This window comes from Sapajus apella, unplaced genomic scaffold, assembly GCF_009761245.1.
Source record: "Sapajus apella isolate SASKATOON/1434 unplaced genomic scaffold, GSC_monkey_1.0 scaffold6, whole genome shotgun sequence".
In the NCBI taxonomy this organism is placed as follows: domain Eukaryota; kingdom Metazoa; phylum Chordata; class Mammalia; order Primates; family Cebidae; genus Sapajus; species Sapajus apella.
This window is the reverse complement of record NW_022436946.1, coordinates 14313053-14385141: the sequence shown is the minus strand read 5'-3', so window position 1 is coordinate 14385141 and position 72089 is coordinate 14313053. Positions and strand designations below refer to the sequence as shown.

Sequence of the window (72089 nt, the reverse complement as noted above, 5' to 3'; positions counted from 1 at the left end):
ATGGTAAAGATATAAAACAATAATTTGGGTAAAAATTCTTTCTTAAATAGAAAACACCACTGCAGTCTTCCTGTTTCAAATGTCCTAAAACATTACATTTTGTTTGCAGCAACTCCACACACATTTGTCCTTGGTGTTTGCTTCCTACAAGATACAGTCAAAATTCCTTAGCCTGGTTTCCAGAGCCTCTGTAATCTGACCTTAAATGACTTTCTCAACTACATTACACACAAATGTTTAACACATTTTTTTTTCTTTATTTAAACCTTTTCCCCTCATATTTCTATTTATCTTTCTTGGCCTTTTGTGAATGTTTTCAATCGGAGGATTTGTACCTTCTGATTTCTGGAAATGTCTCTACCATTATATATTAGCATATTGTTCATTTGCTCTTTGTTTGCTTATGTCTTTGGACTTCCTCTGAGGCAGATACTAGAGCATTTATGATTCCTAATTCTGTTTTAGATCCTCCACTACTTTATTTTTATCCTCCATGTCACAGAGATGTTCTGTTTCATTTTCTAACTCATCTTCAAGCATGCTTTGTTTTCTTTAATCCATTTGCTAAACTTTCTAAGAAGATTTAATGACTGTACTTGTACTTGACTTTTAAGAGCTTGTTTCGTAACTTGCTGTTTTCATTTTACAGATGCCATTTCTCCCTTTATATTTTAAACACTGTAAACATACTTATTGTCAGCTCTATTTCATGTTGTTCTATTCTTGTTAGTTCCTCATGTCCTGTAAGCTGTCTTTCATGATGCTGAGTGTCCTATTTTTTGTAATTCTGTTTTATTTTGCTTATGAGTTTACTTCAGAAGGAAGTATCTTTTCTGAAGATCCAGACAACCACCTGGGGTGGTTTCCACCGGTCTGCCTGTCAGCACCTTCAAGACGCACTGATTCTGAATTATTTTTTGTGTTAATTTTTCAGTCTGGAATTCTGAGTGCATTGGTCATGAGAAGTCTGTTCCTACTCCCACATGTAGTTCAGTCTTGGGGTTCTCATCTCTCTAGAAGACTCCTTTTTACCCACAGGGTGGGGCTATTGGCTCATTTCCAGCAGTTACCTTGGGTATGCAGGCAGAGATGATCTGGTTCCTTCAAGGTTAGTGCAGTGCTTTCTAGGGTTCTGATTTTGCACAGGAAGCCTAGTTCCTATTCCTGCTATGAACTTATTTTCCTGGCCAGCTTCTGGCCTTGAAAAGCCATGAAAATCCCAGGCTTTGAGACTTGTCATCTCCCATCTCCATTAGTTCCAGATGCATTGTCATGTTCCCTCTATGTTCTAGCGTTTGGAGATTTCCTTTCTTGCTTTTGTGTTCTGCTATATATTTAATATATAAAAAATGCTTTTAATCCCTATTTCTAAATGTCTGGAAACGTTGTGTTCAATTCAATCATATCCTGTTATTTCTTGACTGTCTAAATATATTTGTTTCTCTTGTTCTCTCCATTTTGAATAATCTGCCAAACACTCTATGCCTTTTGCAATTTCACTCATTCTTCCAGGACTTGAGGAGTTGCTGAAGGTAAGCTCTTCAATGCTTTTTTGCCTCCAGGGGCCAAATTAACCCTAGAAACGTTCTTTTATGAACTTCTTTGACATCCATTTGATACTTAATCATTTTCTGTTATAATTGCTTTATGGCTATTATTTGTTTTCTTGTGAAATTATAAAATCTTTGAAATTTGGGGCCATTCTTAAGCTTCTTGAGTTTCTCCACCCGTTCTCACAACAAATTCTTCCTAATGGAAGAAAAACAGAAATGAAAAACACACTAGAATAGAATAATTTTACTTGTTTTAGATTTTATTTAAGAGGATACAAGCATCTAGGAAAACAAAATTTAAACAGATTTTGTTTTCCTTTATATTTTGCTTACTCATTTTATTTAGGATTCATGAATTTATAAGGCCAGAGAGATTTCATATAAGATCTTAGGTTACTGAAGGAAAACTGAAAAATTTCATGTCAAACAGTATAAAATTAATATGACAGATGCAATCCTAGAAAATGTGTTTCCTAAGATTCCTAAATTAGTTACTTTATGGGTGTCTGCTTAGTATTTAGTCCTGAGTAAATGAATAAACAAACAGCTTCTTTTGAGAGCTACTTTCATGGGGAAATGTTTCTGATTTCCAGTTCATAGGAGCCTAGGAAGGTATGAGATGCAAATTGCATTTTAACGCCGAACCAGCCAATCAATCCTTGAACACTTTTGAAGTCTTTGGCTTTGCCTGTGAACATACAAACAACCAAGCGCACCTTCAAATTAAAAATAAACATACTCTTCTAAATAGTCGCAGATGTGTAATTTGGTAGAAATTTAAGGGATGTCTTTTTATAGCAACAAAGTCTATAGAGAAAATGAAATTCAGGTAAGATTATGTCTTTTCCAATCATAAAGGTGTATGCAAATGACATTTAACTCAAAATTCAAGTACTTTGGGCATATGATACCCGTTCCCTGCCCCAACCCCATAATTTCTTAGTAACAACACATAGTGCAATTTTTTTTCAGTTCTAGCCAGATTTTTATAATCTATTGGATGGATATTACATTGATAAAAATAATAGCTAACACTTATTGTACGATTGCCTTATGTCAAGCTGTGTTCTTATAATTTTCTAATATGTTGATATGATTTGGCTCTGTGTCCCCACTCAAATCTCATCTTTAATTGTAATCCCTGAGTGTTGTGGGAGGGACCTGATAGGAGGTGATTGGATTGGATCATGGTTGTAGTTTCTCCCCCATGTGGTTCTTGTGAAAGTCAGAGAGTTCTTACGAGATCTGATGGTTTTAAAAGTGGCATTTTCCCCTGTGTGCTTTCCCTCTCCTGCCACCATGTAAGACATGCCTTGCTTCCTTCTTTTTCTGCTATGATTGTAAGTTTCCTGAGGCCTCCCCAGCCATGTGTAACTGTGAGTCAATTAAACCTCTTTCCTTTATGAATTACCCAGTCTCAGGTATTCTTTATAACAGTGTAAAAATGAACTAATACGTAATCTAATACCCAGATAACCCTATGGTGTTGCTGCTATTCTCCCATTTGCAGATGGGGAAAACTGAGATAAAGGAGAGTTAATTTACCAAAGTCCAAAGAGTAGTCTTCAACTACTGTGAAATTTCTGTAGGTCTCCTTTCTATTCATGTTTCTACTTTAGAAGACATATAAATATATATATATACTTGTCTATAGCTGTATATACTTGTCTATGAATCTAGCTATATGTCCTCTAAAGTAGAAATATATACTTGTCTATATATCTATCTATATGTCTTCTAAATATATGTCTTCTAAAATAGAAACATGAATATATATATCTATATATATAGAAACATATGTCTTCTAAAGTGTGTGTATGTGTGTATGTATATACATGTATGTGTGTGTGTGTGTGTGTGTGTGTGTGTGTGTGTGTATGTATATATTTGTCCAGTGTTCTCTTGGGGAATTTATATTTTATTGAGATGAGAAGAAAACATAGCGGTGTTGGTTAACTTATTGCCACCTTGTTGCTGCCTAAACTCAACCGCTTCCTATTGTGTCATGGTTTGATTATAAATTTCCTCTAAGCCTCTTTTTCTGGACACTCATTTATCACCACTAATCCTACACACAAAAAGTTGGATACTGGCCACTCTGAAAGTTGACAATCTAATATGGATTAAATGTAAAAATAAAGCTAGTGACTCCAAAACCCACCACTAGCTGGTTCATCATGCCCGTATATTTTTATATAATCTCATACCCAGTCCACACACTTTAGTCCACACTCTACCCAACTCATCTTCTTGGAAGCCTGTCGTCTATTTATCTAGTTACACACTGCAAATTATCTTATGTGTCTGGAGTCCCTGTTTGCATTTTTTTTTTACTTAAACCTTGACAAGAAAAAGAAAAAGAATGAAGTTTGGAAACCATCACTTCTAAAAACCTTGTGTTTTATTAATTAAAACTGACTTATTTAAGGGAAAGATGTAATCAATATTTTTCCTCCTATTTTCAATAAGTGCCTAGATATTAGATTTTATATTTATTTAAAACAATGTTTTAAACTTGGAAGAATTTTGAATAAGAAAATAAATAAGGTGAACAGAAATAAACCTTTTGAAATTAATGCTCTTCACTACAGAATGTATTACTGGGAAAGGTTTTAAAAACTTCGCTAGAAGTCCTTCCAGTTTTTTTCACCTGTATTCCTCAAGATGGGGTAGTCAAGGACAAACTGATTACTTTTTTAAGCTTCCTTCCAAATTTCTATTGCTGTTATTTATGATTCTATTCCAAATGGAAACTGTTGGCCTTTCCAATATGTATTTTAAAAATGAAGAGACTTTCTGATTCCTATGAATAAAAATACTCCATGCTGATGAAAAAATCAAGAATGTTGGTGACAAACTGCTCCATTCAAACTCTTAGACAATAAAATAAGAAAGACAGTAAATTATAGCAAAGTTCCAACATTTCAATAAACTAGATTCACCTTGAGGAGTTTATAAAATTACCCAATCTACCCTTTCTTTCCATCCCAAGAATCTGAAATTAACTGGTTTGGGTGAGCTTGATCTAATACATTTTACTAAATATGTACGTTTATTATATATAGCCTATAGTATAATATAAATATAATGATAATGGAATAAAATATAAACATAGTATAAATAAAGTATATTCATTATATCATTATTTAAGGTTGAAGATCAGTATCCACAAAGGCATTTTATTTTATTAAAAATTTTTTTTTTATTGTACTTTAGGTTCTGGGGTACATGTGCAGATCATGCAGAATTGTTGCATAGGTACATACATGGCAATGTGGTTTGCTGCCTCCATCCACCTGTCACCTATATATGGCATTTCTCCCCATGTTATCCCTTCCCAACCTTCCCACCCTCTGCTGTCCCTCCCTTATCCCCCACCAACAGACTCCAGTGTGTGATGCTCCCTCCCTGTGTCCATGTGTTCTCATTGTTCAACACCCGCCTATGAGTGAGAACATGTGGTGTTTGATTTTCTGTTCTTGTGTCAGCTTGCTGAGAATGATGGTTTCTAGATTCATCCATGTCCCTACAAAGAACACGAACTCATCATTTTTTATGGCTGCATAGTATTCCATGGTGTATATGTGCCACATTTGCCTTGTCCAGTCTATCATCAATGGGCATTTGGGTTGGTTCCAAGTATTTGCTATTGTAAACAGTGCCACAATGAACATACGTGTGCATGTGTCTTTGTAATAGAATGATTTATGATCCCACAAAGGCATTTTATTTAGTTGCTCTTTGCTAATGCCAGGTAAATTAATGCAAAAGAAATGGTTGGATAAGAAGAAAGAAAATGAGGACTAATATTCCTCTTTATATTTTCTATCTATCTATTTTCACAAAAATTACAAATAGCTAAAGGTGGTCATTTTGCCTCAAATTCCCAATCAGGTTTAAGAAGTTTTTCGTCTAAATTTCCTGGTTCTAAGTGAGAGACTGAAAATGCAAATGAGCAATGACCAGACCGTCTATGGCAACAGAACCCTGACCCACAATCTCTGTGGCCACCAGCCCAGAAAGCAAAACCCCAACTTCTATAGCCTTCAGCCTAGAGTGGTCAGGAGGGCTTGGTCAATGACTGCCAGCTTTCCTATTTTTTTTCTTCTGCTTTCAACTCAGGACCAAGGAGAGAAAGCCAAATATATTCATTCCCCGTTTCTAAACAATCACTTAGGATGCCCCACTACCCACTTCTAGTTAGTGCACTTCCAGCTTCCCTGTGTCAACAAGCTCCAAACAGAGCACACCTGAAGCCTTTTTTTCCCTGTGGAACTTTTCCATTCCTATCTGTCTTTGAGTCTCTGTCAAACACAGGTGATGGTGGCTGACTCCCCTTGCTATATAGCAAGCTCTGAATCAATAGCTTCTCTTTGTTCTTAATTGGTGTTCATTCAGTTCCATATAAATAAAAATGGGAAAAAATAAATTATCCTTGTAAATGCAAAGTTGGTTATATATACATAACAAGGTTATTCATACCAATTTATACAACTTCAGAAAATGAGAGGAGAAAGCAGATATTGTCACTAAGCAAATGTTCAAAAGGGCAATAATCACAGTGACAAGAGGAATGACAAGAACTTTTATTTTCAGTAAATATGGTTAGACAGTCAAGAGTATTGAGGACCTGAGAATGGGAAGCCATTGCTTTGGCTCCTGTGATTCCACCAACACTTGCCTAAATTCTCTTGAATCAATGAATCAGGAGTGGAAAACCAGAAGCAGGAAAGGAAGGAGCAGGTAGTAAAGAGGGTAACTTTCAGAAGGCTGTACAGTGGTCCCTTGATATCCACAGGGGATTGGTTCCAGGACCAACCCATATACCCAAATCCATGCATACTTAAGTCTTGCTATTGGGACTATATAATCCAGGTATATGAAAAGTGAAATGTGTATGTGTGTGTATATATATGTCCACAGACTTTTTCAAACAAAAGCAGATCAAAAATACAGTATACTGCATTTTATATATACTATATATAGATATTTTATTCTGTGTATATTCTATATAGTATATAATAACTCTTGAACTGGGTAAAACATTAAATTACAAAGTAATTTTAATAGTTTGTAACTGTTTAGTTACCAATATTGAAGTTGAGAGAAGGAAGTTCTCTTTTGTGGACAATATGGAATGCTCTAAAACTTGAATCCAAATGTACATTCTTGGCATCACTCAAATAATGTGAGTGTATAACATTTACGATATATTCAAGAGGCAAAACCCTAGTTTTTTATACTGTAGACCCGTTTTGTTGATGTTGTTTTAGTTTTGAGAAGGCAAGTTTTAAGAAAATTTAATTCTGAAAGCATTATTGAGTATTTACTATTATCGTTCACTGCACTTGCTAATGAACTGGAGAGAGATGCAGAAAATCTTTTCTCCACAAATTCTTCAAAAAAAATTTCCATTATAATTAGGTGACAATCTATGCAGCTAATTGTTTACACCAATTCACTGATAATTTATAGTTGCAATTGGTGTCATAAAAGGAGTCATAAAACTTTGTGACTTTGTTTACTTTTTCTCTAGTTTTCTCTGTAAGATATGTATTGCAAATGCAAACTAACATCAAATAAATAACTCATCTTTTAAAAATTATGCATTATCTAATACTTTCCGCAACTCTGATATTTAAAATACTTCCATTATTACTAGCTAATTGCATAAATTCAACAATTAATTATATTCTAATGATCTAGAAGAATCTTTATCAAAAATGAAACTTGTAGACATTGGGGAGGAATTAAGGCATATTAATACATTTTCTATATCAATCAAGTACTTTTAGTGTAAATGTCTTATCAAGTGAACTAAAACATTAAGTAGAGGAATTTGGCATCATTGTGGGAAAAATAATCTCATCGATTCTCAAATTTGGCTGCCGTTTGGAGCCATTTGAGAAATTTTTGAAAAGCAAGACACAGGGATTCTAATTTACTTGGTCTAATTTATCTGGTCTGCACCCTTGCCAGGTGATGCTAACATATGGCATAGAGTGAAAACCATCATTATAGAATCTAGACTCTAGTTTATTACTGCTTCATGATTATACTTCTCCTCCAGCTCTTGAGCCTCTTCCTGATTTCATAGGTTTGTTGAACGGTTTTTGTTGTTGTTGTTGTTGTTTGTTGTTTTAATGTTAACTTGTTTTCCCAAGTAAGTATTCTTCCTGGAAAGAGATAGTACTTACTGTAAATGATTAATTGACTTCCTAGTCAAATTCTTGATGAGTTTAAGCAGTAGGTGGTAGACATATCTCACCTCCCAGTTTGATCAGCCTGGGATAGGCATGCCATCCATCATTAGGATAACAGACCTATGGAGCTAGCAGGCCAACCCTAGAAACAAAAGAGGCAACAGCTATATTCAGGTCATTACAGTTTGTTAATTTTCTTCCCCCCAAATTACTACACTGCTTGTTTCTTCATTGGTTTACATGCCTGCTTATTCATGTCCCTCAATCAGTTTTTCCTCAATCCTGAGTAAACAACAGCATCACCTGGGGAGCATTTTAGATGTCTCATGCTTAATTATATCAGTCTTTGGGGGTAGGACCCAGTTATCAGTGATCTTTAAAGCTCCTCAGAAGACATTGTGAACCATTGCCTTAGGCTGTAGTGCTCTCAATATTTATATAAGACATTCATGAATCTGCATTTTCTTTAGTTGGTATTATGGAGCTACAGACCAGCTCTGACCCAAGCTAATTTATATAATGGCAGATAGATACTATTAAAAACCTAAAAACATTTTTAATAGAACTCTTTGCTAATGTACTTGCAGAGCCCTTATACTTTCAGCCAGGGGCTCTTGTAGGCACTGTACATAGATTGACTTATTTACTCTAGCCACATCTTACAGATGAGAAAATTTCTCAATGTTACACACCTAGTCAGTGCTTGGGCCAAGATTCAAATTAGGCACTCTGGTTCTAGAGTCACCAGTTAACCACAGGTGACCAGCGATGTGGCTGTTACAACTACCAGATGTAATTAGATAGGTGATATTCTTACACTTCCATTTTACAAGAAAAGAATCAAGGTACAGAGAAAGTGCCCTAGGTTCACACAGCTAGTAAGTGGTAGAGTTGGGATTTGAACTCAAAAAGGTCCCACCCTAAGACGATGTTCTGTTAATAATCTAGCCTTTTTTCCCTACAAATATTCAACTGATGCAGCTTTCCATACATTTATATTACTGCAGATTGGAATTTGATATTGCAAGTTTCATATGTACTTTTGAACTTGTTCTTAATGTTTTACCCAGAATTTTGTTTTTAAAAAACAGAAAGAAAACTTTGGTGGATTTTTCACTCTACTACAACTGACTGCACTGGAGAAGCAATTACTATAGAGATGCTACAGCTGCTTTCTTGATATTAGCCTATGGTTTTAAAATGTCTTTGATTTGTAAATATGTTAGGTACCACAGGTCCATCACAATGATATGCAGAAAGAAGAAAAGATTCTCCACTCAAAATCTTTATGTGCCTGAAAATCCTTTTAATTTCCTTTATTAGTTTGGTATGTCCTTAATTTTATATTACAAATACAGATTTCTTCCAGCTATTGGACATTGTCCCACTTCAAACTTTTAAAAACAAATTAATGAGCGTTTTATGGTAATTACTATGTAAATAGGACAAATATATCCCAGTTCTTTGGCAAGCAGCCTTGACAATGGAAACAGTTTCACATTGTGGATTTCAATCAATGTAACAAAGTTACTGAGCACAGTCTGAAAATGAATCAATTCTAGATTGCAGGAGGTTTTTAAAAGTTTCTTGCTTCTCACATTTTAATATAAAAATATTCCCAGGCTATTGTTAAAATGCAAACATCTTATTTGGGAGGCTCTATGTGAGATGCTGGACTTTTATTTCTAGTAAGGTCTCAAGTGATGTACATGCTGCTGGTCTGTGAACCACACTTTGAGTGGCAAGAACACAGTGCTGGTAAACTGGTTCTCCAAAAGAGGAAAACAAAACCCTGGCTTGTAATGTTTGCTAATTTCCATGATATAAATGCTCCCGGAATGACAACGTTCAAGCTACCAACATGATGTCATTGAAAATGGAGTTGGGAAGAGACATTCAGCACACTGCCCACAATTAGCTCTCCAGCCAGGTACAAGTCAGTTCCAGCACACCACTGACCTACATAAGCCTAAGCACACACACATTCAAGTCCAAGATTCCTTGCAGATTTCACTCTGCAAAGAATTTCAGGAGGTGAGGGAGAATATGAGTGTCATAGGAGAAAATGAGAACATTAATTACAAAGTTTTCAGAATATGTGCAATATAATCTAGTTCCAAGGCTATAGGTTGATGAGAGGGCATGTTTAAGAAGTTAAAAGACATGTGTGGCCAATAATGGAGACTTTGGGGGAAGATCTGAACCAGGTTTTGACTGTAATGGGTTTGGATGAGTGGGAAAGGAGAACACTCACAGAAAAGGAAGTGGGATACGCACTAGCAAAATGTCTGATGCTAAACAAGAGTGAAGGAAATCTTGGAATTGCTAAAGAGTTGAGAGTAGGGTCATTGGTCCCACAGAATAAGGGCATCCTATTTTCACAAATGTTTTATTCTCTGGCATGATGGAGGAATAACGTAGTCAGATTAATCAAACATTCAGGTTGACAGAGAGTTGACATACATACCAAAAAGAGATGCCAATGTTTAAAGTAATAAAATATATTGGAGTACACAGAACCGAATTTCTTTCTTCTTTGACGAAGAAAGGACTTTGAGATCTGCCATGTCTCAGAGCCATGGCTTTGAGCACCTTTGGTCCCTTCTGGTGGGGTTCTGTGACGGAGCCTGCAAAGTTTTGTTTGTATTGTCCTGTAAGAAGGGTATGTTCTCAAGCCTTTCTCCAGGGATATAGAATGAGTGCATCCTAAGAAACTGACTCTCTTGGAGAGAATTTCTAAGTGGGAGAAATGCTTTCCCTTACAGTGCATTGAGTGCTTAAGAGCCCAAACTCATTTCTGAATCTGAAACTGGGGTAATAATACCAATCTCATATGGTTTTGGTAATTATTAAATGGAACTTGGTCAAGAAATATTGGTGCTAAATATTTGAATGAGCACTACAAATTAGTGTGGGCCTTGTAGCCAAGCATACACCGTTATTAATTTTAAAATCAGAATTGCTTAACAACCACTGATTTTCTATAAGGCCATAAACCCCATGTGAACTGTGGATAGGATGAGGCTGCGGGGAGAAAGTATTGTCTGGTCTCTAAGCCTGTAGAGCTAAGGTTTCTGCATTCTGCACACATCTTTGAAAGAACCTATGACCACCTGTGCACAATGTTTAAATGCCTAGGAACCTTCCCTTGCTACCAAGGCAAAGGCATACCTAGACCCTCTGACAGTTCCCTCAGTCAGCAACTATATAAGAGAAACTTCTTACATTTCCAAAATCTGAATAGAGGTTTATTTTGAAGAAAAAAAAAAAACAAAAACCTTTTCCCTCCTGTCTCTTGGAATAAATGTAGTATTTCGTTTTCTTCATTTGTACTATGTTAAGAACCAGTAGAGGGAACTTAAGGTCAATCCGTCTCTCAGGTTGAGTAACTCTAAGCTATAAGCTCCAGAATCTTGTCTTTGTCTCTGATTCCAAATGGGCTTGTGGGGAAAAGTGATATAACCATGAGATCACTGTGTTCTTTTAGATGATTTCCTGTTTCCTGTGTATTTAAATACACAGGGAATAATCCCGCTATTAAAATGAGACCCTGTATGTGTGTATGGGCAGAAGTTCAATGAAAAAGGAAGAAAAATATGCTTGCTGAATACCAGATGTAGAATGCATAAATCCTGTCAGAACAAGTGGGGAATAGCTTTTATGGCTGACTTGCAAGAAACCTAAGGGAATTGGGAAATCAGATAGGCATGTGTCAAGCAGACTTATTTAAATCATCCACTTCCTCAGCAAAATAAAAGTTTGAGAGGGTTCTGCTTCCTTTTGTGGTTTGAAATTACAGTTGTAGGCCTCAGAAGTCCTGCTTGATTGAGGGCTTCCAAGCAGAGACGTTATATGACCCAGTTCAGGCGCCTGACAACACTGGGGGCACCCAATGCCTCTCCCTGAGGTCTCCAACCTTGCCTTGTTTGTACTTTGTGTCCTTTGTCATCTAAGAAGCAAATTGTGGTGCAGCTGACCACTGCTTCATGGCCCTCTAGCTTGTCCCTGATAGAAGGCTTTTGCATCTGAAAGAGAAAAATGCCCACTGGCTTCTTTCTTAGACCACTGCTGTAGATCCTGAGTGCAAGCCTTAGCTTTGCAGGCTTGGAGACCAGGCAGTGCTTTCTCCCTGCAGCCTCATTCTGTCCACAGGGTTTATGGCCTTATAGACAATCAGTCTATGTTAAGCAATTCTGACTTAAAAACTAATTGGCCGGGCATGGTGGCTTACGCCTATAATCCCAGAACTTTGGGAGGCCAAGGAGGGTGGATCACCTGAGGTCAGGAGTTCGAGACTAGCCTGACCAACGTGGTGAAAACCTGCCTCTACTAAAAATACAAAAATTAGCCAGGTGTAGTGGTGTGCGCCTGTAGTCCCAGCTACTTGGGAGGCTGAGGCAGGTAAATCACTTGAACCTGGGAGGCAGAGATTGCAGTGAGCTGAGATCATGCCACTGCATTCCAGCCTGGGTGACAGAGCGAGACTATGTCTCAAACACAAAAACAAAACGACAACCAAAAAAAAACCTAGTAATCTGTGTATGCTTGGCTACAAGGCACACATGAATTTGTAGTGAGAGATAAAACTAGATCCCAATCATTTCCAGGTATGAAATTCTAACAGGTAGGTTTTTCAGGAGGCTACCTTATAGTTCAGTAGGTTACTGGTGTGTATAGATACAAAGCAAAGGTATTTAAGTACAAACCATTTCCTTTAAGGTGTGGTAGCTCCCTAAATTGTTCTTCTCAGGATATTTCTGTTTTCAAGTGTCCCATTAAATATATTATTTTTATATGCAGTAGAATTTTTTAAAAGTATGCTGACACAGAAAGATCATGGGCTTTGCAGACCCAGGTTTAAATCATTACAAATCTATCACTTGCTAATGTGTGAACTTCAGCACATTACTGTCACTCTCTCAGACTCATTTCCTTATCTTCTTGCTGAGAATGTGCATGTAAAAAGTGTTAATGTGGAATCTAGCATGATGTCTAGCACTTTGTTAAACCCTGACAAATTCTTATTCCTCTCCATTTATCTGTCCATCTGTATTAGTTCGTTTTCACGCTACTGATAAAGACATACCCCAAAACTGGGAACAAAAAGAGGTTTAATTAAACTTACGGTTCGGACATGGCTGGGGAGGCCTCAGAATTATGGCAAGGGACAAAAGGCACTTTTTTTTTTTTTTTCGAGCTGGAGTCTCACTCTGTCACCCAGTCGGGAGTGTAGTGGCACAATCTCAGCTCACTGCAACCTCCGCCTCCCAGGTTCAAGCAATTCTCCTGCCTCAGCCTCCCAAGTATCTGGTATTACAAGTGCTGGCCACTATGCCTGGCTAATTTTTGTGTTTTCAGTAGAGGTGGGGTTTCACCATGTTGGCCAGGCTGATCTGACACTCCTGACCTCAGGAGGCCTTGGCCTCCTAAAATGCTGGGGTTACAGGCATGAGTCACTGTGCCTGGCCCAAAAGGCATGTTTTTTTGTGTGAGACAAAGTCTCCCTCTGTCACCTAGGCTGGAGCACAGTGATGCAGTCTCCACTCACTGCAATCTCTGCCTTCTGGGTTCAAGTGATTCTCCTGCCTCAGCCTTGTGAGTAGCTGGGATACAGGTGCCCACCATCACACCCAGCTAATTTTTTGTATTTTAGTAGAGACAAGGTTTCACCATGTTGCCCAAGGTGGTCTTGAAATCCTGAGCTCAGGCAATCTGCCCATCTCAGCCTCCCAAAGTGCTGGGATTACAGGCACGCACAACTGCGTCCAGCCCCAAAAGGCACTTACATGGCAGCAGCAAGAGAAAAATTAGGAAGAAGCAAAAGCAGAAACTCCTGATAAGCCCATCTGATCTCATGAGACTTATTCATGACCACGAGAACAGTATAGGGGAAACTGCCCCCATGATTCAGTTATCTCCCACCAGGTCCCTCCCACAACATGTGGGAATTATGGGAGTACAATTCAAGAGATTTGGGTGGAGACACAGAGCCAAACCATATCATTATCCATCCACCCATTCATTTATTCCTTCACTAAACGCCTGTTGAACACCTTTTATGTGCCAACCACTATGTTGGTTAGTGGAGGCACAGAAAAGTATGAGAGGTGAGCTCAGTTGATGGTATTTAGGTGGGTCTATATCTGGGCTCTCTATGCTTCTCCATTGATCTATTTGTCTATTTTTTTTTCCTTTTTTGCCAAAGACTTCCTTAATCTTTAACAATGTAATTCTAGTAAGAGAAAAAGAAGCTTCAGAAGTAATACTACCAAATCATGGGGCGGGATTGTGGGGGTGGTGAGTGAACTCAGGAAAAAGACAAAGAGAAAGAGAGAGAGAGAATGAAGGCCATATAAGATAAAGTGTTGAATGTTACATGCTCTGTTGACTGTGGGCCCCAGGATGTATATGATGGAATTTACTGAAAGGGAATTTGCACATTTATAAAAAGGATGCAGTTCTAGAAAATAGCTAGTTATGCTAGCATCTTGTTTCTTTATCGATGCTGCAGTGTTATATAAGCACTGAATCCTCCCACATTTCCAGCTCTTATCTAAAAACCAGAGTGTGTACCACCTGGGTTAAGAGGAAGATGAAATGAAATTGGGGAAATAAATGGTGGAAAGCATCCTGAAAGAAACCAACTAGATATGTTCAAGTCAGCAGGTTCTGAATTATTTAGTAATTTGAGAAATGTGTAAGGGATGTTCTGACATGTTTTTTTCTCTCATTTTCTCCCTGTTCTGCCAGGCCTATAGCGAATCTACCACCTTTGTTGGCCTCTTCTTCTTCCCCCACTTATTACTATGGATGCTACCTGAGCTCATTGTCCCTGGAGATGGACCAAATAGAAGAACAAGCAGTGTCTTTGTGGTGAGCTTCAAGAGGTATCTGTTCTCTGGGGAAAGGGTGGGTGATAAAGCAAAGGTGGCAGATGTGTATATTAGCTATCCATTGCTGTATGATTAATTGTACACAAAACTAAACTATACATAAACTAAAACTTCACAGCTTACAATAGCAAATATTTATTATCTTACACAGTTTTTGAGAATCAGGAATCTGAAAATGGCTTAGCTAGTTTGGTTCTGGCTCAGGGTCCTCTGTGGAGTGACAGCCAAGATATCATCTGGGACTACTATCATTTAAAGGCTCAGTTGGGGCTGGAGGCTGAGCTTCCAAGATGGCTCACTTATAGGACTATTGGTGGGAGGCTTCAGTTCTTCTCCACATGGAACTTTCCTCATACCATGGAACTGACTTCCCTCATACCATGGAACTGACTTCCCTCAGAGTGAAAGACCCAGGAGAGAGAGACTAAAACAGAAGGTGCATTTTTTTTTATGACCTAGTCTTGGAGGTGACATACTGTCATTTCTACCATATTTTATTCATTAGAAGCAAGTCATTAAGTCAAGCCCACACTCAAGGTGAGAGGATTTAAGCTGAACTTTTTAAAACATGGTATCAAAGTGTTTATGGACATTTAAAAAATTACCACAATACATATAGATAAACTTCACAAGATGTAGACATGGGCTGAGACAGAATATTGGATAATATCTCAATCTTCAAACAGCAGCCTCAGCTGTAATAAAACCTGAGTTCAGAAATCAAGTAGGAAAAGGGCTTGTTGGAGAAAACTTATCAAGGATGTTACTTCATTAATCCATTTATTCTGAGTCACAGCATAATATGCTGTGGTCCAAATTATACAGGACCAACTATGTGTCCTGTGTAAGTTGGGTACCTCTGCTCAGTAACAGCTAAACAGATTTTATCCAATTTTTAGAATAGTTAATATGTTCACGTGGCACAAAATTTAAAAGGTATGAAAGTTTTTGGTTAAAAAAAGAGATTCACTCCTTTTCTTTTTTTCAGATTCTTGGAATGCAATTACATTTACTAATTTCTCATGTATTCTATGTATATACAAACTTATATGCACACATATTTTTTCTTTCCCACAAATAATATAAAATACTATATGCGTTGTTTTATTCTTGACTTTTTTTCAATAAACAGTATATCTTCAAGGACTTCTACAATAGCACATACAGACCTGCTTTGTTTTTTTCATGGCTGCCTAGTACTGCATTATATTTATTTGAGCAGTCATCTATTAACAGATGACATTAGGTTGTTTCCAGTCTCTTGCTACTATGGACAAAGATGCAATGACTATCTCTGCAATTTATCATTTCTCACACAGGAGTAGAATTCTTGTTTATTTGCAACATTGACAGATACTGACGAACTTCTTCCCAAAAGGGCTTACCATTTTTCTCTCACTACAATATGAATGCCTTTTTCTTCAAACCCTTGGCAATACAGTAGGTTACCTGCTTTTTCATATTTGCCAATTCTGTAGGCACAAAATGGTCTTCAATTGTATTTTTAATTTTTATTACTCTTATTATGAATGAGGTTGGGCCTCTTTTTATATGCTTAAAATAATCTGCGATTGCTTTACTATGAACTATTTGTTCTTAATCTTTACCCACATTTATATTGAGTTGGTGGGGTTTTTTTTTTCCTTATTGATTAGTAGGAGTTCTTTAGGATTAAAGAAATTAGCTCTTCTTAAGAACGGGTATACATGGACAGACAGAGTGGAATAACAGACATTGGAGATTCTGAAAGGTGGAGGTAAAATACTGCTTACTGGTTATATTGTATGCTATATGGATGATGGGTATGCTAAAACCCTAGATGTCACCCCTATGCAATATATCTATGTAAGAAAACTGCCCTTGTGCCCCAAAATCTATTTCCTTTTAAAAGAAATTAGTTCTTTGTCTAGAATGTGAGTGGCACTTATTTTTTCCAGTGTGTTTTTTTCCATTTGTTTTCTTTTGACTTTTTAGTGTGTTTTTTTTTTCTTTTTTCATGTAGTAATTTTAAAAAATATTTTTCCGTGGCCACATTTATCAGTTTTTTTCTCTTATAGTTTCTGGATTTGCATCATTCTTAGGAAGTTTTTCCACTCCCAGGGTTATTAAGAATCTTTCTAAGGGTTCTTTTAGCATCATCATAATTTGATTTTTACATTTCAAATTTGATTGAATTGGTTCTTTTAATGCCTTACACTCTACCAAAGTATAAGATACTGCACTGTGTTTGTGTTTGTTTTGTTTCTGGTTCAGCTATTTCTAGTTTATTCTCAGTTTTCTTCATTTGTGAAAAAGAGATCATAAGTATTACTGAGTACCATCCATAAGTTTTAGTGGAGAGATACCATTTTGATGACTGAAAGCCAAACCAGAATGCTCTTCCCCATTTTCATTACTTAGAAACTTTTGCTGATTAGGTTTGGTGCCCTAATGGGACAATTGAGACTAACACAGTCTATAAGATAACTTGCTTTAATTTAAAAAGGCAAAATCAAATTAGCCATTTCATATTATCTGCCTACATAGGGGCTACTGCTTTCATTTGTAATGTTTAATTACATATTTTTTTCAAGAATACATACACATGGCTGTCACTTCTGAAATAATTTTGGCTCCCTGTGAAGCAGAATTGGAAAGTGTCTCAAAGTTAGTTTTGAATGGGTTATTTGGAACTCAAAATGATACTCCATTAAAACAATACCTTAAATGTTGGTTAGGTTCTTGAGCCTAATTATAAATTCCAGATTTATGTATTTATGATTCAGAATAGGAAGAATGGTGCTATGTCAATGACATGTAACAATATATCATAACACTGTGTCCTTGTTAATATGCATTGGAGGGACTCATTAGGAATCCCCAAATACATCTTCCCCAGCCCTTTGCCTGCATCCTAGCAACAGATGTGAGAACTCCCAAGAGCCATTGGGAACTAGGTGCAGGGCCAGAAAGGACACTCTGGTCAGGAGAATACCTCTTTATATTTGTACCAGGGAAAGCTATTTTCTAATATTTGACAGTTGTCCTGAGAAATTAGGTCTGTGGTGTAGAATTTCAGAAGCATATCATATATTTTCTTGGCAAATAATATGGTTTGGCTGTGTCCCCACCCAAATCTCATCTTGAATTGTAGCTCCCACAATTCTCACGTATTGTGGGAGAAACCTGGTGGGAGATAATTGAACAATGGGGATGGGTCTTTCCTGTGCTGCTCTCATGATAGTGAATAAGTCTCACAAGATCTGATGGTTTTTTTTGTTGTTGTTTTTTTGTTGCCCAGGCTGGAGTGCAGTAGCACAATCTCAACTCACTGCAACCTCTGCCTCCCAAGTTCAAGTGATTCCCTTCCCTCAGCCTCTGAAGTAACTAGGAATACAGGTGTGTGCCACCATGCCCGGTTAATTTTTGTATTTTTAGTAGAGACAGAGTTTTGCTATTTGGTCAGGCTGGTCTTGAACTCCTGTCCTCAGGTAAGCCACCCACCTCGGCCTCCCAAAGTGCTGGGATTACAGGTGTGAGCCACTGCACCCGGCCCAGTTTACGGTTTTATAAGGGGAAGTTCCCTGCACACACTGTCTCTTGCCTGCTGCCATGTAAGACACCCCTTGCCCTTCTGCCATGATTGTGAGGCCTCCCCAGCCATGTGGAACTGTGAGTCGATTAAATTTCTCTCCTTTATAAATTACCCAGTCTTGGGTATGTCTTTATTAGCAGTGTGAGAATAGACTAATACAGCAAGCAATTAGCTTTAGGGAGTGTGCAAGTATGAAATAGGGTCTTAGCCACCAAAGGTGGGTTTTAAGGGAAGGAGAGTCCTGGGGAAGAGAAGGCAGGAGGCAGTTCCCCAAGACAGGGACTCAGTCATACACAGAAAGAAGATAGCAATGTAGGTGTCTGGAAACAAGGTGGGAATTGAGGCTCAAGAATAAGAAAAAATCTGGGTATCAGGACTGAAGTCTAAGACTACCTAGAAGAGTGAAATGATGCTGAGCCCCACACTGACGGTTTGGAGGTAATTAATCTCCAATGTTTAAGGGAGGGACCTGGGAACTGGGCCAAAGCATGGGTGACAGGTGGGAATGAAGTGGGTCTGACTGTGGGGCAAGGAGAGGGCAGTGGCTTATGATGGGGCAGGGAGGATGTTTACCACCACTGAGAAAGTGGATGCCCATTATTTGGCGAACTCCTTATACTACTGTATTTTGTGTATAGCATAAAATATATATATATATATATATATATATATATATATATATATATATTTGTTTCAGGATTATTTAATGGTTTTGCCCATGTGGAAAAAGGCATATTCTTATTCTATTTCTCAATGACATTTATGAGTGCTATAATTATAATAACAATGGTGAAAACTTTCCTAATCAATATATAAATGGTATTTACAGTGAGCCAAATCTATTAGAAAGCCAGCCAGTCTAAAAAAGAATAAAGTTCCCATGTTGCAAATACAAATTATAATAGGTTGGAATAAAAATCAAATTATATTTTGCTCTGTGATGCATTGTGCGTGCTGTCTATGTTCTTTGCATCTCCTTCCATCTGTTTTCCCGCTGTTTCCCTGCTCATTAGCACCTCTACTAGAAAGTGGGCAGGGTGATGACAAGAAATAAAAATACAAGTTGAACTGCAACTAAGAATTTAACATTTAAAAAATGCCAACATAAGAATGATATAAATATCTCAATTGTGAAAATAGATTGCGACCCTGTTAGTATATGGTATTTTAAATATGTGAAAAATGACGAGGAATTGGAGCATATCCCATACAAAAGAACAAGTTCACAGAATGTTATCAAGGGAAAGGACTGCAGAGATAGACTGCAAGAGCATCTGTTCCTACAGGTGGGAACTGAGAAAAATTCATTAAAAAAAAAAAAAACGAATTAGCAAGTACGCAGAAACTCGTAAGACCTAACCATGTTTCTGGAAGCTAACTGCAAAGTTTGGCCTAAACATGGACATGCTGAGGTCACTTGCTGGAGTCAGGGACGGCATCTACATTGGAAAGATAATTTTTTAAAGAAGGTTATTTCAACATTTTCAAAAAGGAGGCTGGGATGGAAATATATGACACTAGACAAGTATACATTCAAAACATTAATATTATAATAGGCATGTAGGCAATTTAGGCTATTTTTATTATTATATTTATACTTTACATCTCAAAATGTTTACAATGAGCATGTATCAATTTTATTATGGGAAAATGTGCTTTAAATACAAATTTTATGTTCTGCTCTCGTTTGTTCATCCGTCAGTGGAGTTTAATCAGTGACTTTTATTAGTCAAATCCTTTTTACAGAGGGATGGAGACAGGGATCAAGGCTGGGAATTTCTGATATGCAAATAACTTTAATGATGACAGCATGGAGTTTAGCCCTAATGACATCATGTATACATGCTGATTAGATTTATCAGACTGCTTCTAAGTAGGAAGGACTTTTAAAATTTAAAGACTGAGTGACCCAACTTATAGAAAATTCAGTGGCTCAAGCTATACTTTTTAAGTGATGTGATAAGATAATCAGACACAATTAACTTGCAGCTAGGAGACAATTACCACCACAAAATGTAGTGGTTCTAGAACTTGCCGACATTCCGTCTCAAATTAGAAGTATGTATTAATAAATATAATATTATACAAATATATTATTCATTAAATATTACATGCAAAAACTAATTGAGTATTACACATATTCTCTATTAGCAAATCTCCCTGAGCTTTGAGAAAATTAGACTTCAAAAAATTTTAGTGGCCTTTGGTGCAAATGAAGCCCATTTTAGAATTTCTCAGATTGTTTTATGAGGATAAGTTTTTGTTCATATTTTTGTGGTACAAACCTAATGAAGTGCCCGAATCATCTGCCTAAATATGGAACTTATTTCAAGATGTATTGATTAACTCAAGAACACAAAGTTGCTGAAGTTTTTAAGATATGTTATCTGAAACCAACTGGCAATTTCTGATTATATTTTTAAATCTGGGGAAACTTTGGTAAACCCTATGTCTGTGCAAATGCTCACTTGCTTATGAATCTGATAAACTTTATTCTGAGATCCACTGTGAGTAATGCAGAACTGAATTCAGAATTGACGATGTCCTGGGTTTACCCCAGAATTCACCAAAATATTCTAATTTGTTAAATACAAAAACTCTCATTGAAATGGATGAAAATGATCATGACTAGCATTAAAGCCATAAATGTAAATTAAATAGCTTTCTAAATTTAATGCTTCTAAATAGAATGCTTCTAATGGTACATCCATGTTATTTTCCATTAAGATGTATTCCACTCATGTTTATCAATAAAAGCCGTATGTATCACACACATGCTGATTTCTCAAAATTAAAGTTTATACAAGTAAAGTAATTTTTTCAAAATTGCAGCATGGCTGGCTAGAACATAGGTCTGCAAAATCATGCATAATCAGTGGTCATTCTACTAAACAAACGCTACTTCTCCCTATCATCAAAGAACTAGGAGGGACCTTTGAAAGAATTTTATAGGAACTGAAAGGACAGTCATGTATAATTACAAGAAGGAAAGGTTAAGGTGCTTCTCAAAATAACTTTTACCTTATAAATGATTGATTACAAAAAGATTAGAAGATAAGATTAATTAGGTTTGTATGCCTCTTTTACAATTTATTGTCATTGTAGAAGTTTTAAAATTTCTTCCTTTTGTTTTTCATTTTTAAAATGGGGATAATAAATGTGCCTGTATCACAGGGTTGTATTGGTTACTATGATTTAATAACACAAAATGCTTGGACAATGCAATATATCAGTGCAGCAAAATTTCATTTGTACCCAATGATTATATGCAAATAAAAAAGATAAAAATAACAATAATAAAATTAAAATAAAATAAAAAATGGAAAATAGCTTTGCAGTGAAAAATAATATAAAAAGCTTGAGACAGTGTTTGACACATCATAAGTGTTCAAAAAACATTAGATAGTACCACTATATGCCAAGCACTATGCTTTGTCCTTAGTATACACAATTTTAATCATTCCTTACAGCAGCAGCGGGAGGATAAATATTATTATCATTCCCACATGGCAGGTTTTATAAGTGGCCATTTTGCATGGCTAATATGATTAAAACAACATTCATACCCAGATCTTTGTAAGCCTAGAGCAGCAAGTTGGTGAATTAAAAACTATTTTAAATTTTCAAAGAGTTGTTAAAAAAATGGGACACAGACCATCTGTAGCTTGCAATGCCTGTAATACTTACTGTCTGAACCTTTAGAGAACATGTTTGCTGACTGCTACTCTAGTGCAGTTTTTACTTCTGTAATATCAGACTAGGCTGCCTCCTGAAAACCAGATGCCTATTTTAATTGATAAAATCATTCACATTTTCATTTATTTTACAGATGTCTATTGAGCACCTGATATTTGTGAGGCATGTGTTAAAGTTCATTCAGGCTGCTATAACAAGATATGTTAGACTAGGTAATTTACAAACAACAGAAATTTATTGCTCATAGTTCTGGAACCCAGGAAGTCTAAGATCAAGGCAGCAGCAGATTTGGTGTCTGGTGAGGGCTCATTCTCTATTTCATAGATGGCATCTTTTTGCTGCATCCCAAAATGGCTGAAGGGGCAAACAAGCTCATTTGTCCTCTTTTATAAAAGCACTAGCCCCATGACTGAATCACCTCCTAAAGGCCCCATATCTTAACACTGTCAACTTGGGAATTATGTTTCAACATACAATTTTTTGTGGGTACAAATATTTAGATCATTGCAGCATTTTTCTAGACCTGTGGGTACCAGGTCTAGGAAAATAAGTGAGATAATAAAATTTCCATCAAGAAAGTTGCAATACTGTGAGGAAGTCTAAGATAAATAGATAATTATAGGACAATGTGAAAGGTATTTTAGTTCAATATCACAGGCTTCTGTGGAAACACGGAGGGACTTTGAATGTAGCATTCAGGGGTCAGATATACCTTCCTGGAAGAACTGATACTTGAAATAAGTCCAAATGTTTAGTTTAAGAGTAGATATAGGATATTCTAAATTAATGGAGAAGCAAATAAAGGCCTAAATGCAAAAAGAAGTATGAGAATTTGAGGAACTGTAAACGTAGTTGAAGTTTATGGTAATGGCGGAACTTGGGAGGAGGGTCCCTTGTAAAAGAGAGGGCTAGAAAGGAAGACAGTGTGAAGTATAAATATCATGCATGTCGTGCTTCTGTTTAAAGTTTATCCTGAGACTATGAACATTGTCACACTGTGGGGCTGTTGGAAACTTTCAGAAGGAAAGTGACACACTAAAATTTGTATTTTCGAATGATCCTTCTGGAAGCAGCATGGAAAATGAAGAGCTGGGATTCAAGAGTGAGAGCAGGGCTTGCAGCCGTGGAGTTAAAGGGCCTGGATTTACCCTCATGTCTTGATTAACTCTAACATTATATGAAGAAGACTGTCAGGCATTGGACAATAGATAGACAAGAAGGACTGTGAATCTCAAGGGAGGAGAAATAAGTGAGCAGAGGCCTGCAATGGCCAAGGATTTCTGTCTGGAGGCACATTCTAGACTGCAGAGCAGAGAGGGAGTTTCCAATCAAAGAATAGTTGTATTATATAATTGAGGAGCTAGAACTTGAAGTTTAGGAAGTCTGGTGTCTATAAATGGTGAGGCAGAGATCTGCAAAGCAGGGACCTACACAGAAAAAGGGCTTGAGAAATGCACACAGGGGTCCCATGAGTCTTTGAAAAATATCAAGACAATTCACAGCGTGAAATGCTACAAGGCTGGTGAACAGCAACTGTGGAGTGATGAGATGAGCAGATTTCCACAATTCACACAGAATCAGGAATTATTTGCATTACCACCAGACAGCAGGAAGAGCCCTCACTGAGCCTCTTTACTTAGAGACTACAGTCAACATTCCATCCAGAAGGGCGGCTCTGCAGTAGTTAGCTAACATATTTCTAGAGGAAAGATTTCTCTAGACCTGCCCAAGCACAACTTAAAAGCAAGCCTCAAAATCATCTAAGTAAATACTTATATTAGAGAAGAATATCAACAATCAATGATCTAAGTTTATTAGAGTCTAAATTCCCATCATAAGAGGCTGAAAAAGAAAAGAAATGTTAAAGTAAGCGAAGGAAGAGAATAAAAATGATAACAGAAATAAAAAATCCAAGACAAACTGAGAAAATTTATGAAACCCAAAGCTGGGTTTTTGACAACGTCAATAATATTGGTAAATATCTAGGTAAACTGATGAAGGAAAAACAGGGAGGGCGAAATTTATTCAGTCAGGAATTAAAGAGGGGACATCACTAACTATCCTACAGATTTTACCCAAATAGTAAGGAATATTAGTAACTACTTTATAATGGGAATTTATAATAACAAAGTTGGATTGTTGGGAAAAGCATCCTGTGGTAGCAATAAGTAGCCATCCAACAAAAGCCACCATAACAGTAACAAAAACAAATCATTCATTAACCAATTTTATGTGGCAGGTCCTGGTTAAGGAAAGTGGAAATAAACCAAAACCAACCAAATAAGAAAAGCAAGGATTATTTATTCAGCATTTGCTATAGCAAGGGAGTCAGCCACTGTCACTTGTGTTTTGGGAGAAAATCAAAGGCAGGCAGAGGAATGGGAAGCTTTGTAGTGGGAAATAAAGGAAAGGCTACAGTCATGCCCTGACTGGAGGCTGTTTGCAGGGGGAAGTTGGAGGTAGGCTAAACTAGAAGCAGAGCATCCTCTGTTATTGCTTAGGGGTGCATATTTGGCTTTCTCTAGTTTGTCCTAAGTTTAGAGTGGGGACAGATATTGGGGAAGCTGTCAGTTATGAATCAAGTCCTCAAGTCCTGGCCATTTTGAGCCGATTGTTACAGAAGTTTTTACTTAGCTTCCCAGATTGTTTCTACAGATAGCAGCCTGACTTATAGCAGGCTGGCTTCCTGGACTATTTATTGTAGGTAACAGATTGGCTTTCTGGGCAAGATTCTGGTGGTTGATGGTCAAACTTCTATTTTTATACGTGGATTAGCTCATGTCAGTTTGTATATTCAGTCCCTCAGTAATATATGATATAGTGATACCCAATTCATTCTAAAAGCATACTGAAAAGAGTGACCTGGTCTTCCTGGGAGCATCCAAGAAGCCTTTACAGTGAAGCTAATATTTGAAGTTGTCTTAAATTCTGAGGCAAAAGAAGATGAGAAGAAATTGCTACCAGAGATGACCACATTAAAAAAAAATAATAAGCAGGCGGGTGTGTGGTGTGTTTGAAGATCAGTGACCTTTTAGCGAAGCTTGAACACAGGCGGGTGGGGGCAGACAGCCAGGAAAGGAAGGTGGAACCAAAATGTAATGGACTTTGAGTGTTGTTCTAAGACATAATCTTATGGGCTCCAAGGGAGACAGGATGCTTCAAAGCCAATAGTTATAATATTAGACTTGTATTTTAGGAACATGATCCTTTTGATAGTAGAAAATATGCATGGGGTGTGTCAGGAAACTGGAAACTTGCACACAAGCTAGGATGGTGTTTTACCAATTGGAGGAAGTAGTGGGAAAGGCCTTGATTTGGGCAGGGACGATAGGGATGCAGCAAAGGGCAGATAGAGCAACCAGGGCAACATCTTGGACACACAGTGAGTGCTCTGTAAATATCTGTTATATTTTTAAGTGAATAAATGGGATATTTAGGAAGTGGAATGGGTTAGGCTTGGTGACTAATTAGATATTACAATATAAGGACAGGAAATAATGAAGAACTACTAAAGTTTTTAGCTGCAGTGACTGATTGGATAGCAATGCCATGGGTCAAAGTGTGAAAAATAGAGGGGTGGCAGTTTATGAGAGGGGATGCCAAGTTTCATTTGGGGCATGTCTCTAGGGCTTATAAAGTTGGAATCAGGGTTTGGGGGGTCACCGATAACACATAGATAATAGCTGGAATTATGCAAAGAGGTGAGATTGGTCAGAAAGATTTTTCAAAGCTAGGGGAGAGGGTCCCGTCCTTAAATGTACTGATTTTTATTTATTTTATTTTTATTTATTTTTATTTTTATTTATTTATCTTTTTGAGACAAAGTCTCACCCTGTTGTCCAGGCTAGAGTGCAATGATGCGATTTAGGCTCACTTCAACCTCTGCCTCCCAGTTTCAAGAGATTCTCATGCCTCAGCCCTCAGAGTAGGTGGGACTATGGGCCCATGCCCAGCTAATTTTTGTATTTTTAGTAGAGGTGGCGTTTGGCCCTCTGGCCAGGCTAGTCTCGAACTCCTGACCTCAAGTGATCCACCCACCTCAGCCTCTCAAAGTGCTGGGATTACAGGCATGAACCACTAAGCCAGCCTGCACTGACTTTTAAACAGTGGATAAAAGAGGAAGAAACAGTGTTTGCCATTAAATACTGTTGTGTGCTACTTCTTTGGAATTTTTCCTTTAGACTTCCTTGTACACAGCTTAACCATTCATCTACTTGGACACAGAGATATGAAACAGAATACCTTTTAAGGAAAACTGTGGAAATCACATTGGGTGGAATGTACAGAATTTGGAGAACCTGACTCTTTGAGTCCTGAGCTTTGTGTGGGCGAATGGTCTGGTGTACAAGGGAGCCTGAGTTAAAATTCAAGCTCACCTGATTTCTGTGACCTTGGCCACATTACTTTTCTCAGTTATACATTGACGTTAATTATATCTATTTTAAAGAGTTTTTAGGATCAAATGAGGTAATTCTACATTATATATGTAAGGTGCTCACTGGTACCTTGCACATAGTTTGTGCTCGATTAATGAATGCTTTTATTATTTTGAAGAGCTAGAAGAATCACACTTAAGAAAAGCCATCAATGCAATTTGTTTTATTTTGTTTTTAGATGGAGTTTTGATCTGTTGCCAGGCTGGAGTACGGTGGCGTGATCTCAGCTCACTGCAACCTACACCTCCCGGGTTCAAGCGATTCTCCTGCCTCAGCCTCCTGAGTAGCTGGGACTACAGGTGCACGCCACCACGCCCAGCTAATTTTTGTATTTTTAGAGGAGACAGAGTTTCACCGTATTGGCCAGGATAGTCTCAATTACTTGACCTCATGATCCACCCATCTCAGCCTCCCAAAGTGCTGGGATTACAGTGGCAATTTGTTTTTTACAAAACAAAATTATGGAATGATTTTTGTTGTTTATATTGCAAAGTTGATCATGTGAATTTCATATTTCTCTTTTAATTGTTCCCTACCTAAGAAAAAAAGCAAAATCATTTTTTTCTAGAGAGAGATTTTTTTAAACTTTCAAAATAACATTGTATTATGTCTTTGGTTCAACATATGTGCTTATCCTTATCCAAAATTACCCTGAATATTATTTCTTAGTATGGTGGTTCTAGATTACAAGCATTTATTGGTTACCTTACCATGCATCAGTTGCTGTGCTCAGTGCCAAAATACAAAGTTGAATAAAGAGGCTTCTGCTGAGAAATTCATTCATTCATTTACTCAATTAATTATTTATTTAACTCCTACTAAAGGGCAGGTGCTTATCTCAGTGGTGAAGAGCAGGGAATAGAATGAATGCACAAAAAGACTCAGAGCTTTGGCAGACCACATTACAGTGAAGGGAGACACAATAGAAAATAATAAACAGGCAAATCAAGAAGGTAATTTAGATGGTGCTTAGTGGAAAAAAAGAGAAAATAAATAATAAGTAGAGAGTGATTGGAAAAGAACAGCATGTGTAGCCAGGTGTCCTCTGGGGATTGGGGTAGGACTGGGGAGGAGGATGAGAGTAATGAGTCAAAATAATTATTATGAAACAAAAATATTGCATAGTTTGGGGCAAAGGAAATTATAGACATCACACACACAAAAAAAAACAGCCCAAGGAGGAAAAAGCTATAAATGCTTAAAATATATTAATTTGGAATCACATTTTAATCATTTTAGAGGTTTTATATGCTCATCACTCCCACTTTAACCTCATTCTTGAACTAACGATAATACTTAAGGTAGGAAAAAAATAGATCTCTTTCTCTATTCTCCCAAATTTTCACTTTGGGTAAATATCCTGTTTGCAAATTAACCTCAGGTGTGTTGGACAGAATTTTGTTGTAAGTAAGATTTTTGTGTTGATCATTCTTCCAACGAAATAGGTCTTCATCACTTCTATCCTTAAAGCTCTAGCTAGGGTCTCTAAGTTTTCTCATTATCCAATCAGAATGTAGAATCAAAGTGATACTGATAGTCATAGGATTTTGAAACTAGAAAGGTGCATTTTGTCTAATTCATCCTTAATTTGCAGCAGGCAGAATGGAGGCTCAGAAATAAATAACAAAGTGAAAAAAGGTAATTGGCAGAACAAGCACAGAAACACTGGTTTCTTATCACCAAATTCATTGATTGAGATCTTTCCAATCTTTCCATCTATTCAGTAAACTAGCACTTCCTAAATGCCAGGCACTGTAAGGCTTTGGGTTCCTGGATGAGCAATAAGTTTTTTGCAAGAAAACATTCTCTTATTCACTAGAACAGGGCAGAGTACTAAAAGATGTCTCAATTAAGCAAATTATTATTCATAACCTCTCAAAGTAGAATAGAAATTATTAAAAATGTCAAATTGTCATATGAGAACAAGTCCTTGACATGCTTATTCTTTTACCCTTCTGCATCAAGAGTTTTAAAAATGGTATTTCAATGGAGAAGGCTTTGGAATGACAGATTTGGAGCTTAAATCTAGACAGAGACTTACTAACTTTCCACCTAGGAAAAGTTGTTGAACTTCACTTTCTAGCAGCAAAATGTGACCAAAGTCACCAGCCCAATGCCAGGGACTCATAGAACTTTGTGTGTTGTCTGAAATGTTTTCCTTTAGCTGCATTGTCCGAGGTTAGGAGGTTGCAGGAGGTTGGGCTGAGAAGGCCCCTGGGCTCACAGGTCTCACACCCCAGTACCCCCAACTCTTCTCTACTTCCCCACAGCTCTCAGGGCCCTTTGCAAACATGAACTCATACAGAACAGTGAACTCTGCCCTACATCCAAGGACGAAACCTGAACTTGGGAGTTGGAGGTTTCAGTGAGCACTATATCACCAGCCACTCCTACTCAGTCTCTTTGCTTGGTTCTTCCCACTTCTAATCTCTGAATGCTGTAATGTCCCAGGGCTCAGTCTCTGTAGTGTTTTTCTTTTCTATCTACGTTACCCTTGATCATCTCATCCAGCCTTCTGATTTTAAATGCCGTCTAGACATAATTCTGATGTATATATTATTTCTAGAGTTGGAAATCTCAACTCCTATTCAACGACCTAATTAAGATCTCCTCTTGGTTGTCTCATAGTCAATTCAAAATTAGTAGATCCAGATAGAGCTCCTGATTTTCCTCCCCAAACTTCTTCCTGTTGTGGTCCTCAACTAACTAACATGACGACTCCATTTGTTTTATTCAATTGCTAAGGTAAAAACTTTGTTCTTGATTTCTTTTTCTTACATCCAACATTCACTCTATCAGGAATCTTGCTGGTTCTATCTTCAAAATATGTTGAAATCTATTTTTTAACCACTTTCGCCACTACGAGTCTGATTCAGCCCCCATCATCTCCTGCCCAGATGATGCAATAGCAGCAGTGTCAGTTTTGGTGCTCACTCTGTTTCTGTATTTTCCCTCCTACTGTCTATTTTCAAAACAGCGACCAGAGTGATCAGAGTAAAATGGAAATCAGACATTTCTCTTCTTCCTAAAGTTCTCTACTGGTTTCCTATCTCACTCAGCGAAAGCCAGAGTTCTTAGGATGGCCCAAAATGGTTAATAGGGTCTGTCCCATATCAATTCTTTAATTTTATCTGCTGTTATTCTCCTACCCAGTCTCTGCTTCAGCCACACTGGCCACTTAATTTTTTCTTTTTTTTAAACACATCATGGAAACTTCTGTCTCAGGGCTTTTGCCCTTGCCGCTCCTTCTGCCTGAAATGGTTTTCCCTCAGAGGTTTACCCAGCTCACTTCTTTCCTACCTTCTGAATGAGGAATTCCCTGACCCTCCTATCTGAAGTTGCAAAGCTCCCTCCAATGCCAGCACCCTCCAATTCCTTTTCTAATTTTATTTTTCTCTCTATATTATCTGCCTACCTATCTATCTATCTATCATCTATCTATTATCTACCTACCTATCTTTCTATCTCTATTTATCTGTTGTCTATATTTCCCCAATAAAATAAGAGCAATGTTTTCCCCCTTGTTTTCCATTTTATCCATTTCTGTATCCCTAGTGCCTAGAGCTAAATCCTGTTAGTTAGGAGGTGTTTCGTAAGTATTTGTGTGATAAATGAGTGGTGTTATTCCTAATAGTTGTACAAAATATTTTTTTATAAAAAGGTGTTTTGCTTCATTTTAAGTTTATTTCTTTTTAAAGAAATTTTAATTCTTTAGATAATAGTGAACTTTAGGTTCAAGGATCAAGTGGGAAGTTATGTCAAAACCACCCGCATGCACTCCACAAACAGAAAAATCATAATTACGGTGAATTTTGCAAATTTTAAAAATAAAACCATTCAACTCAAGCAGAGAGGGAGGGAGAGAGAGAGAGAAAGAGAGAGAGAGAGAGAGAGGAGATTCCATGGGCTAGAACAGAGAAAGTCCATCAGAGTAGGGGCTAAAGTGTCATCCCCAATGGCACAGAGGACCAAATTAGGAAAAATGGTGCTGGGGTTTCAGTGCCTGTTCAGGAGGTGGAGTTAAATGTGTGTTGGCCAAGATGGAGGACCACAGTGGGGCCACCAGTGGAAGGCTGGATGTGGGTAGAGGTGAGGGGTTGAATTAGTTCTAATCAATGTAGAAGAAGAATAACCCATGAAGGGCTGGAGCCTGGCCCATATCACTTGCATGGCGCTGCAAATTGCACAACTCAGGTGGAGCAGGAGCCTCCAGGTTCTAATTTAAGTGCAGGTTTAGAGCCCTGAAACCCAGAGAGCCAGACTGTGCACATCAAACTCATGATCATGCTTGCCTCTAGGAAGGGTGAGGAAGGGAGGTGGCCAAAGAAGACTTTATCCACAGTATTTATTGAAAGGAAAAATACAGATGTGAAGAAATTGTTATCAATTTTCAATTATTGTGAAAACGTGGATTTTTTCTGCCATTCTATTTTTCTGTAATTATTTTAATGTCATAATTATTTTAAAAGGAAAAAATTTAAGGAAATAGGATAGTCTTCTAAAACCAAGAGTATCTAGCCTTTCTGTGATATTTCTAGTGGCTTAGGTCTGCTTCCTATATACTTTAATTGGTAGTATCAGGAGTGATTTTAAAAAGCAAATATCTATTAATTTATATTTTTTCCTGTTTTGTTTAAGTGATAATACATGACAATCTGTTAAAAAGTACTTTCTTTGGATAAAAGTAAGAAAACGATATCTGATTTTTTCCTTTTGTTACCTTGATCAATTGTGATAGCACTGACTTCCATAGAACTCAAACCACAGGACCATTCCCATCCTATGGCAATTTATAGTGAAGGAGAATTAAAGTCAAAAGAGGCAGTTAAATATCTTTGGATATTTACATATAATTGTTAGATAGACTTTATATTGAGTGTATAGTTGTATGTGTTGGTATATTGCTTTATTATTTATTTATTTTTCGAATTCCATTTTTATTTTAGATTTAGGGGATACATGTGCAGGTTGTTACAAGGGTATTTTGGGTAATGCTGAAGTTTAAGTTTCTATAGACCCTGTCACCTAGATAGCGAACATAAGATACAATAGAAAGTTTTTCAGCCCTTGCCCCACTCTCTCCCTGCCTCCTTTTGGAATCCCCAGTGGTGTCTATTGTTCCCTTGTTTATGTCTGTGTGAACCCAAGATATAGCTCCCATTTATAAGTGAGAACATGCAATATTTGCTTTTCTGTTTCTGCATTAGTTTGCTTAGGATAATGACTTCCAGCTGCGTCCATGCAGCTACAAAGGACATAATTTTGTTCTTAAAATTATAATTTAAAACATTTTCAAAAGAAATAATCCAAGATGTTTTCTTGCTTAGTGAAAACTGCTCAGGTATGCATCTGGAATATTTATTCACTGTAAGGCTTCCTGAAAATTTCTACTGGATATAATCATGTACTATTAATATGGTTTGGATGTCCCCTCCAAATCTCATGTGGAGATGTAATCCTCCTTTGTGGGTGGAGAGGGAGCCTGGTGGGAGGTGTTTGGGTCTTCAGAGTGCATCCCTTGTGCCTTGGTTGTTTAAAAGTCTCATGAGATCTGGTTGTTTAAAAGTCTGTGGTATCTCTCTCCACTGCCTTGCTCCTGCTTTTGCCATGTGAACTGCCTGCTCCCACTTTCCCTTCCACCATGAGTGAAAACTTCCTGAGGCTTCCCCAGAAGCAGATGCTGGCACCGTCTTAGGAAGGGTGCAGCCTGCAGAACCATCAGCCATTAAGCGTTTTTTCTTATCCAGTCTCAGGCATTTCTTTATAACAATGCAGAGCAGCCTAATACAACTATTAATCCATATTCATATCTAAACCAACAGCAATACTTTGCTGATAGCAAATGGGTATTTAGGCTAACACTTCCAAAAGAAAAAAAAAAACTTACGTTTTCCTCAAGGCCAATTTGGAATAAGAGAGGCTTTGTTATCCTGCATCATATATCATGTTTTCAGATATGAGATTTCGCTTTTGAAATTTCATCTTAAAAGAAAATTCTCTGCTTTTCAAAAATAAATGTATTTTCTTTGGAGAAATAATCTCCACTCAAAATGTAATCTTTAAAAAAAATGCTTTTGAATCACACTCATGCATCCCCTGTTCACTTTTTGTTTTGTCTCACTGCATATTTGAAAGCTGCTAAACAGATCTTACTCAAATTTTCCAAAACATTTCTTTATTGGAAAAAGACTAGGAATCAGAAATGTAAAATTATGAACCCAAGAATGCTCTTCCAAACTTTAAGAATTTGATGAATCTAGATATTTAAAATAAAACTCTTTCTCTTGTATGTACTTAATATTTCCATTCTAATTACTTGGCATTTCACGTAGATGCACATATAGTCAAATTTTTATAATCATAATCTACTTGGATTTTACATCCAATCTTGGCAACTATGGTCTGGGATGAAGCCAACTCTGTTCCTAACAGAGCGATTAGCCATTCCTCCATTACGTATTACATTTAGAGTATGCGGATATGTTAATGTCTGCAGAACGTTTTAAGATATGCAGAGTAAAAGATCTTTATTAATTCCAGATTTGTGACCAAAGATGAGGATCTTTTAAATGGAAATGGTGAATGGGAGGCCAAGGAAGTAGAAGTAGAAGAGGCATTTTAACAAAGGAGGGATGAGGAAGGTTATGAGAAGTAGAAATATAAAGATGAAGATATAAAAAGAGATCTGCATCTAACATAATCCCAGAAATAACATTCCAGGAGTTCTAGCAATAACTGATAATGTTTTAACATTCATATTCTCATCAATCATAAGTGTGCTTGGAAGTCATGGGAGACACTAATAATATAGTACTTATGATGGGCTTAGGTTATGTAACATTCTCTTGGAATTTCAAAGGGTGAGAATAGCTTTCATGAAGTGAGAGTGAGGCATGTATGCTTGTCTTCAGATCATCACAACTGAGAATAATAATTATTTTAATAAAAGGGCTTAATTAGAAAGGAGCCATTTGAGAGGCATTAAGTCACTTTGATTAATATAATTACCTTTCTCATGGAATTAATCAAAGTTTAACTTTAACATATAATCCCAGATCGCTTGCTAGAATTTTATCTGTCTGAAAACCAAGTTTTGGAACTCACTTTCCCTATAGTTTCATTATCCTGGTGTTCCCAAACTTAGCTAATCATCTGGAACAACTGTGGAGCTTTGACCACTACCCCAGACCACTAACTCAGAATCCCTCAGATAAAGACTGGGGATTTAGCTTGCTTGATTAACCCTCTAGATTAGAAGTCTTCAACTTTTTTGGCACCAGGGACCTGTTTCATGGAAGGCAATTTTTCCAGGATGGGGCAGGGGAAGGGGGATGGTTTCGAGATGAAACTTCTACCTCATATTATCAGGCATGAGTTAGATTCTCATAAGGAGCATGCAACCTTGATCCCTTGCATGTGCAGTTCACAATAGGGTTAGTGGTCTTGTGGGAATCTAATGCCACTGCTGATCTGACCAGAGGTGGAGCTCAGGCGGTAATGATCACTCACCTGCCACTCACCTTCTCCTGTACCGCCCAGTTCCTAATAGGCCATGGACTGGTACAGGTCCACAGCCCTGGGGTTAGGGAGCTCTGCTGTAGGTGTTTGGGCCCTTGCATAATGGGGAGAGGTTCAAATATCAAAAATTTCAGCACTTTGAGTAATTCGTTAATCTTTGGTATATAACATAACAATAAAACCTATCATTTATTGTTGTATACTATGTGCCAGAGGATAACATGCATTTTCTCTATCCACACATTAATGCTTCCAGGCATCATTATTCCCATTTTACAGATCAGAAGTTAAACAGCAGAGCAAGTCTCTGGTTTGCCTAAGGTTTTACAGTTAGTGAAAGGCAGAGCTGGGATTCCAGCACAATTCAGCCTAACTCTGGAGCTTGTGAGCCTCTCAGAGTGGCACTGATAGGATGTTATTATCCTTCATACAATGGTCTGCCCGTGTATATGATGTTTGGTGTTGGCATGTTTAATAAGAAGAGTTTTATATTTATTTCTGGAAAGTCCCAATAATTTGCAGCTGGTGGGAATTCTGAGTTGTGAGATGGTAACAGGATTTTAAGCCTGGTTGTCTCATAATCCTTTAGCTGATAAATGCTTTGAGATTTGCATTTTGATAATGACAAGGACAAAAATATGGAAAATACAAAATATATATTTTCTCTTCATATGGGAGAAGAAATATCTATTTTTATGAACTTAGTAGTAAACGAAATGTCCCAATCTTAAGCTTTTCTCCCCTTGCCTTCTTCCCACTCCTCTTCCCATGCTAGGTTTCACTTCATTCCCAGTGGTGCAGGTGGCTGTAGGAGGTCCACCTTGGCTGAGGAGGAGAAAGCCCATTGGTAATGTTCTGCTGTTCTTCTGTAGCTAGCGATCTCAGCCTTTTTCACATCTAGGTAGGTCTTTGAAATTGGCAGGAGGACTGGAACCTTCCTCTTTCCTGAGTAATACTTTTAGGTTTCCAGCAGCTCATTCCATTTTTGGTTTCTGTGATCCATTCTTGTATAAGGCTATCTGCAAATTTGATGTAATCCACATTGTACTTCAACAAACCACAAGTCAAGGATTTCCTACTGTGAGCTTCCTATAGAAAGACAGTGCTGTGAATAAAAATACTACAAGAAATAAATAATCATGACAGGCTCCACAGAAGCAATAGAATATATCCATCTTTTAAATATAAACATCTTAAAATGTTAAAGAAGAAAGAGCAATAGAAAATACATGAACATTGAAATGAATGAATTACACTTGGTAATAAAGATAGTCTTGCCAGTTTGCATCAAGCTTTTGGTTCTCAGGACCAGCCTGCACATGCGTTAAGAGTTGCTTTGTTTATATTTTTTCTCTCTCTGCTGCATGCTATGCATCAAGTAAACATGGACAATTCCTTGAATTAGTTAGAGGAATGAACATGTTTTTCAGGCAACCTGGCAACTGTGCTAAGGGAGTGTATTTCACATTCAGTTCCTCCACTCTCCTCAAGTTGTCAGGCTAATTACCTATAAGCTGGGTATTTACACTTTGGGGCTATGGAGGGGAAAATTTTTTGGCTTACAAACACTGACACTAGTGGCTTAAATCCCAGTCATTTGAGGGACCCCTGTTGCTCTACAAATCCCTGCCCACTTTAAAAATGCTGACAGTTGTCTTGTATGTTGTATCAGAAAGAAGCACTCTGTCATTGAAGCAAAAAATCATTCTGAGCACAAGCAGAGTGTGTGTGGTTAACTCACGTCTTTCATACAAATATGTATGTATAATTATGTTTAAATATTTATGGAATAATGATCACATTTCTATGTGAGGGAGGAACAAAAATAGCAATTAGATTGCAGCTTGTCTGTGGGGCATGTGTAATGAAGCTTACCCTACCCTTCACCCCTGCCTCCAGGCTATCAGTGCAAACACTTTTTGTTCAAACTTTTGTATCATATAAAATTTTAATAATATTTTGAAAGAACAAAGGGCTGTCCCTTCTCTGGCCTTATTCCACATCCTGACCTCGTCTTTGGTAGTATTTCTTCTTTAGAGATATGTACTCTGGCATCATTTGAATTACAGAGCAGAGCAGTTCTACTAAAATGCCCAAGAATAGAATAATAAAATGTAGAGATTTTTACTTCTTAGAGACATATATAAACACTCACTTCTCCATGCCCACAGTTGAAATTATTAAATAAATGAAGAGCATTGATTTTTATTTTGTTCCTTTTAAAGGAAGTTAACAACTGCACAGAAATGTAAAGATGTATGGAGATGTAATCATAGCACAAGCCAGAATATAATGAATACTACAACAATGGTACCAGAACAGTCATAGGAGATTACAGATTAGGGGGCCTCTATTTCTAACAACAGGATAGATGAGATCATTTAAAAATTTTCCACACAATACATTGGAAAATCTGGATAAAATTATAACAAACATCTTTTTGAATGCACAGTTAATGATTCAAGAAAGTAATGTAAATTTCTAAATAGAGCAAATAAGAGAGGGATCTTGAAACCAAAAAGATGATCTCACACTACACATAAAAGTGTCCTAGGAAAATAAGTCACTCTCAGCAACCTAGAGTCTTGGATTTGAAATGGGTGCCCACGTGACAAGAGCCAAAGCCTTTGGCATGTGCAAAGTGAAAAAGTATATCCTTGTATAAAGCTAGAATTCTTCAAAAGATACACATTAGGCTGGTGCAAAAGTAATGGTGAAAACCACTATTGCTTTGTACCAATCTAATATTTAGTCAGTGAAATGTTGAATTACCAAAACAAACCCCCAAATAAAAAATAAGGATTAGGAACACAGAAGACAAGAAAATGTTTCTTCACAGGGGGTCTGGAGTTATCAATCTCCTTCAAAATTGATAACTGCAGGCTTGTTCTTGTATAGCAATTTGGGAACCTGAAGTAGAGAAATAGGTTTGCTAAGACCTTGCAGGATTTAGAGATAAAGTCCAGAAAAACATGGAGTTAGCAATAAAAAAGCAAGTTGACACGGAGGAATAAGCAACCTTGAGCTAGTTTGCTCAAGCACAGTTCGACTACAAAGAGTTCAGATATTGGACTTACTATATCTAAAACATAAATATATTTTAAATATTTAAATATATGATGCAGAGATTTTAATAACATTAGCAAGGAAAAGAGTACTATAGGTTGAGTATCCCTTATTTAAAATGCTTAAAACCAGAGTGTTTCGGATTTTGGATTTTTTTGGATAGTGAATATTTGCATGTACTTAATGAGATATCTTGGGGATGGGAGCCAAGTTTAAATACAAAATTTATTTTAAACAATTGTTTTATTTTTATTGATTTTTTTTTTTTTTTTTAGAGACAGAGTCTCACTCTGTCACCCAGGCTGGAGTACCATGTGGCATGACTATAGCTCACTGCAGCCTCAAATTCCTGGACTCAAACAATCCTCCTGCTTTGGCCTCTTGAGTATCTGAGACTACAGGCATGCACAGCCATGCCTAGATAATTTTAATTTTTTTTTTTTTTTTTTTTTTTTTTTTTAGTAAAAACAGGATCTTGCTATGTTGCCCAAGCTGGTCTCCAACTCCTGGGCTCAAGCAAAACTCCCACCTGAGCCTCCCAAAGAGCTGGGATTATAGGCATCAGCCACTGTGCCCTGCCCATTTGTGGTTTATATACACCTTATACACGTAGTCTGAAGAGAGTTTTATGTAACGTTTTTAATGATTTTGTGCCTGAAACAAAATTTAAATAGGAGTGGAATTTTCTGCTTGTGGCATTATGCTGGCACTCAAAAAGTTTTAGATTTTGAAACATTTTGAATTTTATATTTTTAGATTAGGAATGCTCAAACAGAATAAAAAAGACTGATATGTACATGCGTAAGAATCAAATTGATCTAGAAATTTTAAAAAATGTTAAAATGAATTTGCCGTTGGGTGGGATAAACAAATAAGATATAGCTAAAGAGAGAATTAATGAAGTACAATGTAAATTTAAATATATTTCCCAATATACGTCAGAGGGAGACACTAAAACACAAAAACCAAAAAAAAAAAAAAGGATTGAATGACATAAATAATAAAAGATATGGTGCAATAAATGTCTCAGTAGTTAAAAAAATAGACATTTAGAAAAGGCAATGAAAGATTTAGATTTTCAGTTTGGGAAGCAGAACAAATCCAAATAGGACAAACTAAAAGAAATGCACACAAGACATATCATATTGAAATATTATGGTAATATATGCAGACTATCAGAGACATGAGTCAAATTGCAAACAGTGAGAAAGATTATCTACAAAAGAATGGCAATTAGGCCAAGAGCTGACTAACAATAATGGAAGCCAAAAGTGGTGCAATAATAGCTTCCCAATTTACAGAATAAAATTGTCAAACTAGATTTTTATACCTAGAAAACCAAATTTCAAGAATGAAAGGGAAATTAAGACATTTTCAAGTAAATCCAAACAGAAAGTGTATCACTAATGACACTTTATAATAGATATTTCTTTGGAAGAGGAAAAATAATTCCAGAGGAAAAGTCTGAGATGCAAAAATAAGGAACAAAGAAATCTGTAAGTTTGTAGGCTTAGCTAAACAAACATAATATGCAGAATCTCAGAAGGTTAAAAAATATAAGATACCATGATAGGCAGAATAATGGACCCCCAAGGATGTCCATGTCCTAATCCTCAGAATCTGTGAATACAGTATTGTTATATGACAAATGGAAATTTATTTACTTATTTTTCTCTAAGTAGTCCCTCTTTTTTTATTTGTTTAATTAATTTTTTTAATGTTAATAGCTTTAGGGGTACAAGTGGTTTTTGGTTACATGGATGAAGTGTATAATGGTGAAGTTGGGCTTTTAGTGAACCCATCACCCAAGTAGTACACATTGTAGCCAATGGGTTATTTTTCATCCCTTAGCCCATTCCCACCCTCCCTTCTTCTGATTCTCCACTATGCATTATACTGCTCTGTATGTCTTTGCATACTCATAGCTTGGCTCCCACTTATATAAGTGAGAACATGCAGTATTTGGTTTTGTATTTCTTAGTTACTTTATTTTTATGGCTGAGTAGTATTTCATGGCACATATGCTGTATTTTTTTATCCACTATTAATGGGCGCTTAGGTTGATTTTCTCTTTGCAATTATGAATTGTGCTGCAATAAACATGTGCACTCAGGTATCTTTTTTATATAGTGACTACTTTTCCTTTTAGGTTGATACCCAGTGGTGAATTTGCTGGATCAAACAGATCTACTTTTAGTTATTGATTTTCATGGAAGTTGACCTAATTGAAATTCCCACCAGGAATGTACAAGCATTCCCTAACAAAGGGGAATTTATATTGCAGATGGAATTAAGGTTGTTGATCAGCTGGCTTTAAAATAAGGAGATTATTGTAGATTATCTCCTGGGTCCAGTATGATCCAAAAGGTTCTAAGAAGTGGAACAGAGAGACATAAAAGAGAGTCAGTTAGAGGGAGATGTGACTACAGGTGAAGTTAAAGTAAATGCAATGTGAGAAGTACTTGACCAGCAAGATGAAATAGAAATGATAAAATAAGATGGTAGAAATCATTCCAAAAAAATCAGAAATGATGATAAAATATAAATATATTTAATTCACTAGTTAAAAACTATAGATTGTCAAATTGAGTAAGAAAATCAAAATCTAGCTATTGCTTTTTTTAAGTGACATACCTAAAGTGTAAAAACATAGAAAGACTGATGGCAAAATTATAGAAAAATTATACTTAGAAAATACTTATATAGCATGTTGCTGGTATAGCTAGATTAAAAGCAGATCAAACATTTGAAAGTAAAAATAGTAGTAGTATCAAAGAGGATTACTATATGATGATAGAAAAGTACAATCTAAAGAAATATACAATCATTTCAAACTTTTACATGTCTATAACATACAGTACTTTGAAAATCCCCAAAGCAAATCTTGACAAGTTTCAAAGAGCAATTCACAAGTTAACTGTTGCACTTGAAAATTTTAATACTACTTAATGACTGGCAATTCAAGCAGGAAAATTAATAAGTAACTTGAACAACATTGTTAACAAGCTTGATATGTTAGACATACAGAAAAGCTAAACTCAAAATGAGGAAATACATATTATTCAAAAAAGTAAAAAAAAAAAAAAAAAAAAGAAGTAAAAAATAGAAATAAAAAATAAAATAAAATAAAAAAGAAAATACATATTATTCTCAATTACACATTAAACACTTATAAATTGTTACTATTTACATGCATAAATAGATTGCAATAGACATAAAAATTATATAGACTTGATTACCTTATCAACCCAAATTAGTAATCATTAACAAGAAGGTAACATAAATAAATCTATTTATTCAGAAATTAAAGTTAAATATTTATAATTTATGAGTTAAAAAGGAAATCATAATGGAACTTAGGAAAGAGATTCGTATGCTTTTTTAAACACGATATTGAAATTTGTGAGGCAGAGCTAGAGTATTAAATACTTGCATTAGGAAAGAAGAAAACTGTAATACTAATGAGATAAACATACAAATTAATTTTTTTTTTAAAATAACAGAAAAAAGCTCAGGGTATGTTGAAAGAATTAATAAACATAATAAAAGAAACTTATTTAGTATGTAACAAAAGAGAGAAACACAAACTCAAAGCTGTTTTATGGAGAAAGCTGATAAAATAGATAAAGCTTTAGTAAATATGAGGAAAAGAAATAAAGGAAAGAAAAGGCACAAATAAACTATTAAGAATAAAATATGCAACATAACTACAGAAACAGAACAAATTTACTCTTACATAATTAATACTGAAAACAACTTTGTGGCAATACATTAAAAAAAAAATTTTTTTTAATCCTAGAAAATTATAGCTTACAGAATTGATTCAAGAAGAAATAGAAGACCTAAATTAGATAATAAATCTCTAATAAATTAGATATTTATAAATTAGATAATAAATATCTAAAAAAATAGAAGAACTATAATTAATATGGCAACTGACAGTAGTTATATGGCAGAGATTATTGGATGCTTACCAATGCTATATCCTCTTCCTGGAAATACATCTGCCTTGCCATTAGATTGAAGCTACAAGTTTGGTACTGACTAGTCGGTGGAATGAGGGCAAAAAAGCTCATTATAAAGCTACCTTCCAAAATCTTTCTTAAAATCTCTGGCTTGCTTTTATTTGCAGCTGAAGGTAAAGAAATTTCATGTGGTAGATTCCTACAAAAGAAAAAGCTGAAAAGGAGCCAACCAGAAAAGGTGCTAGACAAACATTGAGTGGCTCCTGAGTGATGAATAAGAAAGAAACCTTCTGTTTGGTAAGCCATTGAAATTTGAGGAGAATTTGTAAAAGCTGTTGCTGTAAACCTCCCCACTGCAAAACACACTTCTACCAGATGTTGAAGGGCATGTCATTCCAATCTTATGTAAATTATTCCAGAGAATGGACAAAGAAGAACTATTCCTCCAACTGATTTTAGGAAGCCAAAATTACCTTAATACAAACACTAGCTGAGAACAGAATAAAAAGGTACAATACGGTTTACAAAACTGATGAAGAAATCCTAAACAAAGTATTAACAAATTGAATCCAATGAAAAAATATACTTGAATTATGTGCACACATATGAAATCATTCATCATTTAACAAATATTTTAAGCACCTGACATATGCCAAGCAGCAACATAACAACTTGAGGCATCAGAGAGCTCTGCCCTTGTAAACCTACATTCCAGCAGAAGAAAATAGGGAATCTATAAATAAGAGAGAATTCCTAGTATCAGCCTTGACCGAGGCAATCTTTTCCTTGGTGCTGCCCCCAAGTGCCTTCATTTTTAAAAAAAAAATTCTATTGTTGATGACTCATACTAAGTTTATAGTTAAAAGGAATTCCCCAACCTTTAAAAAATTATATAAACCATTATGAGGTCCAATTTACTTATTGTGATGCGTATTGAGTGTTCAAAACAGCAAAAAAGAGTAAAATAATAAATACCACATCCACCCATAGCTTATAAAATGAAACTCTGCCCATTCAGTTGGTTCTTCTGTACATTTCTCTGTGCTGTTTCTTTCTCACCACATAGGGTTACCACTAAACTACGCTGTTTTTCCATTTTTATTGCATGTTTATATGTATTTTTAAGCAATAGACGGTATTGTTTACAGGTTTTAGAACCTTATTAAATATGTTTGTGGGCAGTAACTAATTCCATTTGTTTAAAGGGTTTGGCATGAAATAGTAAATAACTCATAGCTAGTAAAACAAAAAAAATGAAGAGATAACAACTATTTACTGCTTACAAGGAACAAACAAAACAAAAAACTTTAAATGTTTAATTGAAATCACAACCATCCTTATATAATAAACATACAAGCTATGAGACTTACCAGACTGCTAAGTATTGTTGTATTGGACCGAGCATAGAAAGTTAGCACCAAGACAAAAGTATGCCAGATTGCAGGGTCATTTATTATGCTGGCGACCACAGAGGACTCACGTCTCTCCAACCTGTGGCGTCAAAAGGAGGGTGCCGAGACTTTTTATACCCGAAAAACCACTTTGGGAGTGGGAGTGAGGAGCGGGGATGGGGATGAAAAGGTTTCAGACATTCCAAAGGCTAGGGGATTCTGTGATTCACTTCCTGGGCGGAGACGAGGGCGGGGGTCTCCGGACATTCCAAGGGCCAGGGGACTTTTGTCATTCTGTTTGTTACTTCAGTGGTTTACAGAAGTCAAGATAAGCATTTGTTTACACACAGATCTTAGTTATCCTGGGCTGCTTATTTTAGTTATTACTAAATAACTAAAGCAAAGGCTAGCAATTCTGGCACAATATCACAGTATCATATAATTCATTAGGGCAAATTATATTGTTTACAACATTTCATTTTGTTGTTGTTGCTGGTGATTTCTATTGACGTATATACTTCTATACAATTTATATCCAACTATCTTCCTGTATTAATTCTATATATTGTATTATATCTGTATTATATCCAGCGATCTCTCTGTATTCTAATAATTATTTCGTAGATTATCTTGGGTTTTTCTAAGCATATAATTACATTTTCTGCAAAAACTAATAGTAATGTTTCTTTATAATTTTTATACATTTTACTTCCTGTTCTTTTATTTGAAATGGATTCTCTCTCTGTTGCTCAGGCTGGAGTGCAGTGGCATGATCTTGGCTCACTGCAACCTCCACCTCCTGGGTTCAAGCAATTCTCCTGCCTCAGCCTACCGAGTAGCTGGGACTACAGGCACCCATCACCACACCCAGCTAATTTTTTGTATTTTCAGTAGAGACAGGGTTTCACTGTGTTAGCCAGGATGGTCTCAATCTCCTGACCTCTTGATCCACCCACCTCGGCCTCCCAGAGTGCTGGGATTACAGGCGTGAGCCATCTTATTATATTCTTATTGAGTGACCATTACTTCTATTTAAATGTTTAGCAGAAGCAGTGAAAGAAGACATTCTTATTTCAGATTTTAAAAAGAACACTGCTATAATAGTTCAGTTTAAGTACTTTTGTTAGAAATTTTATCAGGTTAAGAAATGCCCTTTATTATGTTACCAAGAATTGTTCTCATACAAATTCTTTTTATTTCCACTGACTTTACAGATTTGGAAAGTGAGGCATACACAGGCTAAATAACTTGCTCAAGGTTACACCAAGCACAGAGCCAGAATGTGAAAAACTGGCCGTAGGACTGAAAACCTCTGGCTAGGACCGTGGTTATAAACTTGCTCTCCACTTTGAGCCCCTACGTGGTTAAAAACAAAGACTCAATATATGTTTACTTGGCAAATATCAGTAGGAAGTAGTTATAGCAATATAAATTTCAGACAAAGAAAAATGAAAACCAAGCATTAAAATGAGGCAGAGGGTCATTTTATGTTATCAAAAGTTATGGCTCAAAATGGTATAAATTACGAATTGTAGCATAGCATCAAACTATTAGAGAAATAAATGGAAATTAAGAGAAACAAAACTCTCTAAGAGATTTTAACACATCAACCTCAGCCTTCAACAGAATTAAAAGAATGAAGAATAAATAATGACACAAATTATTTGAACAACATAATTAATATGTTTATGTTATATATCCTTCTCTTGGACTACTAGAGTATTAACACCATTAACACCACAAATAAAATCTCAATAAATTCCCCAAATCAAAAATGATACATATATTTCTTTCCATAAAGCAATGTCTAGAAGTTAATAAATTTTTAAACAAAATCATTTGTCTAATATATTTAAAAATCGCTTTTCTAAAGAACTAATGTAGCCAGGTGTGGTGGCTCAGGCCTGTAATCCCAGCACTTTGGAAGGCTGAGGTGGGTAGAACACTTGAGCCCAGGAGTTCGAGGCCAGCCTGGCCAACATAGTGAAACTACGTCTCTACTAAAAATACAAAAATTAGCTGGGCATAGTGGTGGATGCCTGTATTCCAGCTACATGGAAGGCTGAGGCAGGAGAATCTCTTGAACCCAAGAGGCGGAGGTTGCAGTGAGCTGAGATCTCACCATCGCACTCCAGCCCGAGCAACAAGAGTGAAACTCCATCTCAAAAAAAAAAAAAAAAAAAAAAAAAAAGAACTATTGTTTCAAAAATGAAATAAAAACTATAGTTGGTCTTTCAGAAAACAATGTTTGAGAACACTAAAATGTATACACTACAGCAACATTGTAATTTGAAAATTTACAAGCATTAGTGATTTTGTTATTAAGCAATAAAGAATTAATATTTTATGAACTGAACTTTTTATTCAAAAAGTTTGAAGAATCAGCAAAGCTTAAGAGATAAGAAAAATAAATGCAAAGAAGAACAATAAATTATGGAGAAAAGCAATAGAATGTCTAGTGTTAAAAACTGGTTGTTTGACTCTCAATAAACTGGATATTGATGGAATGTATCTCAAAATAATAACTATTTATGACAAACCCACAACCAACATCATACTGAATCAGCAGAAGCTGGAAGCATTCTCTCTGAAGACTTTCAAAAGACAAGGATGCCCTCTCACCACTCCTATTCAACATAATATTGGAAGTTTTGGCCTGGCGAATCAGGCAATAGAAAGAAATAAAGTGTATTTAAATAGGAAGAGAGGAAGTCAAGTTGTCTCTGTTTGCAGATGACATGATTGTATGTTTAGAAAACCCCATCATCGCAGCCCAAAATCTCCTTACTGATAAGCAACTTCTTCAAGGTTTCAGGATACAAAATCAATGTGCAAAAATCACAAGCATTTCTATACGTCAACAATAGACAGAGAGCCAAATCATGAGTGAACTCCCATTCACAATTGCTACAAAGAAAATTAAATACCTAGGAATATAACTTATAAGGGATGTGAAGGACCTCTTCAAGGAGAACTACAAACCACTGCTTAAAGAAATAAGAGAGGACACAAACGAATGGGAAAACATTTCATGCTCAAGGATGGAAAGAATCAATATCATGAAAATGGCCATACTGCCCCAAAAATTTATAGATTCAATGCTGTCCCCATTAAGCTACCATTGACTTTCCTCACAGAATTAGAAAAAACTACTTTAAATTTAATATGGAACCAAAAAAGAGCTCATATAGCCAAGACAATCCTAAGCAAGAAGAACAGAGGTGGAGGCATCACGCTACCTGACTTCAAACTATACTACAAGTCTCCAGTAACCAAAACAGCATAGTACTGGAACCAAAACAGACATATAAACCAATGGAACAGAACGGAGGCCTCAGAAATAACATCATGCATCTACAACCATCTGATCTTTGACAAACCTGAAAAAAATAAGCATTGGGAAAAGGACTGCCTATTTAATAAATGGTGTTGGGAAAACTGGCTAGCCATGTGCAGAAAACTGAAACTGGATCCCTTCTTTATACCTTATGCAAAAATTAACTCAAAATGGATTAGAGACTTAAACATAAGACCTAAAACCGTAAAAACCCTGGAAGAGAACCTAGGCAATACCACTCAGGGCGTAGGCATGGGCAAAGACTTCCTGACTAAAACACCAAAAGCAGTGGCAACAAAAGCCAAAATTGACAAATGGGATGTAATTAAACTAAAGAGCTTCTTCACAGCAAAAGAAACTATCATCAAACTGAATAGGCAACCTACAGAGTGGGAGAAAATTTTTGCTATATATCCATCTGACAAAGGGCTAATATACAGAATCTACAAGGAGCTTAAAAAAATGTACCAGAAAAAACAACCAACCTCATCAAAAAGTGGGTGAAGGATATAAGCAGATGCTTCTCAAAAGAAGACATTTATGCAGCCAACAAACATACGAAAAAAAGTTCATCATCACTGGTCATTAGAGAAATGCAAATCAAAACTACAGTGAAATACCATCTCATGGCAGTTAGAATGGTGATCATTAAAAAGTCAGGAAACAACAGATGCTATAGAGGATGTGGAGAAATCGGAATGCTTTTGCACTGTTGATGGGAGTGTAAATTAGTTCAAGCATTGTGGAAGACAGTGTGGCAATTCCTCAAGGATCTGGAACCAGAAATATCATTTGACCCAGTAATCACATTACTTGGTATATACCCAAAGGATTTCTACTATAAAGACACATGTACACGGATGTTTATTGCAGCACTATTCACCATAGCAAAGACTTGGAACCAACACAAACGTTCATCAATGATAGACAGGATAAAGAAAATGTGGTCCATATATACCGTGGAATACTATGCAGCCATCAAAAGGAAGAGTTCATATACTTTGTAGGAACATGGATGAAGCTGGAAATCATCATTATCAGCAAAGTAACACAGGAACAGAAACCAAACACCACATGTTTTCACTTGTAAGTGGGAGTTGAACAATGAGAACAGATGGACACAGGGAGGGGAATATCACACACGGGGGCCTTTTAGGGGTGGGTGGCTAGGAGAAGGATAGCATTAAGAGAAATACTTAATGTAGATGATGGATTGATGGATGCAGCCAACCACCATGGCACGTGTATACTTATGTAACAAACCTGCACGTTCTGCAAATGTATCCCAAAACTTAAGGTATAATAAAAAAATACTGGTTGTTTGAGAAAAACATGAAATAGACAAATATCTAGAAATTATACTAAAAGGAAATATAAATTGATGAAATGAGAATCGAAAAGGCAAAAAGAGATGCAAAGTAGAAATATAAAAGACCAATAAAAGTGGAAAATATGCTCACTAGTAGGCAAAATATGGACATTAAAGTACTGTTTTCCTCTATCAATATAAGAAATGCTTATAATAATACTGAATTCAAGATCATAGTAATGTGCCTACTTTTTTTTTACATGGCTGCTAGAAGTTAGCACATCATTTCCAAAAAGGTAGCTTTTAAAAAGTCACACATTTTGAGTCAGTATGAATCTAGCCTAACTAAAAAATTCAAGTATACCAAGACTTTTTGCACAAGATCCCATTTTAATTTTTTATTTATAAAAGAAAATTAAGAATAAATCATTATGTACAATAATAGAATAATTGAAAATTAAAGGAAATAAAACCACATGATAGAATTTTTAGAACATGGGTGATGCAGGAAAATGCTTACAAAATAGTATTTAGTGAAGGAAAAAATAGGACACACCTGCTTTTTACAGTATGTACTATAGACTCGTGACATTTAACATTATAACCTCTGATTATTTAACATCGGATTATTTGTGATGGACCTCTGTGGTCCATGGTGTATAATATGTTTTCATTTGGGAAGAAGGCATATAAAAGATTACAGATTCTTTCCTAGTCAATGTTTATATGTACGTCTCACATATAACAACTCATTTGTTTTATAAGGCTTTATAAAGACAATGCTAAATTCTTTGATATGAGAATACTCAACAGATATGAGTATGACATATTTTTTTTTCTCCAGAACATCATCATTCAAATCCCCTTCTCCCCTCCCTGACTGCAGATGTTTATTAGAACCTGCAGCATAGGAGTGGGTGATCTGGGCTGGATAAACAAAGCATTATGCTGACAGATTTTGACTGTCAGTCAATGTAGGATATCTCTGATCTGATCGCACAATGCCCCAGCACCAAGGCAGGGAGTATATGGCTGCTTGGAGCATGGGCAAGTGAATATCCTTGTAGAGCATACTGTTTTAAAGCCCAGGAACTGTAGAATGAAAGAATGCTCCGAAGCTAAGACCTCTTGACTCATTATGACTAATACATCTCAGAGCTGCATTGTAAGGCAAATCAGTTCTTTATAAATAATTAACTTGAGTCAACATGAGGTCAGAGATAATTTAAATGCTACATGAGTTAATGTTCCCTACCAGCTAGCTAGTCTTGCTAACTCCTTGCCAAAGGCTGTGGGAGACCTCTTCTTGCATCAGCGTGACCCAGATGTGAGACATGGAGCTAAAGGAGATCATTTTGGAACTTTAAGGTTTAATGACTGCTCTGTTGGATTCCAGACTTGCCTGGGGCCTGTTGCCCCTTTGTTTTAGCCAGTTTCTCCTATTTGGAAAGGGTGTATTTACATAATGCTTGTACCTCCATTGTATCTAGGAAGTAACTAACTTGCTTTTGATATAGGTTCATAGGCAGAAGGGACTTGCCTTGTCTCAGTTGAGAGTTTGGACTTGGACTTTTGGGTTAATGCTGGAATGAGTTAAGATTTTGGGGGACTGTGGAAGGGCCTGATGTGAGGACATGAGATTTGGGAGGGTCCAAGAGAGGAATGACATGATTTGGCTCTGTGTCCCCACACAAATCTTACCTTGAATTGTAATAATCCCATGTGTCAAGGGCGGGACCAGGTGGAGGTAATTGAATTATGGAGGTGGTTTCCACCATGCTGATCTCATGATAATGAGTGAGTGTTATGAGATCTGATGGTTTCATAAAGGGCAGTTTGCCTGCACAAGCTCTCTTGCCTGCAGTCATGTATGACATGCCTTACTCCTCCTTTGCCTTCTGCCATAATCGTGAGGCTTCTCTAGCCATGTGGAACTGTGAGTCTATTAAACCCTCTTTTCTTTATAAATTACCCAGTCTCAGGTATTTATTCATAACAGTATGAAAATGGACTAATACACTTCTCTTTCCACTTCAGGCCTCACTTGAATGCCATTTCTTCCAAAGAGCCTCCTTTGAACCCCAAGAGAAATTGTATTCCCTTCTTATTCTCTCTAGGAGCACCCACTCCCTTTCTGTCACAGAATTGGTTTGGAAGTCAAACAATCTGCCTTCAAAGCCTGTCTCTCTGTGTGACTTTGGGCAAATAACTTAGCTTTCTAAGCCTCACATTTTTCTTCTATAATACCTAACTCCAGGGAAGTTGGGAAGAATGCATGAGATTATTTACTTAAAGTGCTTAGCATAGTGCACAGTACCTGGTAAGTGTTTAGGCAATGCAAGCCATTACTTTAATAAGAATTTATAAATTCATGTTTATATACACATTTGTTTATTTACTATTTTATTTCCATGAAGGTAGGGGGGTCCGTGTCAGCATTGTTTTCTACTTTGTGTCCTGAATATGTGTAGCACACCACCTGGCATCTAGAAGACAAAATAAATATTTGGTAAATGAAAGAATGAATGAATTAAAACTGGAATGAGCCTGCTTTAAGCCCAAGTGTCAGTCATTTGTGCAAGATGACATCTTTCCTTTTCTTGTCATGAGTTTTCAGTTTCATTAATTGCATCTCTTATACATCTTCATTCAGACTTAATATGCTCATAGAGTGAAGAAAGGATGGACATATTGTGGTTACTTAAATAGTTGGTTCCATCTTATTTAGACAGACCTGTTCTGGGAATTTGAAGCTGGGAGTAGATATTTGATCTCTTGATTCTGCTCATATGTAAGAGTCTATAGTGTTTAGTTTTCTGGAAGGCTACCCTATTGTTTGGAATAACAAACCACTAGGAGACATTAAGGCTGAAAGACCAGGTAAACCTGAGATTAGTATTGCTGAGTAGGATCATAGGGTGCACTGATGTATTTTGCTTGTGTTTTTCTTTTTATCAACTTAATACAAGTTCATTTAGAGAATGTAGAAAGAATATACAATGTAAACAGGATGAAAATATCTCACATACCTCCTATCCAGAAGCAACCAGTTCATCTCTTGGTATTTTCATTTCCTTTCTGTCTGGAATAAAAGATTTTTAGCATGAGAGAGCCCTTAGAATTCCTCTCAGGCTCACTCTAAATCAGGACTCTCATCCTTTTATCTGTCATCCCTTCAATTACTTCATACTACCTTATTTTAAAAATTAAGGAAATTACAGTTTGGAAAAGATAAACCAGGCTGGATATATGGAAAGTATGAAAAGTAGTGAAGAAAAAACAAACGTTTCAACATCTATTTTCTCAGCATCACAGGGAGTCGAATTTGTATAGAGTTTGAAATCCCCTCAATTAGAACCTACTGGTAAATAATTATAGAATTCAAAATCCAAACATATCACAGCAAATCAAACCAAACTAAATCACTCTAACAGGCTTCTCTCCCACCCACCAAAGTCACCTATAAGAACTACCTGCCAAATTTATACTATATCATTATTATTATGTCCTTCAGTAAAAATTCCTGCAGACAAATTAGTTACTTTACTTTCCTACATTTACACAGTATTTCTTGAGCTTTTAATGAATACTTTGATTAAAATTTAATGTTCAATATGTTAGCCATTTTGGACAAGGTGATTTTAAAAGATGTAAGATAATTTAAAGTGATTATGGTAAATAAACATGGATTATACAAAAATTTATTTCCATAGCAGTAGTCATTGTAGAATAAAAAATTAGAAATAGCAAAAATATTTCCCAAAAATGCTTCATTAATTCCTACATTTCAATAAAACATCATGATGTCATTGACTGTTGGATAGTGATATGGTTTGGCTGTGTCCCCACCCAAATCTCATCTTGAGTTCCTACATGTTATAGGAGGTACTTGGTGGGAGGTAATTGAATCATGGGGGCAAGTTTTTCCTGTGCTGTTCTTGTAATAGTGAATAAGTCTCACAAGATCTGATGGTTTTAAATAGGGCAGTTTCCCTGCACAAGCTCTCTATTTTTTGCCTGCTACCATCCATATGAGGTGTGACTTGCTTCTCCTTGCCTTCCACCATGATCATGAGGCCTACCCAGCCATGTGGAACTATAAGTTCATTAAACCTCTTTCTTTTATGCATTGCCCAATCTCTGGTACGTCTTTTTCAGCAGCGTGAAAACAGACTAATACAGTACATTGGTACCAGTAGATGGCGCACTGCTGAAAAAATACCCAAAAATGTGGAAGTGACTTTAAAACTGGGCAACAGGGAGAAGTTGGAACAGTTTGGGGGGGCTCAGAAGACCGAAAAGTGTGGGAAAGTTTGGAACTCCCTAGAGACTTCTTGAATGGTGTTGACAAAAATGCTGATAATGATATGGACAATAAAATCCAAGCTGAGGTGGTAGTGGTCTCAGATGGAGATAAGGAACTTGTTGGGAACTGGAGAAAAGGTGACTCTTGTTGTGTTTTAGCAAAGAGACTGGCAGTATTTTGCCCCTGCCCTAGAGATTTGTGAAACTTTGAACTTGGAAGAGATGATTTAGGGTATCTGGCAGAAGAAATTTCTAAGAAGCAAAGCATTCAAGAGATGTCTTGTGTGCTTTTAAAGGCATTTAGTTTCATAAGGGAAGCAGAGTGTCAAAATTTGGAAAATTTGCAACCTGACAATGTAATAGAAAAGAAAATCCCATTTTTTGAGGAAAAATTCAAGCTGGCTGCAGAAATGTGCATAACTAACGAGGGCCTGAATGTAAATCCCAAAGATGATGAGGAAAATGTCTCCAGGGCATGTCAGAGGTCTTCACAGCAACCTCTCCTATTACAGGCCTGCAGGTCTAGGAAGGATAAATGGTTTTGTGGGCTGGGCCTAGGGTCCCTGTGCTATGTGCAGCCTAGGAACTTGGTGCCCTGCATCCTAGCTGCTCCATCTGTGGCTGAAAGGGGCCAATGTAGAGCTCAGGCCATGGCTTCAGAGGGTGCAAGCCCCAAGCCTTGGCAGCTTCCATGTGATATTGAGTCTGTGTGTGCACAGAAGACAAGAATTGAGGTTGGGGAACCTCCACCTAGATTTCAGAGATGTATGGAAATGCCTGGATGTCCAAGCAGAAGCTTGCTGCAGGGGCAGGACCCTTATTGAGAACCTCTGTTAGGGCAGTGTGGAAGGGAAATGTTTGGTAGGAGCCCCCACACAGAATCCCTGCTGGGGTACTGCTTAGTGGAGCTGTGACACCAGGGCCTCCATCCTCCAGACCCCAATATGGTAGATTCACTGACAACTTGTACTGTGCACCTGAAAAAGCTGCAGATATTCAACCCCATCCAGGGAAAGCAGCCAGAAGGGAGGCTGTACCATGCAAAGCCACAGGGGCAGAGCTGTCCAAGGCCATCAGAACCCACCTCTTGCATCAGCATGACCTGGATGTGAGACATGGAGTCAAAGGAGATGATTCTGGAACTTAAGATTTGACTGCCCTGCTAGATTTCAGGTTTTCATGGGCCTGTAATCCCTTGGTTTGGGCAAATTTATCCCATTTGAAATGGCTTTATTTGCCCAATGCCTGTACCCCTATTGTATCTAGAAAGTAACTAACTTGCTTTTGATTTTACAGGCACAGGCTCATGGGCAGAAGGGACTTGCCTTGTCTCAGATGAGACTTTGGACTGTGGACTTTTGAGTTAATACTGAAATGAGTTAAGGCTTTGGGGGACTGTTAGGAAGGCATCATTGGTTTTTGAAATGTGAGGACATGAGATTTAGGAGGGGTCAGGGATGGAATGATATCGTTTGGCTGCTTCCCCACCCAAATTTCTTCTTGAGTTCCCATATGTTTTGGGAGGGACCAGGTGGTAGGTAATTGAATCATGGGGGCAGGTCTTTCCTGTGCTATTCTCATGATAGTAAATATGTCTCGCAAAATCTGATGGTTTTAAAAAGGGAAGTTTCCCTGAACAAGCTTTTTTTGCCTGCTGCCATCCATGTAAGATGTGATTTGCTTCTCTTTGTCTTCTGCCATGATTGTGAGGCTTCTAAAGCCACATGAAACTGTAAGTCTGTTAAACCTCTGTTGTAACATTCTCAGTCTCAGATATATCTTTATCAACAGGATAAAAAACAGACTAATACAGATAGCATGAGAATATAATCACAGTATTTGAATTAAAAAGATATTATCAAATACTATATGCAATATTATTCTATTTGTGGAAAAATATATGAACACTTGGAAAAGAGACTGAAAGAATATTGATCCAAATGTAAAGCAGGTTTATCTGTAGGTGATGAGATCTGGTGAACTTATATTTTTATTTGTGCTTTTTAATATTTCCCAAATTTTCTACAATGAATATAGATAGTTCAGTAGATTGTTCTAAAGATAAATAAGGCAGATTATCTGTGTTAAAAATATCAGAGTATTTATGTAGAACAATCTACATAAATAAATTGTAGATTATAGAATTATTAACCTGGAGTATTTGGGCTCCTAGAGTGCCCATAATTGGGTGTCAAAGAGTCTGTGAACCCTGTGGAGCAATTTGTATTTATTGTTGTTGATGGAAGGGAATCCATATATTTCATAAAATTCTCTAAGTGGTCTGCAACCCTCAAGACCAAAGGAAAAGTACTTTACAGCAACGTGTTCTAAATCCTGTTTAAAACAATTTAAAGTAGGTGTCTCTAGGCTCCTCATTTTAAAGATTGTGTATATATAAACTGGTTTGGCACATGGGCCATTCATACTGAAACCATTTGGAATAAAGCCAGAATATTTATGGAAATAAATAAGATTAGCACCCATTTGAAATGACAACAGAAAAGGCAAGTTATCTTTTGTTTGATAAGAACTGTATCTTACTACCAAAACATCCTGAATTATTCAAAATTAAGACCCAAATTTTCACGTTAAAGTTGAATAGCATAATGACTCATTTCTGTTAAAAATCCTCATTATGAAGTACATTTTGAAACATTACCTACTGAATTAACATTCAACTTTGCTTTCTTTTGATCCTTACTTAAATAAACATGTAATATTGACTTCTTACTTTGTAAGCCTTCACATGGTCTTTGATCAGAAGCGATAGAACCTGAAAATGACCTTTATAAATGGACTTATATTTTACTCTTGTGAATGGAGGTAGAGAGGGGCTAAAAGACGCTCTGTACTTCTTTGCTTACCAAGCGTAAAAATCTTATGGAGACAATGTCAACACCACCCACATATTTGAAACCCTGAAGGATATTGGTTTGTTATTTATTCAAAAGTTAAGTTTTTTGAAACCTTCTTTCATTTGCCTTTACACTTTCATTTTGGTTAATTGTGCACATAAACTTACACACACTTCTTTCATTCATCAACTGAAGAATTGCACTCTGGCTACAAAGACCACATCATAAGTACTTACTAAGTTATAAGTTAAAAAGAAGTGGATTCATTTTTAATTTATTATTAAATAAAATTATTATTTCCCATTTGGGACAGATGCAGAATTTGTGGCTCCTTAAAATAGCAGCCTGCAGGCTTATTTCTGTCCAGAGAACAGTACAGTCCTTTTGAGTTTGACCCTATAAAATGTTTTGTTTATTTGCTTTTTAATTTCAGGGTTGATCTTGCAGTCATTACACACACTGGTTCATGGTGAACATTGGAAACTTGCCTCCATATTCTTTGGTGGAAGAAGGCATGTGATGGCCCTCCCTTTTAAAAAGTTATTTGCAATCCAGTACAGCCAGTTTTTGTTTTTGGATAATTTTATCTAGAACTGTGACATTTTGGGGAGTTTTATGCATTGGAATGTCCTGTTCACTAATCCATTGATAGGAGAGGGGTGCTGCAACTCACTCACTGCTTCTCATTTGGTTATTGACCAAGTTCTACCATATAGGCTACTGAAGTGTTCATTATGAACTGTCAAGTCTTAAGGACAAAGAGCATTGTTCCAAATGTCATATTTCTAAGGATAAGAAGAGTGGGAAGAATATTAACCTCCTCTAAGTTAATAATAAAGATTCTGATCAGAGGATTCTGATGAGGCCGTTTATATAGGAATAGAAAGGCAGGGCTGGGTGTGGCTCACGCCTATAATCCCAGCACTTTGGGAGGCTGAGGTGGGTGAATCACCTGACGTCAGGGGTTCTAGGCCAGCTGGGTCAACATGGTGAAACCCCGTCTCTACTAAAAATACAAAAATTAACTGGGCATGGTGGTGGACACCCGTAATCCCAGTTACTAGGGAGGCTGAGGCAGGAGAATTGCTTGAACCTAGGAGATGGAGGTTGCAGTGGGCTGAGATCATGCCAATGCACTCAAACCTGAGCAACAAGAACAAAACTTTATCAAAAAAAAAAAAAAAAGAGTAGAATAGAAAGACAAAAATCAAGAATCTATAACATATGGAAGAAGGAAGAGTTCCCTGAAGATACTTCTGGTAATTTCGTTATGTTTTGCAGGGTAAGACCTAACAGTGAAAATGGTTCAACTTTTCAACTTAAAAAAAAAAAAAGATTTTCTCCTAAACATGTAACTATTGAAAAATCTAAGATACAGGGAATCAGAAGCAATATATGAGAGAAGGCATATGTTTGGTTAATGTGTTTCAATGTATGTTAAATATATTTTCCCACTGCTGATGTTCAATAGGTACAAAATAGTATAATGTGTGAAATACAGTGCTTTATAGAATAGTGCAGAAACTTTCCAGTGGAAGCCTCTTGTCTCTTTTCTATAGACTTGTGATCTGTGGAGATGTGCTCTCATGCTCTTCATTAATACTTTGCTCCTCCCCATCATTAAACATTTCAGATTTTTCTAAGTGAATACCATCCAACAACAGAATACGCATCCTTCATTGTTACAGTCAGCTGATATCTAGGGAACACTCCACATTTCTCCATAACTTCAATACTGAAGCATGTGCCTATTTGTCATTCTTCTTGCCAACTCAGTGACTGCAACACTACTCTTGGTTTTCTTGGTTTTCCTTCTCTGGCTTACTCCTATGATCTTTACAAAAACCATGGTTTCCATCTCCATTCCAATTTAGCCACTATGTTTATAGCCATAATTTAAATCTAATCATCAGTCAAGATTACTTTATTGTTAACATCCTAAATTCTAACATTTCCTTTTTTTCTTCCTCAAAACTTTGCTTTACTGCTCCACTCATTTCCTTAGCTCCACTGCTCACTTATTTGTCCTTCTTTTCTACTTCAGGTCCTTATTGCTCCTCTGATTTTCCAGTCCAGTGGCACCCAAGCTTTGGCATACATTAGAATCACTTGTTGAAACACAAATGTAGATTGTACTCTAGAGTTTCTGATTCTACGGGTCTGAGATAGGGCTTAAGAAACTGCATTTTAACAAGTTCCAAGTGAGACTGATGCTGGTGGTATGAAAACCACCCTCTGAGAAAAATTGTCTTTATTCAATAAAACTCTTGTTCCATTAGAGAAACAAGTGATTGGGAACAGGAACTTACAAGGATAGTTCAATGTATGCAACTGAATCAATGGGATACATCACATCAACAGAATGAAAACAAAAACCATATGATCATTTCAATTGATCCTGCAAAAGCATTCTCTATCTCATCCGTTTTTTATATCAACTGCCTTTTAAATTTTGGGTAACTTATTGGGTTAAAAATAGTATCTCACTCTTTAAACTGGTATATCATTTTTTTCTATTATGACTCATGTGACTAAGCATGTTTTTCATATTTGTTGGTTGTTTGCCTTTCTTTTATGTGAACTGACTACTGAACTAAATTCTGTTTCTTTCTTTCTCAGTGAGTGATAGGAATTTTTATACATTCTGGTGCTAATCCTTCGTTTGTTACTATATAACAATTTTATTAGTCTTTCACTTGTGTTTCAACTATGAATATGTTTTTTTCATATATTTTAATTATTTTAATATAATCAAGGATACCTATTTTTCACACTACCATTTTTGTTTTTGTTTTTCCTAGTTAATAGGGCCTTCCTTATCCTGGGGTCATGAACTAGTACTATTAGATCTCTTTCCTTTTCTTTCTTTCCTTTTTTCCTTCTTCTTTTCTTTTCTTTCTTTCATTTCTTTCTTTCTCTCTCTCTCTCTCTCTCTCTTTCTTTTTTCTATTCTTCTTTTTTTTTGAGACAGAGTCTTGCTCTGTCACCCATGCTGGAGTGCAGTGGTGCAATCTTGGCTCACTGCAACCTCCACCTCCTTGGTTCAAGCTATTCTCGTGCCTCAGCCTTCTAAGTAGCTGGGATTACAGGCATGTGGGCATGTACACAGCCATGTCTGGCTAAACTACATTTTTTCTTGATGCTTTTAAAGGTTTAAAATGTTTTGCTCTACTTTTTAAACTTTCTGAAATTAATTTTTCTGTATACTATGATGTAAAACTCTAACTTTAATTTTATCCTTATTAATAGTCCATCTTTTATTTATTTCCAGTGCTACCCCTCTCATAGACCAATACCTGTTATATGTGAGTTTATATTCGATTTGATGGGCCAGTTTACCTAATATGGCACCAATGCTACACTATTACTATAGCTTTATTATATGTTTTCATATTTGGAAGAACAACTCCCATTTACTTATTTTTCACAAATTTCTTTTTTTTTTTTTTTAAGTGAAAGCAAGTTTATTAAGAAAGCAAAGGAACAAAAAGAATGCTACTCCACAGGCAGAGCAGCCACAAATTTCTTATATTCTCTTGCAACTTACTTATCTGTGTGACTTTTAGAATAGACTTGTAAAGTTCCATGAAAAACCTTGTGGGGAATTTTGTTTGATATCGTGTTGAATTCATGGATTAATTTAGAGGACACTCACATCTTTAAAAGTGTGGATTTTCTCACCTACACACACCTTAACCTCTCCGCTTATTCCGGTATCCGTTTATGCCCTCAGGAATACTGTATAATTGACTCCGCGAATATTTAACCCTCTTGTTGTTATTGTTAAATTTATTCCTAGATACTTTGGTTTAACTGAAAAAAAATTCCTTTAACATTCATCCTCTCTCTTGATCTAATCCTGACACTCTAATTTCTTAAACGGTCCATTTTTTGAATGACCAGTTTGGAGAGTCTATTTCCTCCTTCATACCACCTGTTTTACTCCCTTGCAATATGACTTCTTTTCCTGTCACTGTAGAAAAATTATTCTTTAAAATATTGCTGTTGATACCTTAATTGCCTAATCCCACAATGTTTTGTCAGTTTTAATCATTCTCAATTTCTCTGCATTACTTGATGTTATTGACCCCTGCACCTATGTCAATACTTCTCCATTGCTGTCCATGGCATTTCACTCTCTTATTTGTTTCTTTTCCTATTACACTCTCATTGCTTCTTAACTGGCTTTTTATTCTCCTACTCTGTGAACATAATGTTCTTGTGACCTTGTCTTTCTATATGCCTTGTTCCTATGCACTGGAGGATGACAGGGATTTCAATATGCTCCCAGCAATGATGTTCATACTTGGAAGATTCTGAGTGGTGAATAAAGGTTTCTTAAACAAGTGGATCAACCTAATCATAGCTTTCAAATGCGTATTAACATGAAAGTCAGGTGACTATTGATTATTGGGCAAATCTGAGCTCTGTTTACCATTTTGGGGGCTACATTATGGTCTCATTCTACTTTCAGTTGTATTTTTCTCCTCCATTGTAATCAGACTATTCACTGCTTCGTAATATTGCCTTTGTTCCTGAGGTTTTCTCTACCTGGGATTCCTTCCATTTTTATTTGTTGAAATCTTGTCCATTACTTAGGAACCATATCATCTCTCTCATTTTCTTGGAAGTCTTTTCTCATTCCTCCTGGTTTGATGTAATCTCTTCCACTTTTGAATTTGCAAAGGCACTGTCTGATTTCTGCTACTCTCGTTACATTTGTATTCATTAATCGTAAAAACTCTCTTTAAAATTGGCACAGATTAAAAAGAATGATAATTCCCAATCTTGGCAAGGGTGAGGAATGAGAGAGTCTCAAACATTGTTGGTAGGAATTTCTAGAGCATAATTTGGCAACGTGTATCAAAGCCTTAAATATGCAATTAGTCCATGGTGCAGCAATTTCCATTTCCATGAATTTTTCCTAAGGAAATAGTCAAAGATATGTGCAGTGTTGCTCATTACAACATGATTTTTATAAAAGTAAAAAAAAAACTGTAAAAATCTGTGTCCAATAATCTACTTTTTATACGCTAAGATTGGCTCAGCAAACCTTAGCATATCTATAACAGAAGACAACAAAACCAAAATCATTTTCTAAAAGAATATTTATTTACATGAGAAAATGTTCACAATATGAAGAATAAAACAGGACATGCGACAATTTTTCCGTATAATATCATTATTTCAGAGGAAAATAAATGTGCTTAGAAAATATTAGAAAGACAGATCTAAAATGTTGATGATTTTGCAAGATTGTGGTTGATATGGGTTTTTTAAAGTCCTACTTCTCTATTGTTTTCAAATTTTTATATGTGTGCATTTTCTTTATAATTTATATTTGAATGGACTACATGATATGCTGCGCAGGTTCCTCTTCCTCTCTTCTCTACCCTCAACTATTAAAATGTAGGCTCTCATTCATCTGTTGCCAGAGGTACTAAAGGCTGACCTCCCCAGCTGATACCCAGTTCCCCAACTCCAGCAATTGCCCTTAACTGAGCAAAGCTGCCACTGGAGAGAGTTGCCTCTTCCAAAGTCACATGCCTTTCCCAAAGGGAGTCTGCATCTAGTGACTGTCATTATAGGATCTAAAATCCTATCCCCTTTACCCCAATTTGAGGGAATGCTACAGGGCCATCCAGCCTCAGAGTTCACTGTGCAATCAGCTGAGGGCTTTGTTAAAACTTCTTCGCCACTCACCTTCTCCCTCTGTTTGATCGTGCTTCTTTCCTTCTCCCCTACAGCTGTCAATCCTGAGAGCCCAACCTAGTAAACTCCCTACATCTGCTTTCCAGGGAAGCTCAGCTGGAACATCTGTTTGCTTGGCACTTTACATATATTATCTCCCAAAACCTTGCAGTAGGATTTTAGGGCAGTTATTGGTGTCTCTGTTTTGCAGAAGAAGAAAACTATGTTCAAAATGTTTATGTATTTTACACAAAGGTACACTATTAATAAATGCCAGAGCCAGGTTTGAAAGTGGCTGTGTTTGGATATACAAACTATGCTTTTTTCATTAAGCCAAATGAATCTCTGCAGTCAGTCTTGTGTTTTATTATTTTTGTGCTTTTCTAGTTCTCTCTGGTAGATGGTAAATTCTTTGGCTGCAGTGATTTTATCTTATTTGTCTTTGAATCCCCTGCAGGGTATTGCACAGTAACTTGCACATAATAAGGGCTGCATGTTTTTGGAATTGACTAACTATTTGAGGCTTGAAATGTAAGTTCTACTTCTATTCCACAAAAAATAGATTCCCTAGGAGGAAAATAAAATCATGATGGTAAGATGTGGAAATTGTTATTTGATTTGAATTTCATGAAATAATCTCCTAAAAAGGAGTGATACTAATTTTCTTCTCTTTGCTTACTATTAGATAACAACATGCAATTTTCCAGAACTTTGCTTATAATTGCTAACATAAGCAAATCAGTGAATGTAATAAAATTATACTGAATTTTGATGACAAATATTATGGGTTTTACCTCATATTCCTGATTCAGGCTTCTATGAAATCGAAGTTATTAGAGAAGAGAATCTAAAATGTAACAAGGAAATGGGCTTGTTCCTCACATAAGAATTGAAAGTATTCTAACAGACTTAAGTTTTTGTGGCAGCAGAGATATGTAAGATGACATTTCCAGTAATCACTGGAATTTGCAAGTGCAAGATGAATTTTCCTTAATTAAAATCTACCAGGTTAATAATATTTTAAGTACAAGTGAAATGAATATATAACTAATTAGTTATGCTGTTAGGAATAAATAACATTAGATTTAGGGTTAGATTTAGGGAAGCAGACATTTAAAAGTAAACTACAAAGATTGCTGTTATGGTCTGAATATTGGTGTCCTCACAAATTTATACATTGGAACTTAATTCCCAACATGATAGCATTAAGAGATAGGGCCTTTGGGAAGTGATTAAGTTGTAAAGGCTTTGCTCTCATAAGTGGGATTAGTGCCCTTATGGACAGTTGAAGGGAGTTGCTTCACCCCTTTCACTCTGTGAAGACACGTGGAAGCTGCTATTGATGAGCAACAATCCCTCCCCAGACACTGAATCTACTGGCTGCTCCTTGATCTTGGACTTCCCAGATCAAGATCAACCGTGAGAAATAATTTCTGTTGTTGATAAATTACCCAGTCTGGGATATTTTGTTATAGCACCCTCAACAGACCAAGACAAACACACAGTAGAGAAACTTTCTATATTGACTGAGTTTTATTGTTCTTGCACTCCAGATAATCAACATGAAAAGATATTTCTAACACCAAATAGGGGTCAATTAGTTGAAGTTGTTAATGCCAGAAGGTCCTGGCAAATGGCATAACATATCTACAGAATGCATGATTGGTAACTAACCCAAATATGCTATAAAAACGATTAATACTATAACCTTTCAGTTCTTCTGGTGGATGAAATATGAAGCCACTTAGGTGAGATGATTTTACATGCCAGCACTTTGAGTGGGTCAAACACCATGATTCCTAGAACTCCACTTTTAGAAATTTATTACTTTAGTTGACCACTTTAGCTCCTATTACAATATGTATTTCCCAGAGAAACTGATACTCATCAGTTCCTTAATACCAATGTGCCTTTTATTGGAGAAAAAAAAAAAAAAAACCCTACAGAAACAGAGGTCTGGAAGCAAGAAACATAGTTTCAAAAATCAAATGGAACAGGCCAAAATTATAATTGCATATTATGATTAATACTGAACCTTAAGACTGAGACCTAAAACAATCTAGCTTTCAGTTAACTTACTTTAGTCTGTCTCATCATATTATTTCCTTTTATATTTAGCCTGTTCTAGAAGTTCTGTAAACATTTCCATGTAAAAGGTAAGCAACCATCTCTAAAGCTAGATCAATGGCATTGATTATATTTTTCCCTGAACTCTAGTTCTTCCTTGAATAGAAATATTACTGTCCTTGGTGGCTCACGCCTATAATCCCAGCACTTTGGGAGGCCGAGGTGGGTGGATCACCTGAGGTCAGGAGTTCAAGACCAGCATGGGCAACATGGCAAAACGCTGTCTCTATTAAAAATACAAAAACTAGCCAGGCATGATGTTGCATACCTGTCATCCCAGCTTCTCAGGAGGCTGAGTCAGGAAAATTGCTTGAATCTGGGAGGCGGAGGTTGCAGTGAACTGAGATCATGTCACTGCACTCCAGCCTAGGCAATAGACCAAGACGTCATCTCAAAGAAAAAAAAAAAAAAGAAATATTACATCCTTGGAGAAAACCTCTATGAGTCTTATTTCTTTCCTCTCCACTATAAAGTGCCAATAAAAAGGGCTTTCAGAGTATATAGGTATTTATATTAAAGCAAGTAAAACTGCTATTTACCTAGTAAGTCGATATACTTTCAAAAGACTGCTTAGGTTGCCCCCATTCTGTCCTTAGCCCATTCTGATAGAGGCTTTCTTTCAAGTTCTAAGATGAGATTAATGCTTCTTGAAAATGCTTAGAGATTTTGAAGTTTCTGTTCTCACCTGAAATTTCACAAATTGATAAACCTTTTCAACTAATAGTTATGATTTCAACTAATAGTTATCAGTTTGTTTTTATGCTGCTGATAAAGACATACCTGAGACTGTGAAGGAAAAAGAAGCTTAATAGACTTACAGTTCCACATGGCTGGAGGAGGGGGCCTCATAATCATAGTGGAAGGCAAGGAGGAGCAAGTCACATCTTATGTTGATGGCAGCAGGCAAAGAAAGAGGTTGTGCAGGGAAACTCCCATTTTTAAAACCGTCAGATCTTGTAAGACTTATTCACTATCATGAGAACTATACAGGAAAGACTTGCCCCCATAACTCAATCACCTCCCACCAGGTTCCTTCCATGACATGTAGGAATTATAGGCGTTACAATTCAAGATGAGATCTGGGTGGGGACACAACCAAATCATATCAATAATCATTCTCTTTTAAAATTGCAAATAACATCAGTAAAGTCAATTGTAACTCTTTGTTATAATTTATATTTTATAAATATTGTTATATTAATATTAAATATTAAAAGTTATATTAATATTTATAAACATGTTTATGTTTATTAGCTCTGTTACAATTGACTGTACTGATGGTTATTTGCAATTTTACAAATTGTAACAAGGAGTCATTTGTAACTTAATATAAATTATTTTAAGCCTTTGATTTATTTTAATTCCTACCTTTGAGCATTCACTGAAAAAAGGAGATTTTTAACTTGAGGGAAAGAGAGAACACAGAATGGGGTGGTAAAAAGATGTTGCTGTAAAGGACTTTAAGTAGCAGAAAAAAAAACTAGCACTGGGGCATAGGAAAATATATGGGGTAGTGCCAGACATGTGCTTGCATCAAAATTCTGCCTTAGGAGGATTTTGATTAGGATGGGAAAGAGAAAGAGTGAGAATGAGAATCACACACACACTTGCATGCACGCAAGCAGGGCAAGCTCTTTATTACTTCATTTCTGCCTTCTATCTTTACCCAGGAAAAGTATCTTTTTGCCACCAGAGGACTTAAACCAAGGCTTATTTTTTTTTTTTTACTGAATTTGAGCTATATTCTGGGTTAATTGATTCTTGCAAGCTGGTCTGGAATTTATGGTGCCTACTCTTGAGAAAAGGTGCCTTTATATATATGAACAATAAGTATTTAGGAAGCCTCTTACAACAAATTGATTTATAAATCAGGCACACAGTTACAGACAGCATTTTAACAAGAGAAAGCACCTACTAAAGAAGTCAGCTGCCCATCAGATGATGTGAAATAACTGTTTCTTATTGAGCAAGTAGAAAAGAATGGTGAGCTCATTCATTTTGCAGTCAGACCATCCCCATGTGACAGGGTGGGCCAAGTAAAGAGGGAGATGTAGGCCGGTAAATATTTAGTAATTATTCAGTGCATAAAAACTCTAGCCATGGAAATATTTGATCCACTTAAAATTGTGAAGTATTTTTGGGGGGGTCTTAATGATGTATATGCATATTGAGATCAAAAGCACAAAAGATACATATAGAAAATAAAATGAAACAATAAACACATTGTTCAACACACTCAGAAAAGCTACTTGGCACCATTTTTTAAAATATATGTAGTGTACATTTTGCCTTTAGTCCTTCATCTTGTTCTCTTGTCAATTATCTGTCTCTCTCCAAATAGCCCTCTTTTCCCTAAGATAATTCAGCACTCTCTTTCCTCACTCCAGTATCTTTCTAGGGAATATGGTGTACAGGGTGATGTTTTTCTCTGCTCAAGTCATTCACTTTGTGAGAAGGATACCAGAGTCAGTGGGATTCTTCCCTTCTCAGTTTTAACTCAGCACCTGCCAAGGTTATGCTTTCAGGCAAAATTTATGGTGGGTACAGAGAAGGTTAGACCCTTAACCGTGACATTATGAAGCACATGAAAACTGAAACTTCCGAAGGAAGCTTTCCACATCAGTTTTTGGTAAGAAAAATAGAGAGAAGAGAGGGAATTAGATCATGGCACATGTTACTTAGAAAAAAAAAAAAGGCAGCGGGGAGTTAAAGAAAATAGGATGAAGAAAAGCCTAAGAGAAAAAATTCTGGCATCATTTTCCTACCTAGAGAAGTGTTCTCTTCTTTCTTTTATCTGGCTTCTAAGCTAATTTTTTATTATTCTTACTGCCTCTATGTTCCCCAGTACTTCATTTTTAATGAAACACGTGTTAAAGGCCATTTCATTATTTATTTTTCTAGGGAGTTCTTCAACTTCAGAACTCTCTCTGATATTCTTGTGGTTATTCAGTCTTCTTTGATTTTTAAGAGATTGACTAGGTTCCTGAGGCAATATATTTTCTTGTTCAGTACAGTTTTCAGCTGTGCTCAATTTTGGGATTATTCACAAGGGAGTATTTTGTTTCCTTTCTGATGTGATTCAAAGTATGTACAGTAGCCTCCCCTTATCTGCAGAGTATATGTGCCAAGACACCCAGTGGATGCCTGAAACCACAGAGTACCTCACTCTCCACAGATACTATTATATTTTGATCTGATAACTGAGACAACTGCTAAGTGACTAACCTGTGTGTGGTGTACACGGCGTGGATCCACTGGACAAAGGGAGGATTCATGTCTTCGGCAGGATGGAGCGAGATGGCACGAGGTTTCATTACACAACTCAGAATGACGTGCAATGAAAAACGTATGAACTGTTTACTTCTGGAATTTTCCATTTACTTTTTCAGGCTGTGGTTGACTGAAGGTATCTAAAGCCACAGAAGGTGAAAGTGCAGATAGGGAGGGGAAACTAATGTATAACATATACTTTAATAACACAAAAATTAATGCTGTAGTGTATTGGGTAAGCAAATCTCTGGCAACAAGAAGGAAGACGTAAAACTTCAGTGTCCTGAATGGTAGTTATTAATCTCAGAATGAAATTAAATTTTCAAGAGGGTGGGAAATTATATTTCAACAATAGGACAAAGAGCAGAAGGAGGGTTATGTATGCTAATATTTTAGGGAGTACGAGGAGACACATGAATTTGGGTAAGCTTTTTTTGTTTCCCCTTTATCTTAGGAGAAAATAATGTTGCGTATTCATTGAAAAATGCCCATTGAAACCATATTTTACATAAGATATATACAATGCTGACAAAGATTAGTTTGTTAATTTATAATGAGTAGAACTTTCATGGAATTATGAGATAAAACACTATGTCTGGTAAAAATACAGAATTAATTAAAGTAAAAAAATTATCTTTGCATTTTATACATGGTCTTGGAATTAAGAAACTTAGTGTATGTAAAATAAAAGAAAAACAGAACTGCATGTTGGAAAGAAATTCTCTAATATTAACCACAAAATTAGAAAAACTTTTTTAAAATCTTGGATTAAATTATATTTTGATAAAATATTTGACTTTTTCAAATGGTGCTGATAGCTGCTTCCATCTAAAGAGAGCCTATGCTTCAGCTTGAAAAACGTCTCCTTCTGTCATAGATTTTTCTTTTATCATAATTGTTCTTGTTTAAATCACCATTTACCTACCTTTTCATCATGACTTTAGTTAAAAAGTTCCTGTATTGATTCAATATTATGATATGATACCTTTTAAAGAAGTATCTTTTTATAGAAAAAAATTATTTATTTGAAAAATGTACAAAGTGATGGAAGAGGATACTAGTTAGTCATCAAAATGTATTTCCTCTTCTTAATTAGCACATAGTTAATGCTGCATCTCCCAGTCTTCCTTGCAGTTAGATGCAGCCATGTGACTGAGTTCTAGCCAGTGAAATGTGAGCAGCAGAAGGGATATATGTTATTTCCAGGCCTGACTCATAAAATCCACCCTACATGTTCTCTTCCTTGCAATTTTTTCCTTCATCTGATTGCAGTGGAAACAAACTATACAAACGTTGGAAATCTCATTTTGAGGATGTCACAGCAGTCATCAGAGAAATAAAATTTTTTGTAAGGTATGAGGTATTATACATTTTTAGAGTCTGTTATTATATAAGCTTAGCCTGGAGTTATTAATAAACTACCTCAAGATAAATACCAAAATACAACAGATATCCAATTTTATATTTCTTCCATTAAAATCCTTCTCTTTATAAATATAATACAATTCAGTTGACTTTGACATTACTTAATTTCATTGTACTTTTGCCTCACTATTAAAATCATGTATCATTAGACATCTCTGATAGTTTATACATCATTTTCTTTCTAAAATTAAAAGAGTGGTAAAATTAGGATTGTTTCCATTATACTGATATCGTGAAGCAATAATGTAGGTTAAGAACTAAGTAAGAAGGCCAGGTATACTGATGTTGAAAAGCTTACAGTTTACATAGCCACCTCATGCAACTTATTTTATTAGTTTCTTACAAAAAGCATATATGTGAAGAGTGCTAGGGAAATGGTGACCCCAAGTGTCTGACTCCCAAGGCCACAGTTAGAATGTAACTGAACCCAGTTAGAACTTGATATTCTTTTGACAGTTATGCTAGAAGGCTGGATAAGTCCACAGGAGAATTCATAATATCCTGTCTAATTCCCATATCTATGCTTGATTTGGATAAGAAAATTCAGGCAAAGAACCCATTGACAAAAGGCATGCAGAGCCAGTTAATTAACACTTCATTAAAATTTCATCTTCCTACATAAAATCATAGACTCTTAAATGTGAGGACAGATAGAGGCCATTTATTTCATGTTTGACAAAATAAGAGTTCAAAATCTATCTCTGATAGGATGCAGTTTTTCTAGTTGTCCACCTTGCACATGAGTATTTATCCATGCTAAAAAGATAGTCCATTCCACTTTTAGACAACACTAATTGTTAGAAATTTTACCTTATATTAATTGAAATCTATCTCCCTGGGACTTTAAATGCTCTAAGGCAATCAGATTTTCCTTTACTGTAGCTTTTACTCTGCTGTGCTTCAAATCCTTTCTGACCACATTTGTTCGACCCTCTTCAATTTGAAGATGAATCTCCTTGGGAGAGAAGAAAGAAGCAAAATCAAAATTGAGTGGCTTTACTTTCTCCCTGTCCTTGAATAACATCTTCAAGTAGATGGGCTATTTTTTTCCTTGTTTATTATCCTTATTTGAACATAGCTTTTTAAAGTTTGTTGTTCCCAGTACTCTTCAATAGGTCAAAGAGTCTCCAAATACATGTACAGGGCCATTATTTTGATACCTTAAGAAAATAAAATTACTCCTCTTTCATCTTCTTCAAGTAGTAGGGTCATTCTTTCAATTGCAGCAATCAGTAATGCTTAATTTTTTTTAAGTCACACTAAACTTGAACGTGATATGTAACTCATTTTAGTAGTAGCAAATTACTATCTCACAACAAGTAGCACAAATGTATTTGTGTCCTATGCTTACCGGGCAGTGTAATTTAGCCCATGGTAAATGAGCTTCAGGAGAAATTCATATCCTGACCCTGGTGCTATCTCAGTGCCTTTGGCATTCATATTTATATCTCTTGAGGATGGTGATCATTAGTCAGGTATATATTTTATGACTTATTGTAATTGTTGCTTCAAACTTTTCTTCCATTGTTATATAGTGGTCTTTTTCATGTGCTGGAAAATTATATATATAGCATTTTTCCCTTTGATTAACTAGATATCAAATTGTGGTCTCTTTACAGGTCGAGAACTCATTCAGCACAATATAGGATGTGGGGACCATTTGTATTAAACTTGCACTAATTTTGTATTAAACTTGTATCTAATTTAATTTCCAATTCTTAATAGATATATTAGCTTATGTATGAAACACAAAGCATACCTAATACAAAGCATGGCATACATAGCTTTGAATTGCCCTGATCAAGTAGCTAATGATCTGATACTAATTCCCATAGTTCTTCTTAACTATGGCTATTTTATTTTCTATTTAATATAGAGGAAATGAAAATTTTCATTTGTATCTCACTACATGGTTTAAAATTGACTTTCATATACATCCAACCCTCCCCAAACGCTGTGATATAAGCAGGGCTGGTATTGCTGACTTCTGTCTTTAGAAGAAAACCAAAGCTTAAACACTGAAAGATAAAATAAATGAAGGAAGACTGTCCATCAATCCTGTTGAAAGATTTTCTATTATTATAATAGCATTTAGCACTGAAATAACACCATTTTCAAGGACCATTTTAAGTGCTTTTGTATATATTAACTCATTTTTTCACAACAATCTATGATGTAGGTTGTATTACTGTCATTCCCATTTTACAGATAGAGAAACTGGGGCACAAAGTCACACTGCTCTTAAGTGGCAGAACTGAGTTTTCAACCAAAGTTTTCTGTCTCTAGAGTCCATAGCCTTATTTCCCATATTTTCACCTTGGTAAGCATTTATTGAGAACACTATCTGTGCAAAATGCTGTGTTATGTACACTGAGAGCTGTAAAAACTAACAACATATTTGAAAGGATAAATATGACCATAACTTTAAAAATTGAAGCTATTGTAAAAATTTATAGAAGCTTAAAATTTTTTTTCCATTGGTATGAAGAGGGGAAAAAAGAACCCTAGTGGTAAATCTTGGAAACCATTTGAAGGAGATATGATTTGAAGCTCTTTGCTGTCTGAGAAGGACTGACAGGTGGGCACCTGGGGAGGAGCATTGCAGTAGGACAGCCTACGTAGAGGCCCGGGGAATAAGACTGTGGGAGTGAAAGGTGAGATTTCTCATATGGTTGAAGTTGAGGGTGTAGGAGTGAGGCAGGATTTAGTAAGAGATAAATTTATGAACATAGCCTCGAGCCAGATTGTGGAGAGCCTTGAACACTAAACTGAGAAGATTTGAATTCATTCTATATTCAGTCTGGACCTAGGAAAGGTTTTTAAGGACACGAGTTACATAATGAGATAAATTTTAGAATGGTATCTCTGGCAGCAAAGTATAGGCTTAATTGGAGAGGGCTGGGCTGGAGAAAGGAGAACTAGAATTGGATAAAGACACAATAGTCCAGGCAATAAAGAGGCAATGAGTGTCGAAACTAAGCTAGTGAAAATATGAGTTGGGAGCCTTTTAACAAACAGAAACTTGCTGAGAAATAGGATCAACTAGATTTGGCAAGTGATTTGTTATGGAAACACATGGGAAGGAGAAATAGGAGGTGAACTCACATTTTATGGTCTGAACAGTGGAGAACGTACTCCTGTAGTAAGGGAAGACAGCTTATGGTTGGTTTTTGGGGTTTTCTAAAAAAGCCCAGCCCATAATAATCTTTCCTCTTCTTGAATTTTAACAATCAGCTTTGCACAGTTTGGTCCTTTCTTGTATCCCTTTTGTGTGTGTGTGTGTGTGTGTGTGTGTTATATATGTATAATATACATATTATCTGGCATACACACACGTACACACATATATCCCATATTAATCTCTCATAATGTCAGTGCATATTGTAGTTTTGACTGCCTGATTAATATGTGAATCTACTCATCACTGTATCAGAAATGTCTATGATAGTCCAAGTCATCTCTTTATTATTTTATAGGTCATGCTATTATTCCTAAAACACAAGTAAATATTTCTGTCTTTTTGAATATTTAAATATGGATATAAATTTGAAAGCAATTGATAAGATCAAGGGTTGGGTGATAGCAATCTAGCAAAAGTATTTTAGATATATGAGTTATGATTTTTTTGCGTAATTCTTATGGAGGACCTTGTAATAGTTTTCTATGTGCCATAATTATTTCAAACCCTTTGCAATTTCAGTATATAATATTTCTAATGAATATTTCCTTTGAATTATACTAGCAACATTCTATGTAGCTATTTCAGTGGATAATATGTCTATACTTTTGCTGATGTTTTTGTACTCTTAACCACATTTAAACCATTGTTAACCTTGGAACATCTTAAGATCTGGCCCTGTGTTTTTTATATCTTTTAAAGAGGTGCACACCCTTTATAGTGTGTACTTTTCACTTTTTAAACCTGCCATTTACTTTTTAAGACATTTTGAAAGTTTATTTTATGTCTTTCTATTGTGATTTTTTATTTTTTTCATAATCACTTACAATTTATATATATATATAATTTGTTATAATAATGTATATTTACAATGCATATAATTCACCTTGCCAATTGTTCTCAATTGAACAATTCAATTGCCAATTGTTCTCCATTAAGTCATTCAACAAAAGAAGTTTAATAATGTTCATGCCCTTTAAGATGCTATTTACCTTCATGTGTTCAATCTATCAAAATTGGGTCCAAGACAAAGGGACACACTCCAGGAGATTAGTCAGACAATCGCAGCAATAGTTTTGCCAATTGTATTATTATTAATATGCTGCTTATTTTTATTGAGTCTTTCTCTAACCTGGTTCCTTTCTGAGCCCTAAGATAGTACTTGCTGCCCCACTGACTTCAGGCTTGGCAACACAGCTTGTTTGGCCAGTGAAATGTATATAGACATAACATGTTGCTCTTTCAAGCAGATCTTTGAGTTATTGCCTGATTTCCTCCAAATTTTTTTGTCCTATCTTTCTCTAGGCTAGCATATCACAGATAGAGGCTGCACCTCCAGCCTTGGTCTCAAAATAAAGTATACCTGGAGCAGAACCTCAGTCAATATGTAACCATAGTTACATATTGAAATATAAACCTTTGTTTTGTGAGTTACTGAGACCTGGAACTTATTTGTTACTTGCACTACATTTAGCTTAAACTAATACAAATAACTTTCTGCATAGGTTATTCTTGTTTGGTGTAGATCATCGTAGACATTTTCCCTACATATTTTCTGGAAAAATATTAGTATATTTTTTAATGGTATAGTATTATAAAAAAATTGTTGTAAACTTTAAAAAGTCTTTATTCTGGTTAACAGTGTACTGTGAGCATCAAACCAGATGACTAGATGTATACTTGCATCCTTAATGCTTTAATAGTGTTCTGTTTATGGAAAGTGGTATAGTGTAGTGGTTAAGAGTACTATCTCTGGGACATACATTTCTGGGTTCAAATCACTGTTCTACCACTTACTAGCTGTGTGACCATAAGATACTAAATTTATTTGTGACCTTAAGAAACATATTTGTCCTATGAAATAGTAACCCAGTCCCTTATTTTGTTAAATAAATGCTTTATTTTCTATTACAAAGAATATGGTAAATAATATCATGGGTGCCACCTTCTCCCTCATCCTCACTTCTGCCTTACCTCGATTTCTCATGAGCCTTTATTACTTTTGATTTAAAATACCTTTTATAACTTTTTAATGATCGCCATTCTTTTTCTCTTTTTTTTTTTTTTTTTTTTTTTGAGATGGAGCCTCACACATCACCAGGTCAGAGTGCAAGTGGCACTGCCACCTCCGCCTCCCGGGTTCAAGCGATTCTCCTGCCTCAGCTTCCCGAGCAGCCGGGACTACAGGCACACGCCACTATGCCCCGCTAATTTTTGCATATTTAATATCTACCGGGTTTCACCATGTTGACCAGGATGGTCTAGATCTCTTGACCTCCTGGTCTGTCCGCCTCGGC

At 36.2% G+C, this 72089-nt stretch overlaps 2 long non-coding RNA genes across 2 annotated transcripts; one reads left to right on the top strand and one right to left on the bottom strand.

Annotated features, from left to right (window-relative positions):
* Positions 1-13743: 13743 nt before the first annotated feature.
* On the top strand, positions 13744-42155 carry LOC116549255. Its single transcript, XR_004267775.1, has 2 exons — positions 13744-14643; positions 41072-42155. It is a non-coding gene; the product is annotated as an uncharacterized LOC116549255 (long non-coding RNA).
* Positions 32368-56938, bottom strand: LOC116549254. Its single transcript, XR_004267774.1, has 3 exons — positions 56874-56938; positions 40171-40178; positions 32368-32379 (listed from the first exon to the last, which is right to left on the bottom strand). It is a non-coding gene; the product is annotated as an uncharacterized LOC116549254 (long non-coding RNA).
* Between the last annotated feature and the right edge of the window lie 15151 nt (positions 56939-72089).